Here is a 61,002-nt window from a genome sequence, read left to right on the forward strand (position 1 = left end):
GGGACCAGGACGACTGATCTGTGTAAAGGAAAGAATGAATGGGGCCATGTATCGTGAGATTTTGAGTGAAAACCTCCTTCCATCAGCAAGGGCATTGAAGATGAAACGTGGCTGGGTCTTTCAGCATGACAATGATCCCAAACACACCGCCCGGGCAACGAAGGAGTGGCTTCGTAAGAAGCATTTCAAGGTCCTGGAGTGGCCTAGCCAGTCTCCAGATCTCAACCCCATAGAAAATATTTGGAGGGAGTAGAAAGTCCGTGTTGCCCAGCGACAGCCCCAAAACATCACTGCTCTAGAGGAGATCTGCATGGAGGAATGGGCCAAAATACCAGCAACAGTGTGCGAAAACCTTGTGAAGACTTACAGAAAACGTTTGACCTGTGTCATTGCCAACAAAGGGTATATAACAAAGTATTGAGAAACGTTTGTTATTGACCAAATACTTATTTTCCACCATAATTTGCAAATAAATTCATTAAAAATCCTACAATGTGATTTTCTGGATTTTTTTCCTCATTTTGTCTGTCATAGTTGACGTGTACCTATGATGAAAATTACAGGCCTCTCTCATCTTTTTAAGTGGGAGAACTTGCACAATTGGTGGCTGACTAAATACTTTTTTTCCCCACTGTATGTCCATCCAATGTAGCAATGACATGATTAGGAACATGCCTGGCATTTGAAAAATACAGTGCATTTTTGTTTTACCCGAATTCAGAACCAGCTTCAAATCATCCAGATTATGTTGTATGGTGTTAAATGCTCTTTGGGCATTGAGGAGCCTCCGCTCTGAGGAGCCTCCACTGAGTAATAATAGGTGTTTCACAGGATTTAGCTAAAGTTTATTAGCTTAGTTAAATTGAAGTGTATTTTTATGTAATTAGTTATTACTCATTATCAAGTGCAAGTGTTGGTTCAGGATTTTTTTTTTTGGGGGGGAGAGGAAGGGTTTCAGATGCTTTCAGAAGATGGGCAGGGACTCTGCTGTCCTAGCTTCAGGAGGAAGCTGGTTCCACCATTGGGGTGCCAGGACAAAGAAGAGCTTGGACTGGGCTGAGCAGGAGCTGCCTTCCGGTAGGGGTGGGAGGGCCAAGAGACCAGAGGTGGCAGAACAGAGTACTCAGGTTGGGGTGTAGGGTTTGAGCATAGCCTAAAGGTAGGGAGGGGCAGTTCCTCTTGCTGTTCCGTAGGTAAGCACCATGGTCTTGTAGTGGATGTGAGCTTCGACTGGAAGCTAGTGGAGTGTGCGGAAGAGCAGGGTGACAGCCAACAGCGAGTTACAGTAGTCCAGATGGGAGATAACAAGTGCCTGGATTAGGACCTGCGCCACTTCCTGTGTGACGTAGGTTCGTACTCTACGGATGTTGTAGAGCAGGTCCTAAGGCCGGACCTCACTAGACGCAGGATTTCGCCCATGTAGAACTTTATTCAAATACAGTACATTAAGAAGATAGGCTAAAACCACAGAACAATGAGCCAGATATTTCACCGGATGTATACCTGTGAAGCATCCGGTTGGCGTTTCCACTCACTACCAAATATGGTGATGAGAGGAAGCCCAGTGGCCGGCAGTGGGAGAAGATGGAGCAAGATGGATTATGGCCAGCATTATGCTAAGTTTCTTATCAATTAAACATTTGATCTCGCTACAGTTTTGTTCCAAAAAAACTACAATCTGTTACGAACAAAGTGGACTAAGTTTTGTAGATTTTACCCTTTAGTAACGTTTTTTTTTTAAATTGCGTTGTTTAGAAGGAGTGCAAGGGCGAATTAAATTATTGCACACGGGCACTTCAGAGTAGGCGTTCCCAAACGTAAATATGCAAATACATGCTAGAACGGGCCAATAGGCTCTTGCTAGCTTGTGCTTGGCTATGCCCCCCTCCTCACTTTTTTTTTGTCATTTAGCAGACGCTCTTATCCAGAGCGATTTACAGGAGCAATTAGGGTTAAGTGCCTTGCTCAAGGGCACATCGACAGATTTTTCACCTAGTCGGCTCTGGGATTAGAACCAGCGACCTTTCGGTTACTGGCACAACGCTCTTACCCACTAAGCTACCTGTTTTGCCCACTATGACTAATTTGTTCCCATTGGAAACGACAGGCTGGGGTTATATTGTACAAAATATTTGCTAAAACTGCTTCTCCTATAGAAATCCCCGATCACACTTGTAGGCGACGTCATGGCGAAGTTGGCTAGCTAAGCGCATGCGTAGAAACACGTCATCGGGTCTAACGGTCGCACAGGCAACCAACTCAAAAGCACTCCTTCAATCTAAAGTTGTTTTTGACCAAAATGAAAACGTGTCAGTTTGTCACTTTCACGAGGTTGGAGTAATAACATGTTTTAACTACTTAAGGTTGTGCTATTAGGTTTCGAGAAAATTAACAACTAAAAAGGAATCATTTTTCACTTCTGTTCATTGACTTCTCAAACCCTAAAAAAAACCCCGGCCTGGTCTGTTTCTCAATCGTTGCGCCTCTGGGTTTATAAACTGCGGCTGTCCATTGAGCTATAATAAGTGGCCGTATGGTGTGTGGGTGTGGCGGGCAAAAAACGACAAACCTACCGATGTGGTCCTCTGTAGCTCAATTGGTAGAGCATGGCACTTGTAACGCCAGGGTAGTGGGTTCGATCCCCGGGACCACCCATACGCAAAAAATATATATAAATGTATGCACGCATGACTGTAAGTCGCTTTGGATAAAAGCGTCTGCTAAATGGCATATTATTATTATTATATCACTAGACGACTTCCGACCTCCCTATTTCTATTGAGGACGTAAATTGTTTTGAACATCCCGTCCCATCACTTGCGTAACGAGTCATGTGACATAGTGTTGTTCTTTGCTTCCTTCTTCCTGGTTTCCGTGATCATGTGAATCCTACCAAGCTAAACGACACGCAGCGAGTCGACCCGGCCATACACACTACCCCAGTTTGGCTACAGCCTGCGCTGGGCCCCACTAGCTACGCTATGCCAGATGGAGAGCGGAGCCCGTTGCTTTCAGACCAGCACGATGGGACGAATGGTGCCTCGTATGGCTTTTCCCCGAAGCCACAGAGTGAGTAGCTAGCTATAACAGTAGCTAGCTGGCATTGGCTAGGTTACTTAGCTGGCTAGCTAACAACAATAGCTAGCTACCTAGCTAGCAACAGTAGCTAACTAGCTTGCTAAGGTCAACTAGCTAGCTTAGCTGGATGCACCATAAATTGTCTAGCTAGCTAGTTTATTAACTGCTCAGCTATTTGCTGTTGATGATTTTGCAACTTTTTTTCCCCCCGTAGCTACTAGATAGCTGAATAGTAACTACCTAGCCTAGTAGAAGAGGAAATCTATCCAGCAATAACAACTGGTTTCACTTCCATATTCTATTTCTAGCCAGTCATGTGTACTCAGAAGTGAAAGCTTTTGTGTGAACGAAACATTCTTGTTTCTTCTCATTGCCTTACCCTCTCTCTGCCTCCTCCTCCCGTATTCCATCCTCCTCCTACTCTGTCCCCCTCTCCCCATCTTTCCCATTTCCCCCACCCTCCTCCACCTCTCCCCCCACCCCCCTCCCTCAGGTTTCCCTCCATTCCCCAGCCCCAGTGACCCCCCTCCAGTCTTGCTCGGTGAAGCCCCCCCTCCCTACTCTCCCCTGGGCAGCCCAGACAGTGTCAGCTCCCCAATCATCAGTTGTAGGTAGGTAGCCCAGCAAACACACACACACACACACACACACTTTCTCTCTATACATCCTACCCTGAGGACCTGCTCGTCTGTAGCTCAGCTGGTAGAGCATGGTGCTTGTAACGCCAGGGTAGTGGGTTCGATCCCTGGGACCACCCATACGTAAAAATGTATGCACACATGACTGTAAGTCGCTTTGGATAAAAGCGTCTGCTAAATGGCTTATTATTATTATTATTATTATTATTATTATTATTATTATCCCAGCAGCTAAGCAGATGGACCTGTAGCCGAAAGGTTGCCGTTTTTGAATCCCTGGCCGGGAGAATACCCGTAGGGGTTAAACATTTAGCAGAAGGCAAATCTGTTGTTTGCTTTAACATATGCACTATAAAGTTGTATTGTACTGTATTATAGGGTGTGTCAGAGTGCCATCAGCGTGGAGGGAAAGACACACCAACACGTAGTCAAGTGTGTCATCTGCAATGAGGCTACGGTGAGCAGAACACAGACAACAGTTCTATGTACTTACAGCACACACACACACACACACACACACACACACTGATCACTGATGGAAGGATACTATTAAGTAGTTATCAGAACTAACTCTTATCACCGTCTCTCTCTCTCTCTCTCTGTCTAGCCTATAAAGAATGCTCCAGCAGGGAAGAAGTATGTCCGCTGCCCCTGTAACTGTCTCCTCATCTGCAAAGTCACCTCCCAGAGGATCGCCTGTCCCCGACTTTACTGGTGAGAGACATGGAGGTAGGGAAAGACAGGTAGAGAGAAAGAAAGACGGAGACAAGGGGATAGAGAGAGGAGGGAGGGTAGAGAGAGAGGACAAGGTTTGGCAGGGAGAGGGATAAGAGTGGAGGGATCTAGAGTAGTCGATTCTGTTACTGATCTAGACTAGAGTCCATTCTGTTACTGATCTAGACTAGAGTCCATTCTGTTACTGATCTAGACTAGAGTCCATTCTGTTACTGATCTAGACTAGAGTCCATTCTGTTACTGATCTAGACTAGAGTCCATTCTGTTACTGATCTAGACTAGAGTCCATTCTGTTACTGATCTAGACTAGAGTCCATTCTGTTACTGATCTAGACTAGAGTCCATTCTTTTACTGATCTAGACTAGAGTCCATTCTGTTACTGATCTAGACTAGAGTCCATTCTTTTACTGATCTAGACTAGAGTCCATTCTGTTACTGATCTAGACTAGTCGATTCTGTTACTGATCTGACTAGAGTCAATTCTGTTACTGATCTAGACTAGAGTCTATTCTGTTTTGGTGTGTCAGGGGTTAAGGATTATAACTGATCTAGAATGGAGTCGATTCTGTTACTTATCCCTCAACGTGATCAAGACAAAGGAGATGATTGTGGACTACAGGAAAAATAAGGGACCAAGCACTCCCCCATTTTCATCGACGGGGCTGTAGTGGAACAGGTTGAGAGCTTCAAGTTCCTTGGTGTCCACAACACCAACTAACTACCATGGTCCAAGCACACCAAGACAGTCGTGAAGAGGGCATGACAAAGCCTATTACCCCTCAGGAGACTGAAAAGATTTGGCATGGGTCCTCAGATCCTCAAAAAGTTCTACAGCTGCACCATCGAGAGCATCCTGACTGGTTGCATCACTGCCTGGTATGGCAACTGCTCGGCATCCGACCGCAAGGCACTGCAGAGGGTAGTGCGTACGGCCCAGTACATCACTGGGGCCAAGCTTCCTGCCATCCAGGACCTCTATACCAGGCGGTGTCAGAGGAAGGCCCTAAAAATTGTCAAAGACTCCAGCCACCCTAGTCATAGATTGTTCTCTCTGCTACCGCATGGCAAGCGGTACCGGAGCGCCAAGTCTAGGTCCAAGAGGCTTCTCAACAGCTTCTACCCCCAAGCCATAAGACTCCTGAACATCTAATCAAATGGTTACCCCGACTATTTGCATTGTCCCCCCCACCCCACCCCCTCTTTTACGCTGCTGCTACTCTCTGTTTATTATCTATGCATAGTCACTTTAATAACTCTACCTACATGTACATATTACCTCAATTACCTTGACTAACCGGTGCTCCCGCACATTGACTCTGTATCGGTACCCCCTGTATATAGCCTCGCTATTGTTATTTTATTTTACTGCTGCTCTTTCATTATTTGTTACTTTTATTTCATATTATTTTATATTGTGGTTTTTAGTTTGTTCTTTTTCTTGGTATTCTTTCTTAAAACTGCATTGTTGGTTAAGGGCTTGTAAGTCAGCATTTCACTGTAATGTCTACACCTGTTGTATTAGGCGCATGTGACAAATACAATTTGATTTGATCTAGGCTAGAGTCGATTCTGTTACTGATCTAGTGTGTGTGTGTGCTTGCGTGTGTCTGTGTGTGTGTGTGTGTGTGTGTGTGCTTGCGTGTGTGTGCTTGCGTGTGTCTGTGTGTGTGTGTGTGTGTGTGTGCTTGCGTGTGTGTGCTTGCGTGTGTCTGTGTGTGTGTGTGTGTGTGTGTGCTTGCGTGTGTGTGCTTGCGTGTGTCTGTGTGTGTGTGTGTGTGTGTGTGCTTGCGTGTGTGTGCTTGCGTGTGTCTGTGTGTGTGTGTGTGTGTGTGTGCTTGCGTGTGTGTGTGCGTTGTGCGTGTGTCGTGTTGTGTGTGTGTGTGTGTGTGTGTGTGTGTGTGTGTGTGTGCTTGCGTGTGTCTGTGTGTGTGTGTGTGTGTGTGTGTGTGTGTGTGCTTGCGTGTGTCTGTGTGTGTGTGTGTGTGTGTGTGCTTGCGTGTGTGTGCTTGCGTGTGTCTGTGTGTGTGTGTGTGTGTGTGCTTGCGTGTGTGTGCTTGCGTGTGTCTGTGTGTGTGTGTGTGTGTGTGTGTGTGTGTGTGTGTGTGTGTGTGTGTGCTTGCGTGTGTCTGTGTGTGTGCTTGCGTGTGTCTGTGTGTGTGTGTGTGTGTGTGTGTGTGTGTGCTTGCGTGTTCCAGTAAGCGTATCATCAACTTGGGTCCGGTGCATGCTGCAGGGTCGGGTTCAGACAGTCCACAACCTCAACAACTTGCTGGGGTCCGAGTGGTCTGTGGACACTGCAGAAACACATTCCTGGTAGGACCACACGTGTGTGTGTGTGTGTGTGTGTGTGTGTGTGTGTGTGTGTGTGTGCGAGGGGGAGGGGGGGGTGTAGTAGTAGTAGTCTATACTAACAGTAGTAATAATGATAAGTGCACTGTGTGTGTTGTCAGTGGACTGAGTTCTCAGACAGAACGTTAGCCAGATGCCCCCACTGCAGAAAAGTGTGAGTCTAAATACCTTCTTACCAGTTTATTCCTTTTACCGATCTTCAACTCTGTTCCTGTACTGATTTCCTGTGTATCTCTGTTGCAGCTCTTCTATTGGCCGGCGGTACCCCAGGAGGTGGGGCTTGTGGTGTTTCCTGTTGTTTCTGGTTTTCTCTGGTGGCACGGCAGGACTAGTGGTGAGTTTAGTATGAAGATATTTACTATTTCAGTAGCATAGCAACCATAGGTGGGAACGTGGAAGCCAGCCTTGAGGGATCTATGCCTAGTACTCTGACCTCTCTCTGACCTCTGTCTCTTTCTCTCTCTCTCTTTCTCTCTCTCTCTTTCTCTCTCTCTCTTTCTCTCTCTCTCTCTCTCTCTCTCTCTCTCTCTCTCTCTCTCTCTCTCTCTCTCTCTCTCTCTCTCTCTCTCTCTCTCTCTCTCTCTCTCTCTCTCTCTCTCTCTCTCTCTCTCTCTCTCTCTCTCTCTCTCTCTCTCTCTCTCTCTCTCTCTCTCTCTCTCTCTCTCTCTCTCTCTCTCTCTCTCTCTCTCTCTCTCTCTCTCTCTCTCTCTCTCTCTCTCTCTCTCTCTCTCTCTCTCTCTCTCTCTCTCTCTCTCTCTCTCTCTCTCTCTCTCTCTCTCTCTCTCTCTCTCTCTCTCTCTCTCTCTCTCTCTCTCTCTCTCTCTCTCTCTCTCTCTCTCTCTCTCTCTCTCTCTCTCTCTCTCTCTCTCTCTCTCTCTCTCTCTCTCTCTCTCTCTCTCTCTCTCTCTCTCTCTCTCTCTCTCTCTCTCTCTCTCTCTCTCTCTCTCTCTCTCTCTCTCTCTCTCTCTCTCTCTCTCTCTCTCTCTCTCTCTCTCTCTCTCTCTCTCTCTCTCTCTCTCTCTCTCTCTCTCTCTCTCTCTCTCTCTCTCTCTCTCTCTCTCTCTCTCTCTCTCTCTCTCTCTCTCTCTCTCTCTCTCTCTCTCTCTCTCTCTCTCTCTCTCTCTCTCTCTCTCTCTCTCTCTCTCTCTCTCTCTCTCTCTCTCTCTCTCTCTCTCTCTCTCTCTCTCTCTCTCTCTCTCTCTCTCTCTCTCTCTCTCTCTCTCTCTCTCTCTCTCTCTCTCTCTCTCTCTCTCTCTCTCTCTCTCTCTCTCTCTCTCTATAGGTGGGAACGTGGAAGCCAGCCTTGCTCCACAGAGGGATCTATGCCTCCTGGTTCTTCCTGATTCTCCTGGCTCTACTGAGCATGTGCAGAATGATCTACTGGGGCTGTCTGAAGATCAGCGATCCTTTACAGAACATCACATAGAAGAGGGGGGATCCTTTACAGAACATCACATAGAGGAGGGGATCCTTTACAGAACATCACAGAGAGGGAGAGAGGGGATCCCATAAAGATCATCAGAGGGGAGGGGAGGGAGCCCAAACAGAACATCACATGGGGGGAGAGTTAAAATAGTTTGGGAACCCCTGATATAGAGGGGGTGGGGGGGGGGGTGGGGGGCATGAGAACAAACATATTAACAAGACCATGTCAAACTTGATCAAACTGTCTAAAAATGTATTTATCTGAAATAACCAACCGGTCTTAGAGGCTGCGTTCCAAACGGCACCCTATTCCCTATACGGTGCACTACTTTAGACCAGCGACCCATAGGCTCTGTAGTGCACTATATCAATCTGTGGTCAAAAGCAGTGCACTATATAGGGAACAGGGTGCCATTTGGGACCGAGCCTCTGTCTGGCTGCTTGTACTAATATTCCCCTACTGGACTGAACTCGCAAAGGATATGGCCCAAATGGCACCCTGTTCCCTGTTCCATCCACTGCACTACATTTAACCAGGGCCCATAGGGAAGAGGGTACCATATGGACCTGTACTACCGGCCTGGGTAGAACCTGGAGAAGCCTATACTCACGATCGTACCAATCTATCACTGATTAATCACTTTTTTTTTCTTTTTCTGATCGATCAAAAAACTAATAAATATCTCCAGGTCTGTTCATTGTACCTGGGGCCATCATAGAAACTGGAACACTCACACGTCATATATATATATATATATATATATATATATACACACACACACTCACACACACACTCACACTCACACACACACCCACTCTGCAGTCATTGGCATTATTATGGGATTTATTTTTAAATAGTTGATTTATTTTCTATTATAGAGTTGTCTCCTGTCTTAATATCTAACTATTTCATTCCCAAATGCTACCATATTCCCTGCTACTGTTGATCAGAGCGCTATGGGTCATAGTGCTAGGACACTATAAAGGGAACGAGTACCATTTGGGATGCTGTCTAACTCCAATATGTTGTTGCACTACGTCCTAATGATCAGCTCTGGTCCGAGGCGTTACGTGCGACTTGCTGGTGCTGAACCTTCTAGATGCATGTAACACCTTGGACCAGAGCTACCTAACAATATACAACTGAATAATATAATCCTGTGGTCTGATGTTCCTGAGGAATGTTGTGAAACTAAAATACTTTTAACAAACCTCTCTCTGACAGTGTTTGTGATGTGTGTGTGTGTGTGTGTGAAATAAATGCATAGACAGTGGAACAAGTACAAGCTGTTGGGAGGGGGGGGGGGCAGTTCTAAGCTGACACAGAATTGCTTTGATGGTCATACTATGGCTCATTTTACATTTCACACCTTTTTTGGGGTAGGCACAAAACTACCTTTATACTTCCATTCATTTTTTTAAAAAACGGTACCGGGTGACCTTCAGAGAAGTCATGTGACACTTGTAGGGGTTGTAGAGCAAACCGGAGAACCCGATCACGTTCTTGAGAATCTCCCCTTTCCACGGCACAGTCACATTAGGTTTGTAACCAGAACGGTTCGGACGCTACAAACAGAAGTTGGCACATCGACGGTAGCGACTTCAGATGAGCTTCATTATCTGAAGCGTTAACGTTAGGTAGTTAGTAGCTACTGTCCTCGAAATGTAGCTAGCTTGTTGCTACCTGGATAGCTACTAAACAATAGCTGGAACGACCTAGCGAACAGACGCGAGCTGGCTGAATCGATTCAGTGGCTAGCTTTGCACTTGGCTAGCTAACAGTAGCTACTAGGGGTAAGTTATAACCTACATTTGTGTTTTGTTTTTACATACTGGTAACCAGAGTCGTTCAAGGGAATTCGGGACATGGGTGACTAGTTAACGTTAGCTTGGCGCTCTGTGTGTTCATGCCGTGGGAGGAGTTCTTTTTTTTTCGTTGGCAGAGAGCAATGGCTAGCTAGTATGCTAACTATTCTAGCTAACTAACTGGCTGAATAAGTTGACGACGGACTCACTCAAACTGTCAAAACTAACCCAAAACTTTACACAACATTAGACACGGACACGAATGATCTGCTTGGCGTGTTAACACACTGGTGGTTTGTTGTAACCGAGTATTGGCGCTAAACCGTGTTATTGGAGCCTGGCATGCTAGTTGGCTATGGCGTCAAAGGATTCAGTGCCCTGGACGGTTTTCACGGAAGAATACTGTACCAAGTCAGCTTCCTGAATAAACTAAGTTAGTCTATTCCTAGAAAACATTGAACCGCTGTAGTTTACAACATTTATAATTTCTACAGTGGAAGTTGGGAGAGTTATACTTGAGTGTTTCAGTGAAACGTAAGTGAGGGAGGCCCCGCTCTCTCGCTTTCCCAGATGTTAAGTTAATTTCAATCCGATCTCCTTTGCATTATTGTAGCCATTTTCTGTAGCCTGTCAACTATGCGTCTGTCTATCCCTGTTCTCTCCTCTCCGCACAGGCTATACAAACGCCTCACACCGCGTGGCTGCTGCCACTCTAACCTGGTGGTCCCTGCACGCACCACCCACGTGGAGTTCCAGGTCTCCAGCAGCCTCTGGAACTGCCGTTCTGAGGCCAACAAGGCAGAGTTCATCTCAGCCTATGCTACCCTCCAGTCCCTCGACTTCTTGGCGCTGACAGAAACATGATTACCACTGAAAACGCTGCTACTCCTACTGCTCTCTCCTCATCTGATCATGTGTTCTCGCATACCCGAGAGCATCTGGTCAGCGGGGTGGTGGCACAGGAATCCTCATCTCTCCCAAGTGGACATTCTCTCTTTCTCCCCAGACCCATCTGTCTATCTCCTCATTTGAATTCCATGCTGTCACAGTCACTAGCCCATTCAAGCTTAACATCCTTATCATTTATCGCCCTCAAGGTTCCCTTGGAGAGTTCTTTTTTGGCATTTAGCAGACGCTCTTATCCAGAGCGACTTACAGGAGCAATTAGGGTTAAGTGCCTTGCTCAAGGGCACATCGACAGAATTTTCAACTAGTCGGCTCAGGGCTAAGAACCAGCAACCTTTCGGTTACTGGCACAACGCTCTTAACCACTAAGCTACCTACCTTTGACTAATTTCTCTCTGCCTCCTTCTTTCCACTCCTCTCCTCTTTTGACACCCTCTCACCGCCCCCCCCTACTCACAAGGCAGGCGATACGCTTGACCTCATCTTTACTAGATGCTGTTCTTCTACTAATCTCACTGCAACTCCCCTCCATGTCTCCGACCACTACTTTGTATCCTTTTCTCTCTCGCTCTCCTCCAACACTACTCACTCTGCCCCTACTCAGATGGTAATGCGCCGTCGCAACCTTCGCTCTCGCTCTCCCGCTACTCTCTCTTCTTCCATCCTATCATCTCTTCCCTCTGCTCAATCCTTCTCCCTCCAATCTCCTGATTCTGCCTCCTCTCCTCCCTTTCTGCATCCTTAGACTCTCTATGTCCCCTATCCTCCCGGCCGGCTCGGTCCTCCCCTCCTGCTCCGTGGCTTGACGACTCATTGCGAGCTCACAGAACAGGGCTCCGGGCAGCCGAGCGGAAATGGAGGAAAACTAGACTCCCTGTGGACCTGTCATCTTTTCACTCCCTCCTCTCTATATTTTCTTCCTCTGTTTCTGCTGCTAAGGCCACTTTCTACCACTCTAAATTCCAAGCATCCGCCTCTAACCCTAGGAAGCTATTTGCCACCTTCTCCTCCCTGCTGAATCCTCCTCCCCCCTCCTCCCTCTCTGTGGATGACTTCGTCAACCATTTTGAAAAGAAGGTTGACGACATCCGATCCTCGTTTGTTAAGTCAAATGACACCGCTGGTCCTGCTCACACTGCCCTATCCTATGCTTTGACTTCTTTCTCCCCTCTCTCTCCAGATGAACTCTTGTGACTTGTGACGGCCGGCCGCCCAACAACCTGCCCGCTTGACCCTATCCCCTCCTCTCTTCTCCAGACCATTTCCGGAGACCTTCTCCCTTACCTCACCTCGCTCATCAACTCATCCTTGACCGCTGGCCATGTCCCTTCCATCTTCAAGAGAGCGAGAGTTGCACCCCTTCTCAAAAAACCTACACTCGATCCCTCCGATGTCAACAACTACAGACCAGTATCCCTTCTTTCTTTTCTCTACAAAACTCTTGAGCGTGCCGTCTTTAGCCAACTCTCTTGCTATCTCTCTCAGAATGACCTTCTTGATCCTAACCAGTCAGGTTTCAAGACTGGTCATTCAACAGAGACTGCTCTTCTCTGTGTCACGGAGGCTCTCCTCACTGCTAAAGCTAACTCTCTCTCCTCTGCTCTCGTCCTTCTAGACCTATCTGCTGCCTTTGATACTGTGAACCATCAGATCCTCCTCTCCACCCTCTCCGAGTTGGGCATCTCCGGCGCAGCTCACTCTTGGATTGCGTCCTACCTGACAGGTCGCTCCTACCAGGTGGCGTGGCGAGAATCTGTCTCTGCACCACGTGCTCTCACCACTGGTGTCCCCCAGGGCTCAGTTCTAGGCCCTCTCCTATTCTCGCTATACACCAAGTCACTTGGCTCTGTCATATCCTCACATGGCCTCTCCTATCATTGCTACGCAGACGACACACAATTAATCTTCTCCTTTCCCCCTTCTGAGAACCAGGTGGCGAATCGCATCTCTGCATGTCTGGCAGACATATCAGTATGGATGACGGATCACCACCTCAAGCTGAACCTCGGCAAGACGGAGCTGCTCTTCCTCACGGGGAAGGACTGCCCGTTCCATGATCTCGCCATCACGGTTGACAACTCCGTTGTGTCCTCCTCCCAGAGTGCAAAGAGCCTTGGCGTGACCCTGGACAACACCCTGTCGTTCTCCGCTAACATCAAGGCGGTGACCCGATCCTGTAGGTTCATGCTCTACAACATTCGCCGAGTACGACCCTGCCTTACACAGGAAGCGGCACAGGTCCTAATCCAGGCACTTGTCATCTCCCGTCTGGATTACTGCAACTCGCTGTTGGCTGGGCTCCCTGCCTGTGCCATTAAACCCCTACAACTCATCCAGAACGCCGCAGCCCGTCTGGTGTTCAACCTTCCCAAGTTCTCTCACGTCACCCGCTCCTCCGCACACTCCACTGGCTTCCAGTTGAAGCTCGCATCTGCTACAAGACCATGGTGCTTGCCTACGGAGCTGTGAAGGGAACGGCACCTCCGTACCTTCAGGCTCTGATCAGTCCCTACACCGAAACGAGGGCATTGCATTCATCCACCTCTGGCCTGCTGGCCCCCCTACCTCTGCAGAAGCACAGTTCCCGCTCAGCCCAGTCAAAACTGTTCGCTGCTCTGGCACCCCAATGGTGGAACAAGCTCCCTCACAACGCCAGGACAGCGGAGTCACTCACCACCTTCCGGACACACTTGAAACCCCACCTCTTTAAGGAATACCTGGGATAGGATAAAGTAATCCTTCTACCCCCCCCTTACCCCACCCCCCAAAAAATATATATATAATAAATTGTAAAGTGGTTGTCCCACTGGCTATCATAAGGTGAATGCACCAATTTGTAAGTCGCTCTTGATAAGAGCGTCTGCTAAATGATGTAAATGTAAATGAGTCCCCTGACACTTGTGGGGGTCGAAGAGCAAAATGGAGATCGCCATTTTGTGAGAGTGAGAGTCTCCCCTTTCGTGAGAGTCTCCCCTTTCGAGAGAGTGGTCATAATAGTTTATAGGTCAAACCGTTCGGATGCTACAGATGTTTTCGTGAGAAGACCGATTTTCGGGATGTCTCATTGTCTGACAAACACTACGCTGCCACCTTTCACAACAGATGCGGAAGTGCGACATCGGGGATGTGGTGGATTGCGACACATCCAATGCAAAATATATCTCTAGCTTAAACTGACTGATTTTTTTATTATGTAACTTAGATTGAGGCACCGGTGCATCAATCGACTCTTAAGGTGTATGATATATTATGTATCATTTATGATGTCAGGTCAAATATAATCTCAACCCCCAAAACCAAATCAGCTACTGGGTTTTAAAACATTTTTTTTATTATTTTTTTTTACTTAATGCACATTTATTTTAATTATTATTGTTGGACAAAAGACTAAACAAGGAATTCAGGTAAAATTATTTTAATTAAGTAAGTCTGTTAAAGTATTCCCACTAATATATACAGAAATATTGATTGCGTCTATGTAATCAAGGTTTGAAATGATTACAGTATATTATTGTCAAATACAATATCTATTTGGGCTATTTGCGGTCAATACCATGCGTTCAGAAAAAAATAATTGGGCAGTTAGATTCAGTTGTCTACCTGTGCCATAACCCTTCAGGTGGGACAGACTCACTCATCATCCTCCTCTTGCCCATCTCTTCCTCCGTCCTTCCTCCGTCCTTCCTCCGTCCTCCCCGTCTGAATCTAAATCTTCACCTGCTAACCTGAGTTGGAAATCACCTGGACACTGCTGGGGAAATACAGACTTGGCCTCCAGGGTAGATTACGTTCAGCTCTTTAACCCCAGCGCTCTTCTCCCCCAGCGCCAGTGAAGGTGTAGGCTGAGAACACAGGTGTCCTGTTGGGCGTGTCATAAAGAGTTGCATACCTGTACACAATCTTGAACAACTGGCAAATCTGCTTGTAGTGGTTCTGTGCAGTCCCATCAAGCAAAATACTTTGGATGGAACTTCCCCACCACGTCAGAGAGGGAAAAGGAGGAGAGCAGAGAGATGCTTCAATACCCCCGTCATCACCTGAAGACTTTACACCACAGAGACCAGTTGGTAGACACGAGACTGCTAAGCCGAGACTGGACAGGCTGCTTAAAATAGGTTTTCAGCAACAACTCTTTCAGGTGTCAAGACAGAACAAGGAGGGTTGGTTGGCATAAACTGCTCTGTGGCTGCGTTTATACAGGTAGCCCAATTCTGATATTTTTTTTCTCACTAATTGGTCTTTTTACCAATCACATCAGATCTTTTCACATTAGCGCTTTTTCAGAGCTGATCTGATTGGTCAAAAGAGGTGGGACCAGGACCATTCTAGCCAATGTGAGGGCAGATACTCGTGTGAACAACAGGCCATAGAGATAGATAGAGGGCTCATCTTTGTATCTGTGCCATTATAGCGTCTGTGACAGCATGGCTGATTGTTCCCAACTCATAGAAATCCCCACCCAGTTGACTACTTTAAAATGGTGGAAGCCCTCAATGGCAGTGTCCGTGTTAAAATGGGTTTTATCCATGATGAGTCCTTTATCTATCTCTATGACAACGGCACAACTCCGATATATATATATATATATATTTTTTTTTTCTCAAAGTTGCCGAAATGGCACCTGAGTCTATCAGTGCATTGGTAACAACCTAACCGTTACGGAAATTATAATTGATTAAATAAGCCTTGCGTAGCAAATTAGCAATTACATTTTTTGCTGACCAAATTCGACACAAAGGAGTTGACCTCCATACAAATATTCCTCACTTCGAGGGCTTATTTTTTTCGTGGACAGATTTTGGGCAGAGTAAAACCTCTCACTTCACTACTTCTTCTCTGGCCATAATGTGTCACATCCAAGCATTCCCTATTCTGAAGTGTAACCATGGCTGCGTTCAGTAAGTGTTAACGTTCTCGAACATTCAGTTGAACGGAAACGGTACTGTACTGAACGACCAGTTGAAAAACGGACAGGGGAAGGGTTGGGGAACGCTGTCAGCATGGCCACTGCCCTTTAAATACGTCACGACCCACCCACCAAACGGAAGAAAACGTACCTCAAAGTCTGGACTCTAGCTTCGTCCACCACTTCCTCTAGTGTCATCTATGGGACTCTAGCTTCGTCCACCACTTCCTCTAGTGTCATCTATGGGACTTTAGCTTCTTCCACCACTTCCTCTAGTGTCATCTATGGGACTTTAGCTTCTTCCACCACTTCCTCTAGTGTCATCTATGGGACTTTAGCTTCTTCCACCACTTCCTCTAGTGTCATCTATGGGACTTTAGCTTCTTCCACCACTTCCTCTAGTGTCATCTATGGGACTTTAGCTTCTTCCACCACTTCCTGTAGTGTCATCTATTGCTGTGGACTCTAGCTTCTTCCACTCAATGGAAAAACCAACAACTAGTAATGAGAAGCATATTGAACGCAGCAATGTTCACTTAATTCAATGGTTCATATTATATCATTGCTGTGTGTCTCTCTCCCTCCAGGCTGATATCTGGTCTTTAGAGATAAAGGAGAATCTCCCAACAGTGATATGCAGTGAACCCTATCCATGTTGATCTTTAAATGTGTCTCCTCCCCCCCCTCCTCTAGGCTGATACCTGATCATTAGGTATAACCGCTATAGAGCTAGCTAAAACAGAACCTCCTAACAGTGACCCGCATCCCACTGATCATTAGGTATAACCGCTGTAGAGCTAGCTAAAACAGAACCTCCTAACAGTGACCCGCATCCCACTGATCATTAGGTATAACCGCTATAGAGCTAGCTAAAACAGAACCTCCTAACAGTGACCCGCATCCCACTGATCATTAGGTATAACCGCTATAGAGCTAGCTAAAACAGAACCTCTTAACAGTGACCCGCATCCCACTGATCATTAGGTATAACCGCTATAGAGCTAGCTAAAACAGAACCTCCTAACAGTGACCCGCATCCCACTGATCATTAGGTATAACCGCTGTAGAGCTAGCTAAAACAGAACCTCCTAACAGTGACCCGCATCCCACTGATCATTAGGTATAACCGCTATAGAGCTAGCTAAAACAGAACCTCCTAACAGTGACCCGCATCCCACTGATCATTAGGTATAACCGCTATAGAGCTAGCTAAAACAGAACCTCCTAACAGTGACCCGCATCCCACTGATCATTAGGTATAACTGCTATAGAGCTAAAACAGAACCTCCTAACAGTGACCCGCATCCCACTGATCATTAGGTATAACCGCTATAGAGCTAGCTAAAACAGAACCTCCTAACAGTGACCCGCATCCCACTGATCATTAGGTATAACCGCTATAGAGCTAGCTAAAACAGAACCTACTAACAGTGACCCGCATCCCACTGATCATTAGGTATAACCGCTATAGAGCTAGCTAAAACAGAACCTCCTAACAGTGACCCGCATCCCACTGATCATTAGGTATAACCGCTATAGAGCTAGCTAAAACAGAACCTCCTAACAGTGACCCGCATCCCACTGATCATTAGGTATAACCGCTATAGAGCTAGCTAAAACAGAACCTACTAACAGTGACCCGCATCCCACTGATCATTAGGTATAACCGCTATAGAGCTAGCTAAAACAGAACCTCCTAACAGTGACCCGCATCCCACTGATCATTAGGTATAACTGCTATAGAGCTAAAACAGAACCTACTAACAGTGACCCGCATCCCACTGATCATTAGGTATAACCGCTGTAGAGCTAGCTAAAACAGAACCTCCTAACAGTGACCCGCATCCCACTGATCATTAGGTATAACCGCTATAGAGCTAAAACAGAACCTCTTAACAGTGACCCGCATCCCACTGATCATTAGGTATAACCGCTATAGAGCTAGCTAAAACAGAACCTCCTAACAGTGACCCGCATCCCACTGATCATTAGGTATAACCGCTATAGAGCTAGCTAAACGGAACCTCCTAACAGTGACCCGCATCCCACTGATCATTAGGTATAACCGCTATAGAGCTAGCTAAAACAGAACCTCCTAACAGTGACCCGCATCCCACTGATCATTAGGTATAACCGCTATAGAGCTAGCTAAAACAGAACCTCCTAACAGTGACCCGCATCCCACTGATCATTAGGTATAACCGCTATAGAGCTAGCTAAAACAGAACCTCCTAACAGTGACCCGCATCCCACTGATCATTAGGTATAACCACTATAGAGCTAGCTAAAACAGAACCTCCTAACAGTGACCCGCATCCCACTGATCATTAGGTATAACCGCTATAGAGCTAGCTAAAACAGAACCTCCTAACAGTGACCCGCATCCCACTGATCATTAGGTATAACCGCTATAGAGCTAGCTAAAACAGAACCTCCTAACAGTGACCCGCATCCCACTGATCATTAGGTATAACCGCTATAGAGCTAGCTAAAACAGAACCTCTTAACAGTGACCCGCATCCCACTGATCATTAGGTATAACCGCTATAGAGCTAGCTAAAACAGAACCTCCTAACAGTGACCCGCATCCCACTGATCATTAGGTATAACCGCTATAGAGCTAGCTAAAACAGAACCTCCTAACAGTGACCCGCATCCCACTGATCATTAGGTATAACCGCTATAGAGCTAGCTAAAACAGAACCTCCTAACAGTGACCCGCATCCCACTGATCATTAGGTATAACCGCTATAGAGCTAGCTAAAACAGAACCTCCTAACAGTGACCCGCATCCCACTGATCATTAGGTATAACACGCTATAGAGCTAGCTAAAACAGAACCTCCTAACAGTGACCCGCATCCCACTGATCATTAGGTATAACCGCTATAGAGCTAGCTAAAACAGAACCTCCTAACAGTGACTCGCATCCCACTGATCATTAGGTATAACCGCTGTAGAGCTAGCTAAAACAGAACCTCCTAACAGTGACCCGCATCCCACTGATCATTAGGTATAACCGCTGTAGAGCTAGCTAAAACAGAACCTCCTAACAGTGACCCGCATCCCACTGATCATTAGGTATAACCGCTATAGAGCTAGCTAAAACAGAACCTCTTAACAGTGACCCGCATCCCACTGATCATTAGGTATAACCGCTATAGAGCTAGCTAAAACAGAACCTCCTAACAGTGACCCGCATCCCACTGATCATTAGGTATAACCGCTATAGAGCTAGCTAAAACAGAACCTCCTAACAGTGACCCGCATCCCACTGATCATTAGGTATAACCGCTATAGAGCTAGCTAAAACAGAACCTCTTAACAGTGACCCGCATCCCACTGATCATTAGGTATAACCGCTATAGAGCTAGCTAAAACAGAACCTCCTAACAGTGACCACGCATCCCACTGATCATTAGGTATAACCGCTATAGAGCTAGCTAAAACAGAACCTCCTAACAGTGACCCGCATCCCACTGATCATTAGGTATAACCGCTATAGAGCTATCTAAAACAGAACCTCCTAACAGTGACCCGCATCCCACTGATCATTAGGTATAACCGCTATAGAGCTAAAACAGAACCTCCTAACAGTGACCCGCATCCCACTGATCATTAGGTATAACCGCTATAGAGCTAGCTAAAACAGAACCTACTAACAGTGACCTGCATCCCACTGATGGCTTGCCTTTGAAGCTAAGCAGGGTTGGTCCTGGTCAGTCCCTGGATGGGAGAGGTGTTGGAGGGCAAGTAGGAGGCACTCTTACCTCTGGTCTAAAAAATATCCCAGGGCAGTGATCGGGGACATTGCCCTGTGTAGGGTGCTGTCTTTTGGATGGGGCGTGAAACAGGGGTTGTCTTGACTCTGTGGTCACTAGAGATCCCATGGCACTTATTGTAAGAGTAGGGGTGTTAACCCTGGTGTCCTAGCTAAATTCCCAATCTGGCCCTCATACATACCATCATGGCCACCTAATCATCCCCAGCTTTCAAATGGCTCATTCATCTCCCCTGTAAAAAAAAAAAAAACTATTCCTCAGGTCATTGCTGTAAATGAGAATGTGTTCTTAGTCAACTTACCTGGTAAAATCAGGGTTAAATAAAACATCCTATGAGGGCATTCTGATCCCTAAGAGCAGTCCTCCTTCCCTCAGTAAAAATAAAAGAAGAGGGTTCAAAGAGTTGACTGACTCCTGTCTCAATAAGGATCCAGTACATGGGGAGGGTGTGTCCATGGCTCAATCTAAATTGTATTTACTTCCGTCTCTCTCAAAACGCATTAGAGAAGATCTGAGGTTCTTCAATGCAAAAGGAGATGAGGAATCAAGGAAATACAATTGAGATTCACCCTGTGTAGCCACTGTGAAATGTTGCTTGTTACTGCCATCTGTTGGTGAATGTGGAACAGAAAGAAAGTCATTTATCTTCCCAATTATCTCATATTTTTCTCTCCTCTCCCCTCCTCTACTCACTCTCTCTCCTCTCCCCTCCTCTACTCCCCCTCTCTCCTCTCCTCCCTCTCCTCTCCTCTACTCCCTCTCCTCCTCTACTCCCCCTCTCTCCCCTTCCCTCCTCTACTCCCCCTCTCTCCTCTCCCCTCCTCTACTCCCCCTCTCCTCTCCCCTCCTCTACTCCCTCTCTCCTCTCCCCTCCTCTCCTCCCCCTCTCTCCTCTCCCCTCCTCTCTCTCCTCTCTCCTCTCCCTCCTCTACTCCCCCTCTCTCCCCTCCCATCCTCTACTCCCCCCTCTCTCCTCTCCCCTCCCCCCTCCCCTCCTCTACTCCCCCTTTCTCCTCTCTCCTCTCCCCTCCTCTACTCCCCCTCTCCCCTCTCTCCTCTCCCTCCTCTACTCCCCTCTCTCCCTCCCCTCCTCTCCCCCTCCCCCCTCCCCTCCTCTACTCCCCCTCTCTCCTCTCTCCTCTCCCTCCTCTACTCCCCCTCTCCCCTCTCTCCTCTCCCTCCTCTACTCCCCCTCTCTCCCCTCCCCTCCTCTACTCCCTCTCTCCCCTCCCTCCTCTACTCCCTCTCTCCCTCCTCTCCTCTCCTCTACTCTCCCCTCTCCTCTCCCTCCTCTACTCCCTCTCTCCCCTCCTCTCCCTCCTCTACTCCCCCTCTCTCTCCCTCCTCTACTCCCCCTCTCTCCTCTCCCCTCCTCTACTCCCTCTCTCCCCTCCTCTACTCCCCCTCTCCTCTCCCCTCCCTCCTCTACTCCCCCTCTCTCCTCTCCCCTCCTCTACTCCCCCTCTCTCCTCTCCTCTCCCCTCCTCTACTCCCCCTCTCCTCTCCTCTCTCCCTCCTCTCCTCCCCCTCTCTCCTCTCCCCTCCTCTACTCCCCCTCTCTCTCCTCTCTCTCCTTCCCCTCTCTCTCCCCTCCTCTACTCCCCCTCTCTCCTCTCCCTCCTCTCTCCCCTCTCTCTCCTCTCCCCCCTCTCTCCCCTCTCCCTCCTCTACTCCCCCCTCTCTCCTCTCCCCTCCTCTACTCCCCTCTCTCTCCTCTCTCCCTCTCTCTCCCTCCTCTCTCCCCCTCTCCTCTCCCCTCCTCTCCTCTCCCCTCCTCTACTCCCTCCCTCTCCCTCTCTCTCCTCTCTCCCCTCCCTCCTCTCTCCCCTCCTCTACTCCCTCTCTCCTCCTCTCCTCCTCTACTCCCCCTCTCTCCTCTCCCCTCCTCTACTCCCCCCCTCTCCTCTCCCCTCCTCTACTCCCCCTCTCTCCTCTCCCCTCCTCTACTCCCTCTCTCCTCTCCCCTCCTCTACTCCCCCTCTCTCCTCTCCCCTCCTCTACTCCCTCTCTCCTCTCCCCTCCTCTACTCCCTCTCTCTCTCTCCTCTCTCCTCTCCCTCCCTCTCTCCCCTCTCTCCTCTCCCTCCTCTACTCCCCTCTCTCCTCTCCCTCCTCTCCTCCCCCTCTCTCCTCTCTCTCCCTCCTCCTCCCTCTCTCCTCTCTCTCCTCTCCCTCTCCTCCCTCCTCTCTCCCTCCTCTCTCCCTCCTCTACTCCCCCTCTCTCCTCTCCCCTCCTCTACTCCCCCCTCTCTCCTCTCCCCTCCTCTACTCCCCCTCTCTCCTCTCCCCTCCTCTACTCCCCCTCTCTCCTCTCCCCTCCTCTACTCCCCCTCTCTCCTCTCCCTCCCTCTCCCTCTCTCCCTCCTCTCCCCCTCTCTCCTCTCCCTCCTCTACTCCCCCTCTCTCCTCTCCTCTCTCCCCCTCTTCTCTCCCTCCTCTCTCCTCTCCTCTCCCTCCTCTTCCTCTCTCCTCCCCTCCTCTCTCCCTCTCTCCCTCCTCCCCTCTCTCTCTCTCCCCCTCCTCTACTCCCCCTCTCTCCTCTCCCCTCCTCTACTCCCCCTCTCCTCTCCCTCCCTCTCTCTCCCCTCTCTCCTCTCCTCTCCTCCTCTCTCCCCTCTCCTCTCCTCTCCTCCCTCCTCTCTCCTCTCTCTCTCCTCTCCCCCTCTCTCCCTCTCCTCTCTCCCTCCTCTACTCCCCCTCTCTCCTCTCCTCCCTCCTCTACTCCCCCTCTCTCCTCTCCCCTCCTCTACTCCCCCTCTTCTCTCCCCTCCTCTACTCCCCCTCTCTCCTCTCCCTCCTCTACTCCCCCTCTCTCCTCTCCCCCCTCTACTCCCCCTCTCTCCTCTCCCCTCCTCTACTCCCTCTCTCCTCTCCCTCCTCTACTCCCCTCTTCTCTCCCCCTCCTCTACTCCCCCCTCTCTCCTCTCTCCTCCTCTACTCCCCCTCTCTCCCTCCCTCCTCTACTCCCCCTCTCTCCTCTCCCCTCCTCTACTCCCCCTCTCTCCTCTCCCTCCTCTACTCCCCCTCTCTCCTCTCCCCTCCTCTACTCCCCCTCTCTCCTCTCCCCTCCTCTACTCCCCCTCTCTCCTCTCTCCGCTCCCTCCTCTACTCCCCCTCTCCCTCTCTCTCTCCCTCCTCTACTCCCCCTCTCTCCCTCCCTCCTCTACTCCCTCTCTCCCCTCCCTCCTCTACTCCCTCTCTCCCTCCTCTCCTCTCCTCTCCCCTCCTCTACTCCCCCTCTCCTCTCCCTCCTCTACTCCCCCTCTCGCCTCTCCCCTCCTCTACTCCCTCTCTCCCCTCCTCTCCTCCCCCTCCCCCTCCCCTCCTCTACTCCCCCTCTCTCCTCTCCCCTCCTCTACTCCCCCTCTCTCCTCTCTCCTCTCCCCTCCTCTACTCCCCCTCTCCTCTCCTCCCCTCCTCTACTCCCCCTCTCTCCTCTCCCCTCCTCTACTCCCCCTCTCTCCCCTCCCTCCTCTACTCCCCCTCTCTCCCCTCCCTCCTCTACTCCCTCTCTCCCTCCCTCCTCTACTCCCTCTCTCCCCTCTCCTCTACTCCCCCTCTCTCCTCTCCCCTCCTCTACTCCCTCTCTCCCCTCCTCTCCTCTCCCCTCCTCTACTCCCCTCTCTCCTCTCCCTCCTCTACTCCCTCTCTCCTCTCCCTCCTCTACTCCCCCTCTCTCCCCTCCTCCCTCTCTCTCTCTCCTCTCCCTCCTCTACTCCCTCTCTCCCCTCCTCTACTCCCCCTCTCTCCTCTCCTCTCCTCTCCTCTACTCCCCCTCTCCCCCCTCCCTCCTCCAGAGAGTTGTTGAAACATAAGTTCATAGTAAAGAACAGTAAGAAAACTTCCTACCTGACTGAACTGATAGACAGGTTTTAAGATATGAAAGACTGAAGAACACAGTGATGACGACTCTAGCTCAGACGGCGAAAGCTAGGTCTAGGGGTGTGTGTGTGTGTGTGTGTGGCAGGCGAGTGGGTTGTGTGTGTGTGTGTGTGTGTGTGTGTGGCGGGCGAGTGGAGTGTGTGTGTGTGTGGCGGGCGAGTGGGTTGTGTGTGTGTGTGTGGCGGGCGAGTGGGTTGTGTGTGTGTGTAACCCTCTCATCCATCTCAGTGACTCCAGTAACAAGGAGAACAGTCCGTCTCAACCTGCGTGGTCGTTCACCAACGTACGGAAGAAGAATAAGAACGCTCAGTGGAACGCTCAGTGTGTGTGTGTGCACAAATAATTAATTTCCCTGGCTAACCACCTCCTCCCTCTCCTGTGCTCTCTGTTGATCTCTCTCTCTCTCTCTCTCTCTCTCTCTCTCTCTCTCTCTCTCTCGCTCTGTCTCTCTCTCTCTCTCTCTCTCTCTCTCTCTCTCTCTCTGCTCTCTCTCTCTCTCTCTCTCTCTACTCTCTCTCTCTCTCTCTTTCTCTCTCTCTCTCTCTCTCTCTCTCTCTCTCTCTCTCTCTCCTCCTCTCTCTCTCTCTCTCTCTCTCTCTCTCTCTCCTCTCTCTCGCTCTCTCTCGCTTTCTTTTCTCTCTCTCCCCTCTTTCTCTGCTCCTCTCTCTCTCTCTCTCGCTCTCTCTCTCTCTCTCTCTCTCTCTCTCTCGCTTTCTCTCTCTCTCTTCCTCGCTTTCTCTTTCTCCTCTCTCCCCTTTCTCTCGCTTTCTCCTCACTTTCTTTTCTCTCTCTCTCTCTCTCTCTCCTTTCTCTCTTCTCTCGCTTCTCTTCCTCTCTTCTCTCTCTCTCTCTCTCTCTCTCTCTCTCTCTCTCTCTCTCTCTCTCTCTCTCTCTCTCTCTCTCTCTCTCTCTCTCTCTCTCTCTCTCTCTCTCTCTCTCTCTCTCTCTCTCTCTCTCTCTTCCTTCTTTAGACCAGGAGCAGCAGCAGAAGTTGAGTTTAGCCACAGTCATCTTATCTGCTTTACATTTATGTTGATACGTTCAGACAGACAGTTTTAATGTATATTTCTGAATGTATATGTTGTTGTAGCTGAAGTTGAATCAGTGCTGTAGAGGAGTTGGAGAGAAACATCCGACTGAAGATGTCTGTCCTGGAATCACAGACAAGATGGTTGGCAGGATCATAGCAAACTTCCACACATTCTCCTCTCGTCCCCTCTCTCCTCTCCCCTCCTCTACTCCCCCTCTCCTCTCTCCTCTCCCCTCCTCTACTCCCCCTCTCCTCTCGTCCGCTCTCTCCTCTCCCCTCCTCTACTCCCCCTCTCCTCTCGTCTCCTCTCCCCTCCTCTACTCCCCCTCTCCTCTCGCCCCCTCTCTCCTCTCCCCTCCTCTACTCCCCCTCTCCTCTCGTCCCCTCTCTCCTCTCCCCTCCTCTACTCCCCTCTCCTCTCGTCCCCTCTCTCCTCTCCCTCCTCTACTCCCCCTCTCCTCTCGTCCCCTCTCTCCTCTCCCCTCCTCTACTCCCCCTCTCCTCTCGTCCCCTCTCTCCTCTCCCCTCCTCTACTCCCCCTCTCCTCTCGTCCCCTCTCTCCTCTCCCCTCCTCTACTCCCCCTCTCCTCTCGTCCCTCTCTCCTCTCGTCCCCTCTCTCCTCTCATCCCCTCTACTCCCTCTCTCCTCTCCCCTCCTCTACTCTCCCCTCCTCTACTCTCCCCTCCTCTACTCCCTCTCTCCTCTCCCCTCCTCTACTCTCCCCTCCTCTACTCCCCCTCTCCTCTCGTCCCCTCTCTCCTCTCCCCTCCTCTACTCTCCCCTCCTCTACTCCCCCTCTCCTCTCGTCCCCTCTCTCTCCCTCTACATTAAAAAAAACATTTTAGTTATTTAGCAGACGCTCTCAGAGCGACATACAGGTAGTTCATTCATCTTCAGATAGCTAGGTGGGACCACCACATATCACAGGTAGTTCATTCATCTTCAGATAGCTAGGTGGGACCACCACATATCATAGGTAGTTCATTCATCTTCAGATAGCTAGATGGGACCACCACATATCACAGTTAGTTCATTCATCTTCAGATAGCTAGGTGGGACCACCACATATCACGGTAATAGGAAGTACATTTTTCCTCAATAAAGTAGCTATCAACAAAGTCAGAGTCAAGTGCGAGTGTTAGTTCACAAAAGGGTGGTGGTGCTGTGGGATTATTTAAGATACTCTTTGAAGAGGTAGGGTTTCAGATGTTTTCGGAAGATGGGCAGGGACTCTGCTGTCCTAGCTTCAGGAGGAAGCTGGTTCCACCATTGGGGTGCCAGGACAGAGACAGAGAAGAGCTGGGACTGGGCTGAGCAGGAGCTGCCCTCCCGTAGGGGTGGGAGGGCCAAGAGACCAGAGGTGGCAGAACAGAGTACTCAGGTTGGGGTGTAGGGTTTGAGCAGAGCCTGAAGGTAGGGAGGGGCAGTTCCTCTTGCTGTTCTGTAGATAAGCACCATGGTCTTGTAGTGGATGCGAGCTTCGACTGGAAGCCAGTGGAGTGGGTGGAAAAGCGGGGTGACATGAGAGAACTTGGGAAGGTTGAACACCAGGCAGACTGCAGATTTCTGGATAAGTTGCAGGGGTTTGATGGCACAAGCGGGGAGCCCAGACAAAAGTAAGTTGCAGTAGTCCAGACCGGAGATGACAAGCACCTGGATTAGGACCTGCACCGCTTCCTGTGTGAGGTAGGGTCGTACTCCACGGATGTTGTAGATCATGAACCTGCAGGAGCGAGTCACTGCTTCGATGTTTGCAGAGAATGACAGGGTGTTGTCCAGGGTCACGCCAAGGTTATTTGCACTCTGGGAGGGGGACACAGTGGAGTTGTCAACCGTGATGGAGAGGTCTTGGAGTGGGCAGGCCTTCCCCGGGAGGAAGAGCAGCTTCGTCTTGTTGAGCTTGAGGTGGTGGGCCGACATCTAAGTTGAGATATCTGCCAGGCACACAGAGATGTGTGTTACCACCTGGGTGTCAGAAGGGGGGAAGGAGAAAAGTAGTTGAGTGTCATCCGCATAGCAATGATAGGAGAGACCATGTGAGGATATGACGGAGCTGAGTGACTTTGTGTATAGAGAGAATAGGAGAGGGCCTAGAACCGAGCCCTGGGGGACACCAGTAGTGAGAGTACGTGGTGCAGACACAGATCCTCTCCTGGTAGGAGCGGCCTGCCAGGTAGGATGCAATCCAAGAGTGTGCAGAGCCTGAGACGTCCAGCCCTGAGAGGGTGGAGAGGAGGATCAGCCCTGAGAGGGTGGAGAGGAGGATCTGATGGTTCACAGTGTTAAAGGCAGTGGATAGATCTAGGAGGATGAGAACAGAGGAGAGAGAGTTAGCTTTGGCAGAGTGGAGAGCCTCCGCAACACAGAGAAGAGCAGTCTCGGTTGACCCATCTTGAAGACTGACTGGTTAGGGTCAAGAAGATAGTTCTGAGAGAGATAATGAGAGAGTTGATCAGAGACAGAACGCTCAAGTGTTTTTGGAAAGAAGGGATACAGGTCTGTAGTCTTTGACGTCAGATGAGTCAAGTGTTGGTTTCTTGAGGAGGGGAGCAATTCGGTAGTCAGGGATGAGTTGATGAGGGATGTTGGGAATGGGAGAAAGTCTCCAGAGATGCACCTCGGTAGTCAGGGATGAGTTGATGAGGGAGAAGAGAAAAGAGAAAATCTCCACTTAAGAGAAATGAGTAGCCCTGATTACTGCGACGACCAGATGCTCTCGGACTACGAGAGAAACCGTAGTCAGATGAGGAGAGAGCAGCTGGAGTAGCAGTGTTCTCTGGGGTGATCCATGTCTCCGTCAGGGACAAAAAGTCAAGGGACTGAAGGGCAGCATAGGCTGAGATGAACTCGCCGTTCTTGACTGCAGATCGGCAGTTCCAAACGCTGCCAGAGACCAGGAATTCCACATGGGTTGTGCGCTCAGGTTACACCAAATTAGAAGGGTGGGGAGCGTCTGTAAAGCCTACAGGGAGAGAAGCCAACAGGTATAGAAAACACAGATATAGTTGCCAAATCTCTCTCTCTACCCCCCTCTCTCTCTCTCTCTCTCTTCTAATAAATCCCTCTCTCTCTCTTCTAATAAATCCCTCTCTCTCTCACTCAGGTTCACTCCAACATAAAGGAGAAGAGGAAATGGAAGGAGAGAGGGAGGTTGGAGGTAGAGTTGAGTTAAATGAAAGAGGGGGAAAAAAAGCACAAAGAAGAAATCCAAACATTCCAACTAGCCAGGTGTACAAAATCTTTGCTGTGCAAAGTCTGTTCACTGTCTGTTCAAACACCCACACCCACAAACACACACACACACACACACACACACACACACACACACACACACACACACACACACACACACACACACAGTGAAGTGACAAACAATGTTCAATGACTAGCAAGGAGTGTAGAGTTCTAATCTGGAATTCAGTTAGAACGTCATCCTGCCAAAATTAAAAATACCGTAGCACCCACACCATGTGGTAAGAGCGCCATCTAGAGTCGTTTTTTCAGTTTTTCCTGCTCAGATCATCAAAACTCACAGCTGTTTTTTTTAAACATTCTGTATGGTCATTGCATTCATTTAAATATGACATTTCTTGTTTTTTTATATAGATTAAGGATAAGTTCATTAGAGTTACCAGCCTCAGAAATTGCAGCCCAAATAAATGCTTCACAGAGTTCAAGTAACAGACACATCTCAACATCAACTGTTCAGAGGAGACTGTGTGAATCAGGCCTTCATGGTCGATTGCTGCAAGGAAACCACCACTTAAGGACACCAATAATAAGAAGATACTTGCTTGGGACAAGAAACACGAGCAATGGATATTAGACCGGTGGAAATCTGTCCTTTGGTCTGGAGTCTTTGTGAGATACGGTGTGGGTGAACGGATGATCTCTGCATGTGTAGTTCCCACCGTAAAGGGTGGAGGTGTTATGGTGTTGGGGTGCTTTGCTCTTGACACTGTCTGTGATTGATCGATTTAGAATTCAAGGCACACTTAACCAGCATGGCTACCACAGCATTCTGCAGCGATACGCCATCCCATCTGGTTTGGGCTTAGTGGGACTATCATTTATTTTTCAACAGGACAATGACCCAACACACCTCCAGGCTGTGTAAGGGCTATTTTACCAAGAAGGAGAGTGATGGAGTGCTGCATCAGATGACCTGGCCACCACAATCCCCTGACCTCAACCCAATTGAGATGGTTTGGGATGAGTCGGACGGCAGAGTGAAGGAAAAGCAGCCAACAAGTGCTCAGCATATGTGGGAACTCCTTCAAGACTGTTGGAAAAGCATTCCAGGTGAAGCTGGTTGAGAGAATGCCAAGAGTGTGCAAAGCTGTCATCAAGGCAAAGGGTGGCTACTTGAAGAATCTCAAATATAAAATATATTTTGATTTGTTTAACACGTTTTTGGTTACTACATGATTCCATATGTGTTATTTTATATAGTTTTAATGTCTTCACTATTATTCTACAATGTAGAAAATAGTAAAAAATAAAGAAAAACCCTTGAATGAGTAGGTGTGTCCAAAGTTTTGACTGGTAGTGTATGTACCAGGAGAAATGCTGAGATGTGTTCTCATGTACTATATGTTTGAAAATCACTAGCCTTTGTAAATGATTTAAAAGCTAAAATTCAAGTGAATATTTTTTTTCAGCAATATTTCATTTCAAACCTAAATATTTGTGTTTCAGTGTCCACAGCCAAATATGGTACAATTTCCAGTTTCTAAATACTTACATAAGATGCTGTACGTCCAATGGGTCATCAATCTTCATACAGAATACACACTTTTATTGACAGATTAATTAACCTTGGTTAACCAAAACCTTTAATAGAAACAGGATACAGTAATTTCTGTAAGGCTGTACAAAATAGGTACATGTCTGTAACCGAAGATTCAATACAACACCATTTTACGGTTTAAAACGATCATTAATGTTGAATACACCCATGCTCTGTCTATCAAATCTGCTACACACACACACCATACACACACACCACACACACACACCATACACACACACCATACACACACACCATACACACACACCATACACACACACACACACACACCATACACACACACACACACACACACACACCATACACACACACCATACACACACACCATACACACACACCATACACACACACACAACCCTCGCTGATCTACACACTCACACACACACACCGCTATTCTACAGTCTCAGTTCAGTAATCCGAGGCTTCCCCTCCCCCCCACTGCTATACCTCTCCTCTTCCTCTTCCCCCTCCTCCTCCTCCTCCAGTTGTAAACTCCCAGAGGAGAACCTCATCCTAGCCAGAGCATTGGACCGTACCACTTTACCCAACGGGGGTGCTGGGCTGTAGTAGGGATAGAAGACCTCTGGGTCTGAATCGCTGTAGCTTCCACCGGCCCCCCCTAGAACACACACCGAGGTGGGCCGGTCTGGTAAGGGGGAGGAGTTTAGAGGCAGGTAGGAGGGTCTTTGTGGAGTCTGGTGACGTGATAAGTGAGGATAGTAACCAAGGGGACGGAACTCGGAGGCAGGGTTGGAGGCGGGGACTACTTGGGGCAACTTGACGTCCGGTTGGCTGGTGGCGCGACGAGGAAGGCCCGGCAGGAAGTTGGAGTCGTCGCTGTAATGTCCCGCCTCTATTCTCCCGACATCCAATCGCCTGGCTGCATTTCTGGTTGAAAGCCCGCCCTGGTACACCCTAGCCAATCCCAACCTGGGTGAGGACGAATCAGAGCGTGAGTAGAGAGAAGGGTGTGTCAGCCCCGTCAAAGGGGCGTGTTCTATCCGACGCATCTGCGGGAGACGCTCCAATGAGGCAACGGCGATGTCCGACAAGTAGGCGTGTCCGTGGGGGTAGCTTGCCAATGGAAATGTTGGAAGGACCGGCTTGAACTGGTAGGCGGGGTTACTGGGGTACAGGAGGACCAATTGCTGCGCGTCGGAGGAGGGCTGGGGGTTGGGCCGGCGTCTCCTCCTGCTGTTTCCATGGTAAGCCCCTCCGACGAAACTATGCCCTCCCTGCCGTTGCCACCCCACCCTCCCCCTCCTCTCCCCGACCACCCCGGAAGTAGATGCGGACCTTTGCTTAGGGTAGGCAGCTGATAGGTGGAAAGCTTGTGGGAGGTGGGACCGCTGGAATTCTGCAGAGAAGACCACCTCGACGGCTGACTGGCTGTGCTTGGGGTTAGCCCCTCCCACTTCCTGTTGTCGTCGCTCCACTTCTTCTTCGCTGTGAGCGAGGGCGGGGCCTCCGGGGCGAGGGAATGGGTGGGATTGCTCGTACAGCTGGACACACACACACACAAACACACACATACACACACACAAAACACACACAAACACACACACATACACACACACACACACACACACACACAAAAACACACACACACACACACACACACACACACACAAACACACACACACACACACAAACACACACACAAACACAAACACACACACAAACACACACAAAACACAAACACACACACAAACACACACACACACACACAAACACACACACAAACACACACACACACACAAACGAAAACGTGAGGTGGATGGAATGTGAATATATATATATGTACAGGGTTATATACAGCTGTGGAAAAAATTAAGAGACCACTGCAAACTTTTCTTAAATCAGCATCTATACATGTATGACAGCCATTCCATTCCAGTGTCTGTTGAATTCCAACACAGGCACACCTCATTCTACTGAATTAGGTACTGATTAGGTGATCACATGAACCAAATCTTATTTAACGAGGAAAATTATAAAAACCACTGCTGTGGTCATCACTATCCCCTTGCAATAGGACCAGTTGGATGGCAAAAACAGTGCTAATAGTACCTCAAAAGTAATATTTATAAAAAATTAACTATTGACCATGCCAAATGAGTTGAAAAGGAAAGTTTTGAGTGAGGAAAAGAAGGGTTCAATTCTGGCTTTACTGGCAGAGGGATACAGTGAGCGTCAGGTTGCTTCCATCCTTAAAATTTCAAAGACGGCGGTTCATAAGAACAAGATCAAGCAGCAGACATTGGAGACAACAAAGCTACAGACCGGCAGAGGGCGAAAATGACTCTCTACTGACCGGGATGACCGCCAACTAATTCGAATGTCACTCAACAACCGTAGGATGACATCAAGTGACCTACAAAAATAATGGCAAACGGCAGCTGGGGTGAAGTGCACAGCGAGGACGGTTCGAAACAGGCTCCTAGGGGCAGGGCTGAAGTCGTGCAAAGCTAGAAAAAAGCCCTTCATCAATGAGAAGCAAAGAAGAGCCAGGCTGAGGTTTGCAAAAGACCATAAGGATTGGACCGTAGAGGACTGGAGTAAGGTCATCTTCTCTGATGAGTCCAATTTTCAGCTTTGCCCAACACCTGGTCGTCTAATGGTTAGACGGAGACCTGGAGAGGCCTACAAGCCACAGTGTCTCGCACCCACTGTGGAATCTGGGGGAGGATCGGTGATGATCTGGGGGTGCTTCAGCAAGGCTGTAATCGGGCAGATTTGTCTTTGTGAAAGACGCATGAATCAAGCCACGTACAAGGTTGTCCTGGAAGAAAACTTGCTTCCTTCTGCTCTGACATTGTTCCCCAACTCTGAGGATTGTTTTTTCCGGCTACGACAGAGCCTGGATACGAACCAGGATCTCTAGTGGCACAGCTAGCACTGCGATGCAGAGCCTTAGACCACTGCGCCACTGAACATCACAACACAGAACTGTCAATCTCCCTCGGCCTGGGGCTCCATGCAAGATCTCACCTTCTGGAGTTGCAATGATCATGAGAACGGTGAGGAATCAGCCCAGAACTACACGGGAGGATCTTGTCAATGATCTCAAGGCAGCTGGGGCATAGTCACCAAGAAAACAATTGGTAACACACTACGCCGTGAAGGACTGAAATCCTGCAGCGCCCGCATGGTCCCCCTGCTCAAGAAAGCACATATACAGGGCCGTCTGAAGTTTGCCAATGAACATCTGAATGATTCAGAGGAGAACTGGGTGAAAGTGTTGTGGTCAGATGAGACCAAAATCGAGCTCTTTGGCATCAACTCAACTCGCCGTGTTTGGAGGAGGAGGAATGCTGCCTATGACCCCAAGAACACCATCCCCACCGTCAAACATGGAGGTGGAAACATTATGCTTTGGGGGTGTTTTTCTGCTAAGGGGACAGGACAACTTTACCGCATCAAAGGGACGATGGACGGAGCCATGTACCGTCAAATCTTGGGTGAGAACCTCCTTCCCTCAGCCAGGGCATTTAAAATGGGTTGTGGATGGGTATTCCAGCATGACAATGACCCAAAACACACGGCCAAGGCAACAAAGGAGTGGCTCAAGAATAAGCACATTAAGGTCCTGGAGTGGCCTAGCCAGTCTCCAGACCTTAATCCCATAAAAAATCTGTGGAGGGGAGCTGAAGGTTCGAGTTGCCAAACGTCAGCCTCGAAACCTTAATGACTTGGAGAAGATCTGCAAAGAGAGTGAAACAAAATCCCTCCTGAGATGTGTGCAAACCTGGTGGCCAACTACAAGAAACGTCTGACCTCTGTAATTGCCAACAAGGGTTTTGCCACCAAGTACTAAGTCATGTTTTGCAGAGGGGTCAAATACTAATTTCCCTCATTAAAATGCAAATCAATTTATAACATTTTCGACATGCGTTTTTCTGGATTTTTTTGTTGTTATTCTGTCTCTCACTGTTCAAATAAACCTACCATTAAAATGTTAGATTGATCATGTCTTTGTCAGTGGGCAAACGTACAAAATCAGCAGGGGATCAAATACTTTTTTCCCTCACTGTATAAATAGTAAAACCAGAGAATCATTTTGCAGTGGTCTCTTAATTTTTTCTGCAGCTGTATATGATTTTGTCATTAATAATAGGTAATTTAGCAGACACTCTTATCCAGAGCGACTTACAGGAGCAATTAGGGTTAAGTGCCTTGCTCAAGGGCACATCGACAGATTTTTCACCTAGTCGGCTCAGGGATTATAACCAGCGACCTTTACGGTTACTGGCACAACGCTCTTAACCGCTAAGCTACCTGCCGCTCGTTGGTAGGGTTGTCCTAATACCAGCGAACACTAGTTGGAAACAAACAGCCTGTCATGTACAGTAAGTCACATTCATTGATTTTCCAATCTATAGCACACAATGGGCACGTTCGAACAGATCAATTTTGTCAAGTCGCTTTCCAAAGTGTGTTGCATTATACACACAAATCATACATTTTTTTATGATTTGTGCCCACATGACGACTGCGTGAACTTTACAAAAACCATGTGATCAAAGATCATGAAGTTTTGACTGCAGTGGACTGCAAACAAGACAATTATTACATAAAGCAGATTTTAAAGGACTATGGATGCGTTTACACAGGAAGCCCACATTCACATATTTATATCCACTTTTGACCAATCAGATCGCCTCTGTCAATAATTCAGTTAGGATCAGAATTGGGCTGCTGGTGTAAATGCAGCCCACAGAGTTTAGCCTACTCTGTTTTGTAGTTTTTGCCATAGAAAATCAGATGGGTTGTCACCATACCACCCTAATCATTAGAATCAGATAGGGTGGTTGGTGACAACCCAAATAATTAACATCAGATAGGGTGGTTGGTGACATCACTAATCATTAACATCAGGTAGGGTGTTTGGTGACATCCCAGTCATTAACATCAGATAGGGTGGTTGGTGACATCCCAGTCATTAACATCAGGTAGGGTGGTATGTGTTACAAACAAAATGTATTATTATTATTATTTTCATGTTATATTTGTCTCTCTGTGGTTGCTATGTAGAAGAGATGAACAGTTTACCTGTTTGGAGACGTCTGTGAGGAGGTCAGGAGATGATCTACACTGTCTGGAGTAGGACCTAGTGGAGAAAGAGACAGGGTTTAATACACACAGACACACAGACACACACACACAGACACACACACAGACACACAGACACACACACACACACACACACACACACACAGACACAGACACAGACACACACAGACACACTCACACACACACTCACACAGACACACACAGACACAGACACAGACACAGACACACACAGACACACACAGACACACAGACACACACAGACACAGACACAGACACACACAGACACACACAGACACACACAGACACACATACACACACAGACACACACAGACACACACACAGACACAGACACACACACACAGACACTCACACATAAACACACACAGACAAACACACAGACACACACACACACACAGACACACAGACAGACACACAGACACACACACACGCACACAGACACACACTCACACACACACACAGACACACACACACACACACACACACACACACACACACACACACACACACACACACACTCTTCTCACCTCTCAAAGGTCTTGTGTTTCCTCTCTCCTGTCCCCATACACTCCATCAGCTGTTTATGGGTCCTACCACTGAAACAGTACACATTCCATTTCAATCAGCTGATCACACCGTGTGTGTGTGTGTGTGTCCATGCGTGTGTGTGTCCATCCTTGTGTGTGTCCATGCGTGTGTGTGTCCATGCGTGTGTGTGTCCATGCGTGTGTGTGTCCATCCTTGTGTGTGTCCATGCGTGTGGCTTCATGTGTGTATGCACGTGTATGTGCTTGCGGGTGTGTCGGTGTGTGTGTGTGACCCTTCGGTGTGTGTGTGTGACCCTTCGGTGTGTGTGTGTGACCCTTCGGTGTGTGTGTGTGTGTGACCCTTCGGTGTGTGTGTGTGACCCTTCGGTGTGTGTGTGTGTGTGTGTGTGTGTGACCCTTCGGTGTGTGTGTGTGACCCTTCGGTGTGTGTGTGTGTGTGTGTGACCCTTTGGTGTGTGTGTGTGTGACCTGTATCTGAAGCTGGACCCCTTGCTGGACAGCAGAGTCTTGCGGCGTGACTGGGGCTCTTTGGCCAGTCTGAAGAAGGCATGGTATTCAACACAGGTCTTCCAGAAGGACTTAGAGACGTCTCGACTCGCCATCGCAAACTGTACCGTGTCCTTACGGGAGGGCTGGGGGGGGGAGACACGGTTAAACACTCACACATACATATGCAGACAAAAATATATGCAATATTTTAAGAAGTTGTACACGCTAAAATGAATCTTTGGCAACACTTCTCTTGAAATGTCTTTAAAAACACTTACTAATTCCTGAAAAAAATAGATTATCTAGATACAGTTGGAGGACAGAGGAATAATATTATTTGAAACGGTCTTACAAAGTTGAATAGAACAGGCTTGGGTATTAGAAGTCTCACCCCTATTTGGTCGTGTAGTTTGATGAGGAAGTGTTTCCTCTTGAAGCTCAGTTTACGGACCTTGCCCCAGCTGAAGGTGTTAATCTTAGTGTTACCCTGGAGACGAGAGGAGAGACAGGACAGTGTGTGTGTGTGTTTGTGTGTGTGTGTGTGTGTGTGTGTGTTCCTGTCTGTGTGTGTGTGTCTACCTGGAACACCAGTACTCCAGAGTGTGTGACGGCCAGGTTGAGTCTCATGCCCTCTCCGTCGTGAGCAGGGTGGGGGCGGATCCCGTACATGTCCAGTTTCCTAGCAACCTCCAATAGATGGACGTCTGAGTCCGCAGGAGAATGACCCCTGCAACGTTCAATCAATCAACCAATCAGGCTATCCGATAATCAATCAGTGTCTGTGTGTGTGCGCCGCAGGTTTGAATCTGTCTCGAAGCGCGCGCGCTTACGTGTGAACTTCATAATCTTCACCTCTAGATGGTGACAGAAGATGCTAATGCTAAGGAAGTGTCTCCACAGGGACCATAGGATCTCTATGGCAGTGATCGTAGATGGTAATGCTAAGGAAGTGCTTACCTGTGTTTTCTGTGGAACTTCATCATCTTGTGGTCCAGATATTCCTGGTTAGGAATGTACTGTTTCACCTCTAGATGGTGACAGAAGATGCTAATGCTAAGGAAGTGTCTCCACAGGGGACCATAGGATCTCTATGGCAGTGACCGTAGATGGTAATGCTAAGGAAGTGCTTACCTGTGTTTTCTGTGGAACTTCATAATCTTGTGGTCCAGATATTCCTGATTAGGAACGTACTGTTTCACCTCTAGATGGTGACAGTCCAACTCTTCCTCGTAGTCCCCCAGCTCTGCTGCAGAACACACACACACATAGGCATACGTACAAACACACACACATGCACACACACACACACATCAAATAAGTAAGTAATTTCAGGTAGGGTGCTTGAGGAGTGAGTCACTTCTATCATCTAAGTCCCATAATCGCGCAGGCTTAAACATTAGCCTGAGCCAGAGCTGGGTTTATTTATCCACCCCTCTTCGGAGGACAAAAATAACTTTGTTTTTACAACTATTTTTTTGTTGTTACATGTACATTCTACATACATTTCACATACATGTTTTCAGTCTTATAGATCTCAGCCCATCTCACCTTTCTCTGTAAAGCACCCTCTTATGATTATAATGTTCCATATATTTTACATACATGTTTTCAGTCTTATAGATCTCAGCCCATCTCACCTTTCCATGTAAAGCACCCTCTTATGATTTATAATGTTCCATATATTTTTGTGCTGTAATGTTTCACAAATTCTGAACCTTTCTAATCGCATAGTATCCACAGATTGTAAATTAAAGATGAATATTTTAACTAAGATTAGTATTATATTGCTGATTGATTGACTTTCCAAATCTCCCAACAGTGCTATCTATGTAGGGTTAGTTTTAGGTAAATGTTGTGATTTTTTTTTAACCATTCCTAAACCTGTGACCAGAAACAAGCTACATATGGGCAATGCCAGAATATATGATCTAATGATTCTGTCTCTTCACAGTAAAATCCACAGAGTTGAGATGGTTATATGCCCCATATACATCATTCTGTTGGTGGCAAGAATGTTGTATGATAATTGAAATTGAAAAACTAAGTTTTGAATCAAGCGTTGTTTTGTGTATCAGTTCATAAACCACGTGCCATTGAATCGGTACATCTGAAATCTCTTTAGCTAGAGCAGTGGGACAAAGGCAGATCCCGAAAACGGTTCTTCTCACAAAAACGCCTGTCAAGTCTGAAAGTTTGAGACCTCTATTTCAAAGGAAACTCATTAAGATGAGGTGTGGCCAATTAGTGGGCGCGGCCAACACACCTGAACGAGACAGAGGATGGAGAGAGTTTTGTTGACGCTGAGAAAGGAACGTATATGTTTTTAAACGTTACCAATTTTCTCTTGTGGTTTTTATGGAAAGTTTTCTTAATGTTCTGAGAAAATGACTTTAATATAGAACCGTGAGGAAACCTGCAGAAAACGTTATCCTGAAGGACTGAAATTCCCACGGAAGAAAGTTGAATGCAAAATAACCATGTGACGACCAGGCTCTCACCAAGCTGTAAGAAATATATGGTTCTCAGAACGTTATGCGCTAACCGGGTTCTTTCCCAAGTCACAGTGGGAGGACCACACAACATATCATTGCATGACTCCACGTTTATGTCGACATGATGGTTATTATATCAATATTTGCTCATAAATGCGTTTCCACTGCCATTTCTCACATAATAAATGTCAAGGACACAAAAAAGATTCCACCTCGTCTATCGTATTTTGTTTTGTCGACATTTGGAATGTTTAGCGACAGATTTGCTGTTTTCCATCAGGCCTGTCGGGACATGTTTTATCAGGCCTGTCGGGACATGTTTTATCAGGCCTGTCGGGACATGTTTTATCAGGCCTGTCGGGACATGTTTTATCAGGCCTGTCGGGACATGTTTTATCAGGCCTGTCGGGACATGTTTTATCAGGCCTGTCGGGACATGTTTTATCAGGCCTGTCGGGACATGTTTTATCAGGCCTGTCGGGACATGTTTTATCAGGCCTGTCGGGACATGTTTTCCATCAGGCCTGTCGGGACATGTTTTATCAGGCCTGTCGGGACATGTTTTATCAGGCCTGTCGGGACATGTTTTATCAGGCCTGTCAGGACATGTTTTATCAGGCCTGTCGGGACATGTTTTATCAGGCCTGTCGGGACATGTTTTATCAGGCCTGTCGGGACATGTTTTATCAGGCCTGTCGGGACATGTTTTATCAGGCCTGTCGGGACATGTTTTATCCGACATGTACTTTACTTGCAGAAAGGTTTTGGATGGAAACCTGGTCAGTGACTAGTTGGACATTCATTTCCCACCGAGAAAACAATTTCTGTACTTACAAACATTCTTATCAATTATTTTTTATCAGGTTTGTGCTGATTTATTTTTTATTTTTTACATTTGTCAATAAAACTCATGAATGAAACTGTTTATGTCAAATAGTTGTTTGCTCTACTTGTAGCCCTGGTTGTCCTGAAAAGACAATGGTAAAACACTTCATTTTGAGGCCAAATATAAGGGCTGGACATGCAGATAAATGAAACTAGTGAGAAAAAAAATGCAGATTTTTGCTGGGGGTCCCTGGACTGATCAGGTTTAAAGTCCTGGAGAAAGGGAATGGCCGGGTCCTATTCATTATTGCACACCATAGCAACACTTTGAATACGACCCAGTGTAAGAGAATCGACTTGACTCACACTGCAGTATATGGGACACCAGCAGGGCGGCGCTGTTGTCATTACAGGTCAGACTGCCTGTAGAGAGGTCCTGCTTTATCTGGAGAGCAAACAGATACCTGGAACAGAGGAGAGAGGGAAGTTTACACACACACACACACACACACACACAAACAAAGCGCTGTACCCGAGGATCAGAAGATGTAGATTGTATGACTTTCTTGTATTATATGTTTGCAACAAGATATTCCCTGACAACAAGATGGAACCATCCTGAACCTCTTCCCTGACAACAAGATGGAACCATCCTGAACCTCTTCCCTGACAACAAGATGGAACCATCCTGAACCTCTTCCCTGACAACAAGATGGAACCATCCTGAACCTCTTCCCTGACAACAAGATGGAACCATCCTGAACCTCTTCCCTGACAACAAGATGGAACCATCCTGAACCTCTTCCCTGACAACAAGATGGAACCATCCTGAACCTCTTCCCTTACAACAAGATGGAACCATCCTGAACCTGTTCCCTCAAAACAAATGGAACCATGTGATCCTGAACCTGTTCCCTCACAACAAATGGAACCATGTGATCCTGAACCTGTTCCCTCACAACAAATGGAACCATGTGATCCTGAACCTGATCCCTCACAACAAGATGGAACCATTTGTGATCCTGAACGTGTTCCCTCACTGCAGGTGTCACTGATTGACAATGTGGAGAAACACGATCACTGACGATGGCCGTAGTGAGAGACCCTCTACTGACGTATCTGGGGAAGGCATGTCACACACACACACAAACACACCTGAGCACACCTGGGCAGGTAAAACACACACACACACACACACACACACACACACACACACACACACACACACACACACACACACACACACACACACACACACAAACATACCTGGTGAGTCCTCTCTGCAGCTGGCCGGGGTCTGGAGGGAAGAACTTGACGATGAATCTGAAGAACAGATCACTGGTGTCTGAGAGAGAGAGGGGGGAGGGAGGGAGAGAGAGGGAGGGAGGGAGAGAGAGGGAGGGAGGGAGGGAGAGGGAGGGAGGGAGAGGGAGGGAGAGGGAGGGAGGGAGAGGGAGGGAGGGAGAGGGAGGGAGGGAGAGGGAGAGGGAGGGAGGGAGAGAGAGGGAGGGATTAAGAGAAAAGGGGGGGAGGGGGACATGGAATGGAGAGAGAGATGAGTTAACCATATAGAAAGAGCAGATGTATTCTCACACACAATCACATAAATAAATACACAAACTTACTCTTGATCTGTTTGGCTAGAGGCTTCAGCAGTTCCAGCCACACCTGGAATAAAATACAAACAAAAATAAAACCACACTTTAATTTAATTGAACTCCAGTATTATTTAACATACTCACGAGTACTTCCCCTCTGTCTAGTAGGTTTACATAGCTTCCAGTGTGATGTCTATAACTTACATACAGTTGAAGTTGGAAGTTTACATACACCATAGCCAAATACATTTAAACTAGTTTTTTCACAATACCTGACATGTAATCCTAGTAAAAATTCCCTGTCTTAGGTCAGTTAGGATCACCACTATATTTTAAGAATGTGAAATGTCAGAATAATAGTAGAGAGAATGATTTATTTCAGCTTTTATTTCTTTCATCACATTCCCAGTGGGTCAGAAGTTTACATACAGTGAGGGAAAAAAGTATTTGATCCCCTGCTGATTTTGTACGTTTGCCCACTGACAAAGACATGATCAGTCTATAATTTTAATGGTAGGTTTATTTGAACAGCGAGAGACAGAATAACAACAACAAAAATCCAGAAAAACGCATGTCAAAAATGTTATAAATTGATTTGCATTTTAATGAGGGAAATAAGTATTTGACCTCTCTGCAAAACATGACTTAGTACGTGGTGGCAAAACCCTTGTTGGCAATCACAGAGGTCAGATGTTTCTTGTAGTTGGCCACCAGGTTTGCACACATCTCAGGAGGGATTTTGTTTCACTCCTCTTTGCAGATCTTCTCCAAGTCATTAAGGTTTCGAGGCTGACGTTTGGCAACTCGAACCTTCAGCTCCCTCCACAGATTTTTTATGGGATTAAGGTCTGGAGACTGGTTAGGCCACTCCAGGACCTTAATGTGCTTCTTCTTGAGCCACTCCTTTGTTGCCTTGGCCGTGTGTTTTGGGTCATTGTCATGCTGGAATACCCATCCACGACCCATTTTCAATGCCCTGGCTGAGGGAAGGAGGTTCTCACCCAAGATTTGACGGTACATGGCCCTGTCCATCGTTCCTTTGATGCAGTGAAGTTGTCCCGTCCCCTTACCAGAAAAACACCCCCAAAGCATAATGTTTCCACCTCCATGTTTGACGGTGGGGATGGTGTTCTTGGGGTCATAGGCAGCATTCCTCCTCCTCCAAACACGGCGAGTTGAGTTGATGCCAAAGAGCTCGATTTTGGTCTCATCTGACCACAACACTTTCACCCAGTTCTCCTCTGAATCATTCAGATGTTCATTGGCAAACTTCAAACGGCCCTGTATATGTGCTTTCTTGAGCATGGGGACCATGCGGGCGCTGCAGGATTTCAGTCCTTCACGGCGTAGTGTGTTACCAATTGTTTTCTTGGTGACTATGGTCCCAGCTGCCTTGAGATCATTGACAAGATCCTCCCGTGTAGTTCTGGGCTGATTCCTCACGGTTCTCATGATCATTGCAACTCCACGAGGTGAGATCTTGCATGGAGCCCCAGGCCGAGGGAGATTGACAGTTCTGTTGTGTTTCTTCCATTTGCGAATAATCGCACCAACTGTTGTCACCTTCTCACCAAGCTGCTTGGCGATGGTCTTGTAGCCCATTCCAGCCTTGTGTAGGTCTACAATCTTGTCCCTGACATCCTTGGAGAGCTCTTTGGTCTTGGCCATGGTGGAGAGTTTGGAATCTGATTGATTGATTGCTTCTGTGGACAGGTGTCTTTTATACAGGTAACAAGCTGAGATTAGGAGCACTCCCTTTAAGAGTGTGCTCCTAATCTCAGCTCATTACCTGTATAAAAGACACATGGGAGCCAGAAATCCTTCTGATTGAGAGGGGGTCAAATACTTATTTCCCTCATTAAAATGCAAATCAATTTATAACATTTTTGACATGCGTTTTTCTGGATTTTTTTGTTGTTATTCTGTCTCTCACTGTTCAAATAAACCTACCATTAAAATTATAGACTGATAATTTCTTTGTCAGTGGGAAAACGTACAAAATCAGCAGGGGATCAAATACTTTTTTCCCTCACTGTACACTCAATTAGTATTTGGTAGCATTGCCTTTAAATTGTTTAACTTGGGTCAAACGTTTCGGGTAGCCTTCCACAACCTTCCCACAATAAGTTGGGTGAATTTTGGCCCATTCCTCCTGACAGAGCTGGTGTAACTGAGTCAGGTTTGTAGGCCTCCTTGCTCGCACGCTTTTTCAGTTCTGCCCACAAATGTTCTATAGGATTGAGGTCAGGGATTTGTGATGGCCACTCCAATACCTTGACTTTGTTGTCCTTAAGCCATTTTGCCACAACTTTGGAAGTATGGTTGGGGTCATTGTCCATTTGGAAGACCCATTTGCGACCAAGCTTTACCTTCCTGACTGATGTCTTGAGATGTTGCTTCAATATATCCACATAATTTTCCTTCCTCATGATGCCATCTATTTTGTGAAGTGCACCAGTCCCTCCTGCAGCAAAGCACCCCCACAGCATGATGCTGCCACCCCTGTGCTTCACGGTTGGGATGGTGTTCTTCGGCTTGCAAGCAGCCCCCTTTTTCCTCCAAACATAACGTTGGTCATTATGTCCAAACAGTTCTATTTTTGTGCAGTTGCAAACCGTAGTCTGGTTTTTTTATGGCGGTTTTGGAGCAGTGGCTTCTTCCTTGCTGAGCGGCCTTTCAGGTTATGTCGATATAGGACTTGTTTTACTGTGGATATAGATAATTTTGTACCTGTTTCCTCCAGCATCTTCACAAGGTCCTTTGCAAAAAGTGCACCAAAGTACGTTAATCTCTAGGAGACAGAACGCGTCTCCTTCCTGAGCGGTATGACGGCTGCGTGGTCCCATGGTGTTTATACTTGCGTACTATTGTTTGTACAGATGAACGTGGTACCTTCAGGCATTTGGAAACTGCTCCCAAGGATGAACCAGACCTGTGGAGGTCTACAATTTTTTTTTTTATGAGGTCTTGGCTGATTTCTTTTGATTTTCCCATTATGTCAACCAAAGAGGCACTGAGTTTGAAGGTAGGCCTTAAAAATACATCCACAGGTACACCTCTAATTGACTCAAATTATGTCAATTAGCCTACCAGAAGCTTCTAAAGCCATGACATCATTTTCTGGAATTTTCCAAGCTGTTTAAAGGCACAGTCAACTTATTGTATGTAAACTTTTGACCCACTGGAATTGTGATATAGTGAATTATAAGTGAAATAATCTGTCTGTAAACAATTGTTGGAAAAATTACTTGTGTCATGCACAAAGTCGATTACCTAACCAACTTGCAAAAACTATAGTTTGTTAACAAGACATTTGTGGAATGGTTGAAAATCTAGTTTTAATGACTCCAACCTAAGTGTATGTAAACTTCCGACTTCAACTGTAGCTTCCAGTGTGATGTCTATAACTTACATAGCTTCCAGTGTGATGTCTATAACTTACATAGCTTCCAGTGTGATGTCTATAACTTACATAGCTTCCAGTGTGATGTCTATAACTTACATAGCTTCCAGTGTGATGTCTATAACTTACATAGCTTCCAGTGTTGTCGTGCTCTAGATGAAGTAACTTGCTTTAAATTTATATCTGAAGCATGGTAACACAGTGCAGTGCATGCACACCTCAAACTACAAGACAAATCCTTTACATATCCCCTTGACCTTCAACCTCAAGAGTGATACTGATTGGCTGTTAAACAAAAAGGAGTTATGGATATTCATTAAAGGTGTATAGCTCCATATGTTACATCCCCCCATCTTAGCTAGAGTGGAAACATGTGTTTTTAACTGCTGTAGAGTCAAAGGTAGCTGGTGCTCAAGTTTCAATTACAGTACCAGGTTTTACCACTGACTCACTCAAGCGCATAGTCCTGTAGCCTCCCTGGTAGTTTAGTGCACCTGCCTGCTCTGGTGCACTGACTGGTGTGAGTCTCTATGACAGAGGGTTCCGGTGCACTGACTGGTGTGAGTCTCTATGACAGAGGGTTCCGGCGCACTGACTGGTGTGAGTCTCTATGACAAAGGGTTCCGGTGCACTGACTGGTGTGAGTCTCTATGACAGAGGGTTCTGGTGCACTGACTGGTGTGAGTCTCTATGACAGAGGGTTCCGGTGCACTGACTGGTGTGAGTCTCTATGACAGAGGGTTCCGGTGCACTGACTGGTGTGAGTCTCTATGACAGAGGGTTCCGGTGCACTGACTGGTGTGAGTCTCTATGACAGAGGGTTCCGGTGCACTGACTGGTGTGAGTCTCTATGACAGAGGGTTCCGGTGCACTGACTGGTGTGAGTCTCTATGACAGAGGGTTCCGGTGCACTGACTGGTGTGAGTCTCTATGACAGAGGGTTCCGGTGCACTGACTGGTGTGAGTCTCTATGACAGAGGGTTCCGGCGCACTGACTGGTGTGAGTCTCTATGACAGAGGGTTCCGGTGCACTGACTGGTGTGAGTCTCTATGACAGAGGGTTCCGGTGCACTGACTGGTGTGAGTCTCTATGACAGAGGGTTCCGGTGCACTGACTGGTGTGAGTCTCTATGACAGAGGGTTCCGGCGCACTGACTGGTGTGAGTCTCTATGACAGAGGGTTCCGATGCACTGACTGGTGTGAGTCTCTATGACAGAGGGTTCCGGTGCACTGACTGGTGTGAGTCTCTATGACAGAGGGTTCCGGTGCACTGACTGGTGTGAGTCTCTATGACAGAGGGTTCCGGTGCACTGACTGGTGTGAGTCTCTATGACAGAGGGTTCCGGTGCACTGACTGGTGTGAGTCTCTATGACAGAGGGTTCCGGCGCACTGACTGGTGTGAGTCTCTATGACAGAGGGTTCCGGTGCACTGACTGGTGTGAGTCTCTATGACAGAGGGTTCCGGTGCACTGACTGGTGTGAGTCTCTATGACAGAGGGTTCCAATTACAGTACCTGGCTTTACCACTGACTCACTCAAGCACATAGTTCTGTAGCTGCCAGTGTGATATCTATACTGAACCAAAATATAAACGCAACATGCAACAATTTCAATGATGTTACTGAGTTACAGTTCATATGAGGAAATCAGTCGATTGAAATAAATAAATTAGGCCCTAATCTATGGATTTCACATGACTGGGGATACAGATAAGCATCTGTTGGTCACAGATTTCTTAAAAAAAAAAAAATGTCAATATCTGGTGTGACCACCATTTGCCTCATGCAATGTGACACATCTCCTTAGCATACAGTTGATCAGGCTGTTGATTGTGGCCTGTGAAATGTTGTCCCACTCCTCTTCAATGGCTGTGCGAAGTTGCTGGATATTGGCAGGAACTGGAACACGCTGTCATACACGTCGATCCAGAGCATCCCAAACATGCTCAACGGGTGACATGTCTAGTGAGTATGCAGGCCAGCTTCCAGGAATTGGGTACAGATCCTTGCGACATGGGGCCGTACATTATCATGCTGAAACATGAGGTGATGGCAGCGGATGAATGGCACTACAATGGGCCTCAGGATCTCGTCACGGTATCTCTGTGCATTCAAACTGCCATCAATAAAATGCAATTGTGTTCGTTGTCCATAGCTTATGCCTGCCCATACCATAACCCCACCATCACCATGGGCCACTCTGTTCACAACATTTACATTAGCCAACCGCTCGCCCACACGACGCCGTACACGCTGTCTGCGGTTATGAGGCCGGTTGGACGTACTGCCAAATTCTCTAAAAAAACGTTGGTGGCGGCTTATGGTAGAGAAATGAACATTCAATTCTCTGGCAACAGCTCCGGTGGACATTCCTGTAGTCAGCATGCCAATTGCACGCTCCCTCAAAACGGGAGACATCTGTGGCATTGTGTTGTGTGACAAAACTGCACATTTTAGAGTGGCCTTTTATTGTCTCCAGCACAAGGTGCACCTGTGTAATGATCATGCTGTTTAAAAAGCTTCTTGATATGCCACACCTGTCAGGTGGATGGATTATGAAATTGGAGAAATGCTCACTAACAGGGATGTAAACACATTTGTGCAACAAATTGAGAGAAATAAGGTATTTGTGCGTATATTCAGTTTATATTTGTGTTCAGTATATAACTTACATAGCTGCCAGTGTGATGTCTGAACTCCAATCCAAAGTATTCTTTCTCCAGCAGCTTGAGGTGACCACACACCTTGTTGAAGAAGTCACATCCAATGATCCTTTGCTGTGGGGTGGCAGGACAGACAGGAAGAAACATGGGACAGGCAGGAGGAAGAAGAAGAAGAAGAAGAAGAAGAAGAAGAAGAAGAAGAAGAAGAAGAAGAAGAAGAAGAAGAAGAAGAAGAAGAAGAAGAAGAAGAAGAAGAAGAAGAAGAAGAAGAAGAAGAAGAAGAAGAAGAAGAAGAAGAAGAAGAAGAAGAAGAAGAATGGGACAGACAGGAAGAAGAAGGAACAACTGGAGGTTACACCTGAAAAGGTGGACATATTTTAATTTGTTTATCCTGTATTTAACCAGGGAAGTCACATTGAGATGGACATCTCTTTTGAGTTGGGGCTGGCTGGGGTAAGAGTTATGTTTAGGGTTAGTTGTAAAAATCTAATTTGACGTTTAAAGGTATAGCATGCTACTTCTGTCCTCTAGCATGTCCAGATAGTGACGACTGGCTCATTGAAAGAGCTGACCATTGTGCTGAAACTGCTCGGAAAGGCATTGAAGGACCGTGCTGAAACGTCTCAAAAGGGCAAAGTGCCGTTGTTGCGTAGGCTACTTGAGATGTGGTGTAGCCTAGTAAAAACCTTTAAATATATGATGCCAACAACTATCCTATCTGGGATCTAAAAATAAATACAAATAAATAAAGACTATGTTAAAAGCTGATCTAGCCTTTTAAAAAAGAAGGGGGAAAAACGTTAAGCTAGTGCATTCTACAATTCACTTTCATTCTACATATTAATTCTACAGTTTAATTTCATTCTACATATGAATTCTACAATTTCATTTCATTTTACATATTCATTCTACAATTTCATTTCATTCTACATATTAATTCTACAGTTTCATTTCATTCTACATATTAATTCTACAATTTCCTTTCATTTTACATATTCATTCTACAATTTCATTTCATTCTACATATTCAATCTACAATTTCATTTCATTCTACAATTTCATTTCATTCTACATATTAATTCTACAATTTCATTTCATTCTACATATTGATTCTACAATTTCATTCCATTCTACATATTCAATGTACAATTTCATTTCATTCTACATATTCAATCTACAATTTCATTTCATTCTACAGTTTCATTTCATTCTACATATTAATTCTACAATTTCTTTTCATTCTACATATTAATTCTACAATTTCATTTCATTCTACTGTCACGCTCGTCGAACAGAGAGGACCAAGGCGCAGCGTTGCGGGTGAACATATTATATTTATTCAACTGATCACACGATCAAAACAAAGAACGAAACGTGAAGTCCTTCGATACACAACCAAAAGGAACAAGAAACCACAACACAAAGTGAAAAGACCGATAGTTAAATATGGCTCCCAATCAGAGACAACCAGAAAACAGCTGACACTCGTTGCCTCTGATTGGGAGTCACTCAGGCCAACACAGATATACAAAACATAGACTTACACACCCTGGCTCAACATAACATAGTCCCCAGAGCGAGGGCGTGACAGTACCCCCCCCCAAAGGCGCGGACTCCGGCCGCGCCAACAACCACAACAGGGGGAGGGACCGGGTGGGCACTCCGCCTCGGCGGCGGATCCGGCTCGGACCAGGCCCAGGCACGGGTTGTGCCGGACTGACGACACACACCCCTGGCCTGATGCGTGGAGGAGGAACGGGCCGGACCGGGCTGACGAAGCGCACCCCTGCTTTGGTGCGGGGAGCAGGAATGAGCCGGACCGGGCTGACGACGCGCACCACTGACCTGGTGCGGGGAACTTGGATGGGCCGGACTGGGCTGGCGACGCGCACCACAGACTTGGTGCGGAGAGCAGGAACGGGCCGGACAGGGCTGACGACGCACACCACTGGCTTGGTGCGGGGAGCTTGGATGGGCCGGACTGTACTGGGGACACACACCACTGGCCCTACACCGGGATCTGGAACGGGCCGGACCGGACTGGCAACACACGCCAGTACCTCTCGCCGTGCCTCTACTTCCTCCATCCCCTCTTCGACCAGTGGCCCCCGTAACCCGGCGGCCTCCTCCGGCAACCCACTGGGCCGCTCTATCGCGGCCTCCTGCTGGTCCGACGTCGTGAGCCCCCCCCTAAAAAATTTCTGGGGTTCTCTCCTCCCCGTGGGCCAGGCCTCCATCATTCTCGCCCACCTCTCGCTCCTCTGTCTCCAACCCTCGTCACTCAGCTCCTCAATGGGCTTGACCCAGTCGAAGCTGCCACGGAGATCTGCCAGCGCTTTCCCTGGCGATGGCTCCTCGACTCGCTGCTTGGTCCAGTTGAGGTGGTTTCTTCTGTCACGCTCGTCGAACAGAGAGGACCAAGGCGCAGCGTTGCGGGTGAACATATTATATTTATTCAACTGATCACACGATCAAAACAAAGAACGAAACGTGAAGTCCTTCGATACACAACCAAAAGGAACAAGAAACCACAACACAAAGTGAAAAGACCGATAGTTAAATATGGCTCCCAATCAGAGACAACCAGAAAACAGCTGACACTCGTTGCCTCTGATTGGGAGTCACTCAGGCCAACACAGATATACAAAACATAGACTTACACACCCTGGCTCAACATAACATAGTCCCCAGAGCCAGGGCGTGACATCTACATATTCATTCTACAATTTCATTTCATCCTACATATTCATTCTACAATTTCATTTCATTCTACATATTCATTCTACAATTTACTTTCATTCTACATATTAATTCTACAATTTCATTTCATTCTACATATTCATTCTACAATTTCATTTCATTCTACATATTCATTCTACAATTTACTTTCATTCTACATATTAATTCTACAATTTCATTTCATCCTACATATTCAATCTACAATTTCATTTCATTCTACATATTAATTCTACAATTTCTTTTCATTCTACATATTAATTCTACAATTTCATTTCATTCTACATATTCATTCTACAATTTCATTTCATTCTACAAATGTATTCTACAATTTAAGTTAACTTTTCCCATTTAGCCTATAGGCTACCCTCCTCCATTCAGCCTATAGGCTACCCTCCTCCATTCAGCCTATAGGCTACCCTCCTCCATTCAGCCTATAGGCTACCCTCCTCCATTCAGCCTATAGGCTACCCTCCTCCATTCAGCCTATAGGCTACCCTCCTCCATTCAGCCTATAGGCTACCCTCCTCCATTCAGCCTATAGGCTACCCTCCTCCATTCAGCCTATAGGCTACCCTCCTCCATTCAGCCTATAGGCTACCCTCCTCCATTCAGCCTATAGGCTACCCATGCCATGCAGATAATAGTTAGGTCTCTATATCTGTTTTGGCGCACTATTTTGGGATCCATTCCCCAACTGTTTAGGGGAGTCTAGGTTCTGTCAAGAGCTTTTACCTTCCCGTTATCTCTCTGACTCACTCTGCCTTTAATCACCGGTGCCGCTAACGGAGGAGATGAGATGGGCGTGTGCGTGTGCGTGAGTCTTTTTCCCAGCGCTGTGACACAGCCGAACCCGGTGTTTAGGCCTGCTGACTGACACGACGGGGGAGCGCGTGTATCCTCTCATTACCGTGGCATTACCGGACGTCGAGGCGGGAGGAGAATCGTCCCATAACCGGTCATCAACAACGTTTAACGTCCGCCCTCAGGGCATTTTTAACAACTAGGCTATCAAACTACCGATTAGAGTCATCAATTGACCAGCAAGAGAGAGAGAGAGAGAGTGAGAGATAGATAGATAGATAGATAGATAGATAGATAGATAGATAGATAGATAGATAGATAGATAGATAGATAGATAGATAGATAGATAGATAGATAGATAGATAGATAGATAGATAGATAGATAGATAGATAGATAGATAGATAGATAGATAGATAGATAGATAGATAGATAGATAGTTAGATAGATAGATAGATAGATAGATAGATAGATAGATAGATAGATAGATAGATAGATAGATAGATAGATAGATAGATGGTGCTGAACACACAAACTCTTATCTCTAGTCTATACACACTTAGAATAAATGGTTCCCAGGTAGAACTGTTTTGGATTCCATCTAGAACCATCTGTGTAAAGGGTTATTCTACATGGAACTCAAAAGGGTTCTGCCTGGAACCAAAAATGATTTTTCAAAGGGTTCTCCTATGGGGACAGCCGAAGAGACAACCTGGTCTCAGAGCATTTCGTATTATTCTGTATGACACTCCATTTAGTGTGATATGTTACGTTGCGTATGGTATGTATACATTTGTGGATGTCCATCAACCATTTCGTATGATATGTTATGGATTACAATTAGTATTATATGTTACGAATTGGCAAACGTACAATATGTTACGAATTTTCAAAAAATTATGTTACTAATTTGTAAAACGTACAATACGTTACAAATATTCATAAAAAAGTACAATATGTTACGGATTTGCTAAACGTATGATATGCTACGAATTCTAGCTAGATGGCTAATGTTAGCTAGCTCACTAACGTTAGCTAGGCCAGGGGTTAGGGTTAGGGGTTAGGGTTAACGATCTGGCCTTAATGGCCATGTACTCTTATAATCTCCACCCGGCACAGCCAAAAGAGCCTGGTTCCTCTCTAGGTTTCTTCCTAGGTTCCTGTCTTTCTAGGGAGTTTTTCCTAGCCACCGTGCTTCTACATCTGCATTGCTGCTGTTTGGGGTTTTAGGCTGGGTTTCTGTATAAGCACATTGTGACATCTGCTGATGTAAAAGGGGCTTTATAAATACATGTGATTTGATTTAAGGTTAAGTTTAGGAGAAGGTTAAAAGGTTAAGGTTAGGTGAAGGGTTAGCTAAAAGGGTTAATGGCGTTAGGGTAAAGGGTTAGCTAACATGCTAAGTAGTTGAAAAGTTGCTAATTAGCTAAAATGCTAAAGTTGTCCGTGATGAGATTCAAACTCACAACCTTTGGGTTGCTAGACGTTGGCGTTGTCCACCCTACTTTAGTTTTTCCCTTAAGTAACCATCTGTCTTATGTAACCGTACCAAACATAACATATCATACTAAATGGAGTGTCTCGGCTTTACAGTATGTACAAAATAATACGAAATGCTCTGAGACCAGGTTGGAAGAGAACATTTCAGGTTCTAGATAGCACGTTTTTTTTCTAAGAGTGTATAGGCCAATCATCCATCCAGCACCTACCCCCTCCCTCTCTCTGTGGCCAGGCCGCTAAATGTTGATTCGGCCCGGGGGTAAAGAGATGGGTTATTGGGGGCAAGAGAGTGGCTGGTGGTACTCTACTCACTCTCGCCCCCCCTCCTCCTTACAAAAACACACAGCGGGGGCCTTTCTTCCTTTTCACTCTCCCTCCATCCCTGGCGCCGAGGAGATGCAGTAAAGGCCCGCGAGGCCCCGGTCACCCGTGCGCTCTGACAGAGAAAGCATGCGCTACCGGATAATGGAACCGGGAATAACGGCTACTTTACAAGGACAACACCGCGAGCGAGCCAACACACACAGACGCGCACACACACCATAGCTATACATCTCATAATATAGATCCTATTGAATCGATAGACTTCCTGAGTTACCCGAGTTTGATGTTTATGTAAAACAAGCATACGCATTTGAAAAACATTTACACATAAACGAATTCCCTTCAAGGCTACACAAGTTAACAGTTGCAATGAATAAGTGAATGCATGCGCAAAATAACATGGCACAAAACAAAGGCACAAAACTAGCTCATATTATAGAAACATTTAGTGAGTATGTATGTAACGTATTTTTTTGTACTGTAAACGTAAACTAACTGTTTTGATTTACCTCGACCTCAAACGCGCGCTCGCTGTCGTCCAGAAATATTACGCGCAGCTGGAGTTTTCCTTCCTTGGAGACTCCGGGCTTCGGCTTGCGGGGAGAACGGAGCGCCAGCTTCCCGCGCCGGTCACCCATCTCTCTCTCTCTCTCTCTCTCTCTCTCTCTCTCTCTCTCTCTCTCTCTCTCTCTCTCTCTCTCTCTCTCTCTCTCTCTCTCTCTCTCTCTCTCTCTCTCTCTCTCTCTCTCTCTCTCTCTCTCTCTCTGGTTCCGGTCCAATCCAAACACCTTTTACACAAAAAAGAAGTAAACGATAACGGAAGTTCCTGTGTAGCAGTAGAATCCTCTGTTCCCAATGCCGCTGTGAATTAAGTACGTGGTCGATCTGCTCTGTGCGTCGTTAACGGGTGCCCTCTCAACCGGAGATGCACCAGTAGCCTATAGAAGTCGACTGGTCTGTTTTGGCAGCTGGCGTTAACCCACACATTAGCGGCAGGTAGCTTAGTGGTTAAGAGCCAGTAACCGAAAGGTCGCTTGTTCCGATCCACTAGGTGAAAAATCTATCGATGTGCCCTTGAGCAAGGCACTTAACCCTAATTGCTCCTGTAAGTCGCTCTGGATAAGAGCGTGTCGTATATGATGAATGGTGGCAATTATTGCTGTCAACAAAGAGTCCGTTATGCTGCATCATGTTAGAAGTTTTATTCATACCACGAGGTTACAGCATAAATTACAGACACGCGTTGTCCGGAGAACGACTCGTCAGATTGTTATGGCCGTTCTAACGTCTCACCGTTTAACCCCTATTTATAAACACTGCTGCCCCCTCTTCTGGCCAATCACCAGTCTCCCCTGTCTACAACCCACCCCCTGTCTGTGGTATGTGGTATTACACCTAAAACATTCCCTCTTGATACTACCATAAACAACATTCTATTTCTTCATGAAAAACATTTAACAAAGGCATAATCTTCAGATACTATAAGCGTCTGCTAAATGACGTAAATGTAAATGTGAAACATTGGCCTGTTACTTGGATAATCAATTTAACTACATGTTAAGATAAGATATGTAATTACACCAACATTACAGGAATACACAATGATGGCATTGTAATGTGAAGTTGAACCATACCTTCTATGTTCAAAGTATGTATTTTTTTTAAACCATAACATATTTTGATATTATGGGCTATATGTGGGTCTATATCACTAAGTGTGTAATTCACTAAACTTGAATACAACATTTGACTGAAAGAAGGTGTTCTGGGGAGTTCTTCTACATCTGCATCGCTTGCTGTTTGTGGTTTTAGGTTTCTGTATAAGCACTCTGTGACGTCTGCTGGTGTAAAAAGGGCTTCATGAAGACATTTGATTGATGGCTCCGGATGGTTCCGGATGGTTCCGGATGGTTCCGGATGGTTCCGGTCCATTTTCAGGGGCCATTTTAGTCATCCACACACACACATTTGTTTTACTATCCTTGTGGGGACCAAACAATTGATTCCCGTTCAAAATCCTATTTTCCCTAAACCTAACCCTTAACCTAACCCTAACCTTAACCCCTAACCCTAATTGGATAAAGCGTCTGCTAAATGGCATATTATTATTGTAACCCTAACCCCTAATTGGATAAAGCGTCTGCTAAATGGCATATTATTATTGTAACCCTAACCCTAATTGGATAAAGCATCTGCTAAATGGCATATTATTATTGTAACCCTAACCCTAATTGTAACCCTAAACCTAACCCCTAAGCCTAAAATATAATTTTTCCTTGTGGGGATCGAAGAAATGTCCTCACTTTTCCTTGTTTTAAAACAAAACACACACACACACACACACACACACACACACACACACACCCTGGTCCAGAGTTGGTGTCAGACGGCGACATGGTTCTCACACCCAGAGGGCAAAGCAACACACCAACACACCCGTAGGCCAAAGACAGTGTGTGTGTCTACTCCCGAGTGGCGCAGTGGATCTCTAAGCTGTGCCACTAGAGATCCTGGTTTGAATCCAGGCTCTGTTGTAGCCGGCCGCGACCGGGAGACCCATGGGGCGGCGCACAATTGGCCCAGCGTCGTCTAGGGTAGGGGAGGGAATGGCCGGCAGGGGATGTAGCTCAGTTGGTAGAGCATGGCGTTTGCAACGCCAAGGTTGTGGGTTCAATTCCCACGGGGGGTATGAAAAATAATTGAAAAACATAATGTATGCACTAACTGTAAGTCGCTCTGGATAAGAGCGTCTGCTAAAATGTAAAAATGTAAGTGGATGTGTGTGTGGGTTATTGTACTGTGGGGCTTCTGTTATGGTAAAAGTGGGGGGTGGGCTGAGCCGGCCTGTCCCAGTTAGGAGAGGGATTAGGCAGGGGTGTCCACTCTAGGGGTCAGCTCTACTGTTAAGCCATAGAACCGCTGAGGGAGAGGCTGCAGGGGCGGTCAGTTCCAGGGGCGGTCAGTTCCAGGGGCTGGCAGTTCCAGGGGCGGTCAGTTCCAGGGGCGGTCAGTTCCAGGGGCTGGCAGTTCCAGGGGCTGGCAGTTCCAGGGGCTGGCAGTTCCAGGGGCTGGCAGTTCCAGGGGCTGGCAGTTCCAGGGGCTGGCAGTTCCAGGGGCTGGCAGTTCCAGGGGCGGTCAGTTCCAGGGGCTGGCAGTTCCAGGGGCGGTCAGTTCCAGGGGCTGGCAGTTCCAGGGGCGGTCAGTTCCAGGGGCTGGCAGTTCCAGGGGCGGTCAGTTCCAGGGGCGGTCAGTTCCAGGGGCTGGCAGTTCCAGGGGCGGTCAGTTCCAGGGGCTGGCAGTTCCAGGGGCTGGCAGTTCCAGGGGCTGGCAGTTCCAGGGGCTGGCAGTTCCAGGGGCTGGCAGTTCCAGGGGCTGTAGGCGGGGAATCGACTTCATTGTCGGCTTATGCTGATGATGTAACAGCGTTTGTTAGAGGGGAGGGAGATGTAGCAGGGCTTCACTGTTGTTTGAGGGGGCGGCGTCAGCTAAGGTGAACTTGGAGAAGAGTGCGGGTCTGATTATGGGGAGATGGGGTCAGAGCAGGATCTCCTATTCTTCCTGGGGGGGCTACAGTGGGGCAGAGTAGAGATTAAGCTCTTAGGGTTGTTCTTGGGGACCTCCAAGTTTCAGGAGAGAAACCAGGTGGACAAGGTTGAGGCAAAGTTGTCTAAATGGCTGTGGTTGTTGCCACTGATGTCTTTCAGGGGAAGGGTCCTGGTCGCTAACAACTTGGCCGCTACAATTCTCTGGTACAGGCTGATGGTGGTGGACCCCCCACAGGTTACTGGTGGACCCCCCACAGAGTCTCATCAAACAACTACAGAGGTTACTGGTGGATCCCCCACAGAGTCTCATCAAACAACTACAGAGGTTACTGGTGGACCCCCCCACAGAGTCTCATCAAACAACTACAGAGGTTACAAAGAGCTTAAGATGTGGGTGGTGTACAGACCTAGGGTTGGGGCTGACTCTGGGTCCTATACGTTGGAGGGCCTAGGTACAGCGTAGCCAACAGGCGAAGGGACTGCCTAGTAAAATACCTGTTGGGGCAGGTAGTCTGGAAGACCAGGAAACATGAGATGCGGGGGGCGGGGCGTACGGACCCCAGAGCTGTGCTACTGGGGCGGGCTTGGCTGTATATGGGGGGCTGGTGAACCGTCTGGGGGATTTGTTTTACTTTTCTAGGTCTGTTAAAAATCAAAATGCACTCGCACATCTGATCTATCTTTTTTTGCAGGAAAAAAAGAAGAAACTTGCACACTGCTCTTGATAGTATCACTGCTCTTGATAGTATCACTGCTCTTGATAGTATCACTGCTCTTGATAGTATCACTACTCTTGATAGTATCACTGCTCTTGATAGTATCACTGCTCTTGGTAGTATCACTGCTCTTGATAGTATCACTGCTCTTGATAGTATCACTGCTCTTGGTAGTATCACTGCTCTTGATAGTATCATTGCTCTTGATAGTATCACTGCTCTTGATAGTATCACTGCTCTTGATAGTATCACTACTCTTGATAGCATCACTGCTCTTGATAGTATCACTGCTCTTGATAGCATCACTGCTCTTGATAGTATCACTGCTCTTGATAGTATCACTGCTCTTGATAGTATCACTGCTCTTTATTAAGCTTTACGTATCGTCCTCAAGGCCTTCATCAGAGCTTTTGTGAGTTTTTTGTTGTTGTTAAAATTAAATAAAGTTTGTGCTTTAAATGATGTAATTATTGGGCCAAAGAAATCTCTCTCTTTTGGTATGTGTTTCATTAGTCCATTGTTAAAATAGTCCCAAAATATTTTGCACGTCAGCAATCACGTTTTCAACATCTATAACTTCAAAAATACAACTCCCCATCCCATTCCCCCAAACCCAACATGTATGCATCCAACCCCCAGCATCAATCCTTTTGGGAGCCCAGATAATTTATTGATAAATCCCTTCATTGGATGGTTCGGTAGTTGGGTTTCCCAAGGGTCTTCATAGGGCCTTCATAGTGCCTTCATAGGGCCTTCATAGGGCCTTCATAGAGTCTTCATAGGCCAGTAGTTTCCTGGTAATGTGTCTTTAAATTCTTGGATTGTTCTCAAACTATTACTGTCCATGATATCGGCATCCAAGGGTACGGATTCCACATTTGGACCATTTGGGGGGACGCAAAAGGCATCCAGATCGCAAGGCATTATTGTGAAATATTGACTGAAAGAAGGGGTTGTGGTCCATTTTCAGGTGTCATTTTAGTAATCCTCAAACACACACACACTTGTTTTACCATAGCCTTTTTCCTTGTGAAGACCGGCGAAATGTCCCCCACAACTTTCCTTGATTCAACCCCCCCCCCCAAAAAAATATATAAAAATAAACCACACACACCCTGGTCCAGAGTTGGTGTCAGACAGTGACATGGTTGTCACACCCAGAGGGCAAAGCAACACATTCGACATACCTGAGGCCAATGACATTGTTCTATTTCTCTGACTGTGTGTGTGTGTGTGTGTGAGAGAGAGAGAGAGAGAGAGAGAGAGAGAGAGAGAGAGAGAGAGAGAGAGAGAGAGAGAGAGAGAGAGAGAGAGAGAGAGAGAGAGAGAGAGAGAGAGAGAGAGAGAGAGAGAGAGAGAGAGAGAGAGAGGCGAGAGAGAGAGAGCGAGAGAGAGAGAGAGAGAGAGAGAGAGAGAGAGAGAGAGAGAGAGGAGAGAGAGAGAGAGAGAGAGAGAGAGAGAGAGAGAGAGAGAGAGAGAGACGAGAGAGAGAGAGAGAGAGAGAGAGAGAGAGAGAGAGAAAGAGTGGAGGGGGTTGGTGAATCTGTCATCCAGTAAGAATGTGTCCTATATAAATTACACGGTGGTTGGAGCCTTTCAAGGAAATGACCAGTGTGTGTGTGTTTGTGTGGGCTACTCTGCCCTCCAGCATAAACTCTTCATGCACTGTGTGTCAGTGGTTTACTTGTTTCCTTTCCACTAACGCTGTTAGCTTCAATTCAATTCAATCAATCATAATCTGTCTCATGGGCATGAAAAAATATATATACAGTGCATTCGGAAAGTATTCAGACCCCTTGACTTTTTACACATTTTGTTACGTTACAGCCTAAAATGGATTAAATTATTTTTTCCCCCTCATCAATCTACACACAATACCCCATAATGATGAAGCGAAAAACGTTTTTTAGAAATTATTGCATATTTATACAAAATAAAAACGGAAATACCTTATTTATATAAGTATTCAGACCCTTTGCTATGAGACTCGAAATTCAGCTCAGGTGCATCCTGTTTCCATTGATCAGCCTTGAGATGTTTCTACAACTTGATTGGAGTCCACCTGTCGTCAATTCAATTGATTGGACATGATTTGGAAAGGCACACACCTGTCTATACAGTATAAGGTCCCACAATTGACAGCGCATGTCAGAGCAAAGACCAAGCCATGAGGTCGAAGGAATTGTCCGTAGAGCTCCAAGACAGGATTGTGTCGAGGCACAGATCTGGGGAAGGGTACCAAAAAATGTCTGCAGCATTGAAGGTCCCCAAGAACACAGTGGCCTCCATCATTCTTAAATGGAAGAAGTTTGGAACCACCAAGACTCTTCCTAGAGCTGGCCGCCCGGCCAAACTGAGCAATCGGGGGAGAAGGGCATTGGTCAGGGAGGTGACCAAGAACCCGATGGTCACTCTGACAGAGCTCCAGAGTTCCTCTGTGGAGATGGGAGAACCTTCCAGAAGGACAACCATCTCTGCAGCACTCCACCAATCAGGCCTTTATGGTAGTGGCCACTCCTCAGTAAAATTCACAACAGCCCGCTTGGAGTTTGCCAAAAGGCACCTAAAGGACTCTCAGACCATGAGAAACAAGATTCTCTGGTCTGATGAAACCAAGACTGAACTCTTTGGCCTGATTACCAAACGTCACCTGTGGAGGAAACCTGGCACCATCCCTACAGTGAAGCATGGTGGTGACAGCATCATGCTGTGGGGATGTTTTTCAGCGCCTGGGACTGGGAAACTAGTCAGGATCGAGGGAAAGATGAACGGAGCAAAGTACAGAGAGATCCTTGATGAAAGTTGCTGCAGAGCACTCAGGACCTCAGACTCGGGAGAGTGTTAACCTTCCAACAGGACAACGACCCTAAACACACAGCCAAGACAACGCAGGAGTGGCTTCGGGACAAGTCTCTGAATGTCCTTGAGTGGCTCTGCGATCGAACATCTCTGGAGAGACCTGAAAATAGCTGTGGAGCGACGCTCCCCATCCAACCTGACAGAGCTTGAGAGGATCTGCAGAGAAGAATGGGAGAAACTCTCCAAATACAGGTGTGTCAAGCTTGTAGCGTCATACCCAAGAAGACTCGAGGCTGTAATCGCTGCCAAAGGTGCTTAAACTAACTACTGAGTAAAGGGTCTGAATACTTATGTAAATGTGATATTTCATTTTCTATTTTTTAATAAATGTGCAAAAATGTCTAAAAACCTGTTTTTGCTTTGTCATTATGGGGTATTGATGAGAAAATAAAACAATTTAATCAATTTTAGAATACGGCTGTAACGTAACAAAAGTGGAAAAAGTCAAGGGGTCTGAATACTTTCCAAATGCACTGTAAGTTTGAACACACCTACTCATTCCAGGGCTTTTATTTATTTATTTTTGACTATTTTCTTCAAAGTAGCCACCCTTTGCCTTGATGACCGCTTTGCACACACTTGGCATTCTCTCAACCAGCTTCATGAGGTGACCTGGAATGCATTTCAATTAACAGGTGTGCCTTGTTAAAAATTAATTTGTGGAATTTCTTTCCTTCTTAATGTGTTTGAGCCAATCAGAAGATAGCCCTATTTCTTAAAAGACCAAGTCCATATTATAGTGTGACCATCAAGGTGGCTACTTTGAAGAATCTAACATCTAAAATATATTTTGATTTGTTTAAGACTTTTTTGGTTACTACATGATTCCATATTTTTTTATTTCATAGTTTTGATGTCTTCACTATTATTCTACAATGTAGAAAATTTAAAAAAAAATAAAGAAAAACCCTTGAATGAGTAGGTGTGTCCAAACTTTTGACTGGTAGTGTTTATATATTTAAGAACGGCATACCAAGGATCATTTAGATTTTTGATTTAGAATTTTAAGACTTCTTGAAGGATAAAAAATATATATACAAAAAAAGTTTTTTATAAAAAAAAATTTTGGGCCTTAATGCTATTAGCAAACGCATTGAATAACAAATTCACTACATGGAACAACAGATAATCTCCCCCCAAAAATCTAAAGGCAGTTTGTTTTGAAGTGTGTGTCCTATAACTGAGCGATATAAGAAAGATCAGGAAAATTTTATGTTTATTTTTTTGTATTTAAAACCTCCTGAGACCCAGCCCATTGACTTATGTCCACTGTAGTGGACATTTGAGTTTCATCCCTCTTCTTGGAATCTTTTGTGCAAGTCTCTTAATTCCTGATGTACTGTACAGAGGACATCCTGGGCTTTTCAGTGATATGTCATTTGATTGGCTGGGAGGCCGGGAGCCGCCTCTATCTTTCCTTTCAAAATGGACGGCATAGGAACAAGCACATTTTATGGAAAGATGAGAGGTAAGTCAAATATTGTTTGTCTATGGTTTTGTTACTATGATAATCATATATTTTCTTGTTCATGAAGGTGTTAGGAATCATATATTTAGTTCTGATAGCAACTAAATTATGTATCTTTTGAAAGATTTGCCATTTTATGAATGTCAATTATAGTGGACATCAGGACTATCTTCATGTAAATAATGACTCCACATTGTCGTAGGAAACAGGGATGAACAGGAAACTCGTCGCCCTCTGTGGGCCAGGAGTAACATGTATGTTTGATGCAGTTCCACAATTTTAAATTCAGCTGCATTGAGTATTTAAACTGTTATTACTTATCATTTATTATTCTTTTTTCCTTCATATCAGATTTGCACCTGTGTTACCTGGGCTTCCTGTGTGTCAAGATGACCCTACAACACGTGCAGACTGGAGTCCAATTGAATACTTTTCACAGTACATTGACAACAAGGTCTTTGAAGATTTGGCAACATACACAAATCAAAGAGAGCTGCAAATCAAAGGAGTGTGCATGAACACCACGCCACAAGAAATAAAAATATTCTTGGGCATTTCAGTCCACATGGCCTGCCTTGGCTATCCCAGAATTAAA

General features: G+C 46.7%; 2 protein-coding genes across 2 annotated transcripts; one reads left to right on the forward strand and one right to left on the reverse strand.

Moving 5' to 3' along the window:
- The first annotated feature begins 2,841 nt into the window (after positions 1-2,841).
- On the forward strand, positions 2,842-9,438 carry pip4p1b (phosphatidylinositol-4,5-bisphosphate 4-phosphatase 1b). Its single transcript, XM_041882318.2, has 8 exons — positions 2,842-3,069; positions 3,572-3,689; positions 4,095-4,173; positions 4,324-4,430; positions 6,648-6,765; positions 6,903-6,955; positions 7,045-7,135; positions 8,084-9,438. Exons 1-8 carry the CDS (start codon positions 2,982-2,984, stop codon positions 8,225-8,227), a joined length of 798 nt encoding a protein of 265 aa, XP_041738252.1. The 5' UTR covers positions 2,842-2,981; the 3' UTR covers positions 8,228-9,438.
- A 20,304-nt stretch (positions 9,439-29,742) lies between these two features.
- On the reverse strand, positions 29,743-52,457 carry LOC121571004 (FERM domain-containing protein 7). The gene is made up of 12 exons (XM_041882236.1): positions 52,329-52,457; positions 46,467-46,571; positions 40,418-40,460; positions 40,059-40,137; positions 39,159-39,256; positions 36,607-36,721; positions 36,055-36,202; positions 35,867-35,962; positions 35,455-35,618; positions 34,966-35,034; positions 34,400-34,457; positions 29,743-30,849 (listed from the first exon to the last, which is right to left on the reverse strand). Exons 1-12 carry the CDS (start codon positions 52,455-52,457, stop codon positions 29,743-29,745), a joined length of 2,211 nt encoding a protein of 736 aa, XP_041738170.1.
- Positions 52,458-61,002: the final 8,545 nt, after the last annotated feature.

This window comes from Coregonus clupeaformis, chromosome 8 (genome assembly GCF_020615455.1).
Source record: "Coregonus clupeaformis isolate EN_2021a chromosome 8, ASM2061545v1, whole genome shotgun sequence".
Lineage (NCBI taxonomy): Eukaryota > Metazoa > Chordata > Actinopteri > Salmoniformes > Salmonidae > Coregonus > Coregonus clupeaformis.

Excerpts from the sequence above, each read along its gene's own strand:
- LOC121571004 (XM_041882236.1), bottom strand. The coding sequence starts at position 52,457 with ATGGGTGACCGGCGCGGGAAGCTGGCGCTCCGTTCTCCCCGCAAGCCG. Across the intron at positions 40,138-40,417 it reads TCTAGCCAAACAGATCAAGA|ACACCAGTGATCTGTTCTTC; the intron begins GTAAGTTTGTGT and ends TCTCTCTCTCAG. Across the intron at positions 35,035-35,454 it reads GGGTCCAGCTTCAGATACAG|TGGTAGGACCCATAAACAGC; the intron begins GTCACACACACA and ends GTACTGTTTCAG.
- pip4p1b (XM_041882318.2), top strand. The coding sequence starts at position 2,982 with ATGCCAGATGGAGAGCGGAGCCCGTTGCTTTCAGACCAGCACGATGGG. Across the intron at positions 4,174-4,323 it reads TCATCTGCAATGAGGCTACG|CCTATAAAGAATGCTCCAGC; the intron begins GTGAGCAGAACA and ends CTCTCTGTCTAG. Across the intron at positions 7,136-8,083 it reads GTGGCACGGCAGGACTAGTG|GTGGGAACGTGGAAGCCAGC; the intron begins GTGAGTTTAGTA and ends CTCTCTCTATAG.